This window comes from Strix aluco, chromosome 1, assembly GCF_031877795.1.
Source record: "Strix aluco isolate bStrAlu1 chromosome 1, bStrAlu1.hap1, whole genome shotgun sequence".
Taxonomy (NCBI): Eukaryota; Metazoa; Chordata; class Aves; order Strigiformes; family Strigidae; genus Strix; species Strix aluco.
In genome coordinates, this window is record NC_133931.1 from 23,262,072 (window position 1) to 23,333,612 (window position 71,541).

Sequence of the window (71,541 nt, forward strand, 5' to 3'; positions counted from 1 at the left end):
TATGCTCTCCAAACTTAGGAAGTATTTCCCTTAGATTTAAAAGGATGCACTGCTTTGTCTTCCCTAGAATGTGATCAGAGACTAATGAACAAAAATTACTTTAACGGTGGCTAAAAGACCTTTTTTTCCTGAGAAGTTCTAGGCTATGTCTTTATTGTGAAAAAAATGTATTTTAATGTAGCTATAAAGTCCAAGTTGACACAGGCTTTCCTACTGTTCTGCCACAAATTGACTGATGGAGCAAGGGTTGGGTTCAATTTTTAGAGGGTCTTTGCAAAAAAAGCACTTAAGCATTATTTTGAGCTTCCATGGAGAAATCTGGGAAACTGCATTATATTACCTGGGCCTCATTGTGTGAAACATCTCCAACTGTGAGCAATAAAGTAAAAAATTTATTTGAACAGCCATAACATCTTTGGATGGGGATGAAAGAAAAGCACAATAAATCACATCAATTTGGTAAATCTGAACAACACTCCCCGCACCTTTCACTCAGTACATTGGCAGTAGTCCTGACATTTTCTCCTCTAGCTGGGAGTGCCGTCTGCAGTGAGCAGCTCCAACCCTCTCCTCTCCCTGCCTTCCGTAGCACTTTTTCCCCATCTCAGAGGAATGCAGTCAGGGAACATGCTGATGTCTTGCTCCTGTTTTCTGCAGCAAGGATATAATTCTTTAGTCAAACACATCAATTCTATAGAGGTAAAGCTTCAAAAACAGACAGACGCACAGTGCTCCAGCGAAGAGTTACCATCTGCCTTCCCCTCTCCTCCTCCTCCTCCAAGGAAGGAAGAAAGAAATCTAGCAGGGTCTTAGCTCTTCATTACCTGCTTGCACTGACATTCATGAGATTCCCTGCAGGAATTTTCTTGCTACCCAGGCAGGATGAACACCCACAAAAATTGGCAAGGAGACGACTTTTAACTCATTTTCAGAAGCTGGCTCTATTTCAAGTAGACAGTGTCTCTCTGGTATCAAACCAGGAAGAATTTGGTATTGCTTTCCTCTGAAAAATAGAAAAGGCAAGTAGCCATCCTACTGGTTGCCTTGAATACTAACAGAGAAATATGATGTTTCAAGGATTAAAAGGAATACAGATTCACCTGTCAAAGCCTGAAGATAAAGTTCCATGTTTGCCCGGTAATATCTTTTAGCTGAGCATCCTAAAAACCTAAAGCAGAGTTTGCTTTCTGCTCCCTTGCCACTACTCTGGAGATGCAGGCACTATTGCCTACAGCAGGGAACACTCAAATGTCAAATTCACAGCTCGGCCATTGTGTCAGGAGAGAGCTGTTACTGCTACACCAGTTGTTAGTGTGCAACATTACATATCTGAATGGTATTTGTATGTTGGGAAAAGTTGCGTCTTGGTACAGAAGGAAAAAAGTAATTTTTGTTGGGATAGTTTTTTAGACTAAGAAAAATTAAACCAACTCCCTCAGCAAAAAAACCCAAACCAAACAAAAAAACCCAACCAAACTTCTTTAGCCAACGTACCTTGAGTAAGGAAATTCACTCTCTTGGCAAAACTATACAAGGCTTGACAAGGCTTGAGATAGACTTGGCAGATGACTGCGAGTTAACAGAAACGCAGAGAAGCAGCGGGTAAGAATGGACCGTTGTAGTAGTGTGGCTGCAGAGTTACTCAGCATAGAAAGGCACGTGTATTCTCAGGCAGTATTCATCTTATTAAGTTTTAATTTAAGTCAGTTTATTGTCTGGGCACTAGGAAGTAGTGCTATCCCTAACAGGTTATCCAAGATAGTTCCCTATCTTGGAACAGTTACTTTCGGGCTTTGAGTTACAGCTCAGCTGATTTGAGTTTCTCAGGGCAGTGAGGTTCTGTGATTGCACGTAGGAAGTGGTATGTTTGAGAGACAACAACCAAGCTCTGCTTGAGCCACATGGAAAAAGACAACTTGCTGTACAGTTCCTACACTGCAGATAGTGAATGTGTTTCTTTTGTATGGCCTCTATTGCAAGTTCAGCAAGCTCAGCACTGTGAGGAACTAGCACCCAACAGAATTACATGATTGAAGCTTTTATCACTTACTGGAAGTCTTCCGCAGCCTGAAGAAACAGTTGCAGTTTATTGCATCAATAAGAGTGCTATTTACATTAGAAAGTAAGAGTACAGTGTTTATTCCAGGAAATTATTGCCATAGCTTGATGCCACTTATTACCTTGAAGGTGAAGAGCAATATCACTACCTTGTAGTCATTAGCAATAATTATGAACAGCTCATCAACCTTAATACCTCCTGTGGCAGACAGAAACTTTGACTGCAATCTGTACAGTCTACAAGTACAGAAAGCAAGTAAACTCCTGAATATTGGCAACAGTGGGATGGATGACACTTTCACATTGCCACAAATATATGCTTTCTAATGCAGCGCAGGAGTCAGTTACCTTCCAGCACTTTGTCTTGATCAAGATTTCTCATAGGCCAAGCATGAGATTTTTACTTACCATAGAAATTTATGTGCTTTCCTTCACCTATGCTTTTCAAAAATATTATGAGAAATATTGATGTATTCTGTTTCCTGGCTTATGTTCCTCCAATGCTATGACAGCTATGGAGTCTTGCTCAATGTTAACACCAGATGGATCAACTTGTCTTGAACTTGCTTAGGTCTAGATGGTCCTGCCACTGCACCTAGCTAATCTTCCCTTCAGATTCAAGAAGGATTCAGGATAAATCTGTTGTTCAGATTTACCACCACTCCTGGCCTGGACATGGTCTAGCAGCAAGAAGAGACTCCTATTTCATTCACCTATGATGAAGGGTCTGACCAAAACTCCAAATCCACATGCTCCAGTCATTGTAGATATCTGCATTTTGATCCTACACTACAGAAGTTTTGCTAATAACTATGCACACAAAATCCCCTGGTGGCTGAAGAAACATCTTATATGAGCAATGGAGACCTGTTGCTGATACAGTTAAACCATCTCCCTGAAAAATTCAAGCTATCTAGCCAAAAGGCTCTTTTGCCTGTATGTGTTGTGTCTGCTTTGGCTGTGGGTTCCAGGAGAGGTGCCGGCAAATCTTTGTCAGTGAGAATATTGTTTTTCCTACTCCTGAGCCAGTGAGGCTGTGCCAGGAAAACTTGGTATCCAGGACCTGCCTAGCTTGACTCTAGTCCACTTCCACCTCTCTCTGAGTAGACTTTACAATGAATGATGTGCAATATCTCACTTCAGGCAATTCACCAAGTCTCCCTCCCCATATCACTGTAGCCACTAGGAAAACCAGTATCCCTCAAATTAGACACCTACTTTAAAGAACAGTGTGCCTCACAGTAACAGACATGATAAATGCTATGAGTAATGACAGATCCATGTGTTAACAGTACTCTTTATCAGCCACCTACTGGCTCATTTCTCCTTTTGATAAAGGCTTTTCTCCTCTGGTTATGTATGAAATGCATACTTCTCGTGTGAAGGTGGATCTCTCTGCAGAAGCAGTGGGAGCAGAAGGCAGAAGTTCTTGAGTCCTGACTGCGGCTGTGAAACAGACTCAGTGCTGCTCAAACAACTGGCACTCTTTGCCTCAGTTTCCTCACTGGCAATATGAATAATGTCTATGTTGTAATCACACTGCAAGGCATAGTTAATATTTGCACGGTGGTGCTTTGGAGATGCCAAGCATCAGATAATCCCAGGAGATACCGGTATCATCAGTAAATCAATTGTATCTACACAGTGAACAAAAGCAGGCACAGATGCTAGCATAATGTTATGTATTTTGGTACAAAATGAAATAAAAATCTCGCCTTCTGTCCTCAGATTTCTTGTCAAACATTCATTGCTTTACATGCTGAAGCAGTTAGTAATACAAAGCATATTTCTATCCTACTTTATTTTACATAAAAAAGTGAAGAACCATGATTGAATCTTAATACAAAAAAAGGGCTTAAGTTACATTCTCCTGGGATCATCTGTAGCAAAGCGTAATAAGTTTCTCAATATCTGACCTAATTATATCTGTCCTTCTAAGTTTTGTTTCCCATAAGAGCTAAATGTCTATGGTTAAAAATAACATTGAAACTCCTCCAAGTTCCAGCAGAACTTTTTCAGCCTCTCTCAAATTTAATATCTATTTTTAATTTGTTTTAATTTTTCACCCAACTTTAAAAGTTATGATTCTGAGGCTGGCATTCTGCTCTATTATCCAGCTCCTAAAAATGTTTGGGTTAGGTAAACTTGAGAGCTGGAGGGAAAAAAATATATTATGTGTGTTTATTTCATGTTGGAAAAATACCACAGCTATCGAAACAAGTGGCAGAGAGGCATGGGGAAGGTAGGATGCCTTTGTGGTTGAAAAGGAATTGGCTCTGTTAGAAATGTATCTCCTGGGTCATGTCAAGGTCTCTTGACAGACAACACCAGGCAATTCTGTGATGGCTGTTTGTATTGCTTGTCCCTACCTGAGCACCGAACTCTGCCAGCAGTCACTCCTGCAGAGCAATGGTGATGGAAGGTGATACAGGCCCCAGCCCCTGCAACCCATCAGTCCTGTTTAGAGCTCCCCATATTTGTGCAAAACCTGCCAAATTGTGCTACTGTTGGGATGGTCACAGAATCACCTAGGTTGGAAAAGACCTTGAATATCATCTAGTCCAACCATTAACCTAACACTGACTGTTCCCAACTACACCATATCCCTCAGCTCTATGTCAACCCAACCCTTAAACCCTCCAGGGATGGGGACTCCACCACCTCCCTGGGCAGCCCATTCCAACACCTAACAACCTGTTCTGTAAAGAAATGCTTCCTAATATCCAGTCTAAACCTTCCCTGGCGCAACTTGAGGCCATTCCCTCTTGTCCTATGGCTTGTTACTTGGTTAAAGAGGCTTATTTCCAGCTCTCTGCAACCTCCTTTCAGGTAGTTGTAGAGGGCGATGAGGTCTCCCCTCAGCCTCCTCTTCTCCAGACTAAACAACCCCAGTTCCCTCAGCCGCTCCTCCTACGACATGTGCTCCAGACCCTTCACCAGCTTCGTTGCCCTTCTCTGGACACGCTCGAGTAATTCAACGTCCTTTTTGTAGTGAGGGGCCCAAAACTGAACACAGGAATCGAGGTGCAGCCTCACCAGTGCCGAGTACAGGGGTAAGATCACTTCCCTGTCCCTGCTGGCCACGCTATTTCTGATACAAGCCAGGATGCCATTGGCCTTCTTGGCCACCTGGGCACACTGCTGGCTCATGTTCATCCGGCTGTCGATCAACACCCCCAGGTCCCTCTCTGACTGGCAGCTCTCCAGCCACTCCTCCCCAAGCCTGTAGCGCTGCTGGGGGTTGTTGTGGCCCAAGTGCAGCACCGGGCATTTGGCCTTATTGAAACTCCTACAGTTGCCTTAGCCCATCGCTCCAGCCTGTCCAGATCTCTCTGCAGAGCCTCCCTACCCTCGAGCAGATCAACACTCCCACCCAACTTGGGGTCATCTGCAAACTTACTGAGGGTGCACTCAATCCTCTCATTTAGATCAAAATAGTCCTTCGTACTCATCTCTTCTTGCTGGCCCTGTTATTAGAGGGCTGCCACAGACCTGAGGCTCGGGTGCCTCACATCTGGATCCACTTCACACAGCAGTCAGAGATCCCTGTGGCCATTTAAAACCTTTGTGCCTCAGTTTTCCACCCATAACCCATGGATAACAGTGCTGACCTTCCTGACCAGACACTGCAAGGGTGAAGTCCTAATGTTTGCCAAGTGCTAGGAAATCAGGTATAAGGTGTTTAAGAAATATAAAGTAGTATTATAACCGGTCACACTCCATTCCCAGGGAGGTTGATAATAACATTTATACAGTGCCCTCCATTGTGAAGAGGCCAAGAAGAAAGGGAGTCTGCAAACAGAGGTCCAAGCAGGATTTTTGGATGGGAAATTTAGATCAGCCTTTCTCTGTTGAGAAGCCTTTTTGGCCTTGTGGAAGGAAGACTCTGGAGATCAGATTGACTATTTGAATATCAAGTCTTGTGCACCTGTAGGAGTTCTGCATCCATCACTGTGGACAGGCCATAAAGCCTCATCCTGGAGCTTTATAAATGGTGCTGCCTGGTCACGAGTGCAGAGCCGGCATGAGCTCCATTTTCACGGTTCAATTCACGGGAGGGGGGCGCAAGCTGAACAACAAATGCAGTTTATAATTGCCCAGCCGTTCTGCTTCAAGGGTCTGGGAGACTTAAATGTCACAGTATACAAATGGGAATTGTTGGGAGAAGTAGAGAAATGCAAGGCTCAAAGTGATTTCAAAGGCATCCAAGTCCAGCGCTTTCTCTAGTTCATAGTATAGGTTCAAGGCTGGAGCAGATTGCCTAAATTCCCTCAGAAAGAGGCCGCAAAGGGCCAGGAGGACAAGGCTGCAGCTCCTCAGTGGGTCCTGCAGTGAAGAGGTCTGGTTTTATTAGATGGGTGGCAGTGCAGTTTGGTGGTTAAGATATTCTCAAAGGATGTGTGCATTCAGATCCTTGCAGGATGAGAGGGGCTGAGCTCTCCGGTTTCACTGACCTTGCCTTAACCGTGAGGTTTTTCTGCTGGTGCAAAACCTGACTTCAAGCTCTGGATCCTAATTTAGTTGAAACATCTGACTTTTCCATAAGAACTCACATGAGAGACACGTACATACCTTTCCTGTGGACTGCCTTAGGACCACGGGCTACTGTGAGTCCCCAGCTTCACATGTAGCCCTCTGCTGTGGGGAATTCCAGGCAGAGCCAGCCAAAGGCTCCTCAGAAGAACTAGTGGCACTGAACACTGCCATCCTGAGCACAAGGGGCCAGGGCTGGGTTGCTCCTGCCACAGGAAAGGGGAAGGAAGGGCAGCACTGTGACGGAAAACCAGGCTTGTTACCACTGCCTCTACTGCAGAGATAGGAAGGGTGAAGACAGAAGTGCTGTTGCAGGATGGGGCCCTCCCTTTACCCCTAACAGCAACTGCTGCCCTGGCTATCTGTGCTCCTCTGGCAGCCATTGCAGCTGTGAGTCTGCTTTCCCAGGGCTGATGCATCATGTTGCTGTGACAGCCTGACATCCTTTGCCTGTGCTGCCTGTGCCCAGCACTCACCCTGTGTACATTCCTCTGGGGAGCTGTGGGTCTGCATCTGCAGCATGTCTGCACTCGGTGGCAAAACACCGTCTGGTCCCTGCAGAAGCTTTGGCTAATATCTAATATCTAGTTGGACTAGATGATAATTGTAGGTCCCTTCCAACTGAAGGGATTCTATTCTATTCTATTCTATTCTATTCTATTCTATTCTATTCTATTCTATTCTATTCTATTCTATTCTATTCTATTCTCACAGACCATCTTACTCTTCCCAGTGCTGGGGTCTCATACCGCGGGCATTTTGCAAGATGTCTGGAGATAAGGCCTCTCCTCCAGAGAGAGAAACCATCATGGGGTGGCTGGGGTTGGCAGAGAGCAGAGCATCCCACATTCATCACCAGAACAACAGAACCAGCAGGCAAAGGAGGAAAGAAGAAAAGACAGCAGAGCTGGGCTTTACTTACATGGAATTCCAGCCACTTTAGTTGGGGACTGGAATACAGCAATGGTACCCTAGCTCACTTGTAACACAAGGGGCGATTTTACATGTAAATTAAATGCAATGTGCTTCTGTTCTCCATTTTCTAGCTATTCTCCCCTGCATAAGGTGTTCAACTTAGGTTTTTTTCTTTTATCCATATTTTTTTGAAGAGTAATGTAGAAATTAAGGATCCTAGACACTTCTGAAAGTTTAAATAGCCCCAATATTGGATAAATGGTTCTTTTTTCACTAAGTTGTTTTCTAATAAAAAGATGGTTTGCGAGCACTGAGCACATGACATTCTTTGATGATATATCACAGCTCTACCACAACCACTTTGGGAAGTAGTAGATGGGAAAACTGCTATTACAGAAAAGCCAGTGTAGATCTATCTTGAAAGAAAAGGTCTACAATTTTACCAACATTAGGCATCCTATTTCAAGAATAAACTGAGGACCTTTTTTTCCCCCCAAAATATTGACATTTCCAAAAGCAAGATATTCATAGGTGATGAAACTGATTTACAGCAATAGGTGCACACAAACATTCACTTGCTCCTAGACTATGAGCAGGAATGTCAGAGACTCATTGCTAAATTGGGCACTTGCACCTGCATGTGTAAGATTCCAAACATAGTAGGTGCTTCTGACTGTTTTCTTATGTCTGATTTTGAAAAATCTGTTCCTTGCTAGATTGAACTCATTACTCTTCAAATATCTTCTTAAATATGAGTTTGCATGTGATATTCATCCTGGAGTTCTCTGCAGGATCAGTTCTGATGTTATGTTTTGGGATGTTATTTGTTTTCATTGTTCCATAACATTTTTCCGTCCTCCCTTTCATTTCTATCTGATCTCCCAGTAAACCTTTATAATCCTGATATGCTGTTTTCATAGTTTCACCAATAATCTCTTTGAAGAGACTGGACAAGCTAGACCATCCCTCAAATAATGCAAAACATTTCCCTAATGTGGACATTATGTGTGCCAAGAAATTCCTGAATTAGTTTGAGTGTTTCCACACTGCATTCATGTATGTCAGCAGCAGTCACAGGAGCAGTCTGTCCTCGTTGGAGACCGCTCATTCCCAGAGAGGCTATTTTGCACCTCTAGGTCACCACATCTGCCTCTGCCAGCTCCAATAAAGGGCTCCCCATCTCTCACCAGGAAATATCCACCCCCAGCGATCACCTGCCCAAAGCCTATCAAGACAGATTCTTTTCAGCATCCTAAGAACCAATTCAGATAGCCAATGTCGGTTTATTTTTACGGCTAAATACTGCTCAGATGCCTCTTTTTAAAGAATGACCTTTCCTTTTTTCTTCTTTTTTGGTGTCTAGAGCAAGTTCTGATCACCCAAGCAAGGCCAAAGCAAAGACACTTTAAGCAGAGAGACACAAAAATAGGATCCTCTCCCATGGCGATTTTGGATTTCCAGCAGAGCTGCTCTTCAGTTGTTGCAACAGCCTTTACACAATCGCTGCTCCTTTGCTCCCCTCTGTAGGGAGATTTCAACCAACCGAGCTCAGCATCCTGCCTGCCTTAAACATAAATGCTGTGCACAGACTGACGGGCTGGTGCAACATGCAGCCAAGGTGCAAAGGCAGACCCGGGGGCCTCACAGCCCAGTTGCGTGGCTCACTGGGAGGTCAGAGCTTGCCCGCGGTACCCCTTTGCAGTCTGCTGACCCCTGCGTAGAAGAACAGGGGTCCTCTTGTTTCTATCTGCTGCAGGCTTGCTAAAGGGAATGAGGGTTTGTTCCTCTATCTCTATTTGTCAGAGTGTTCAAATACCGAAGTTAAATCCAGGCTTATCCCCTCTTTTCTTTACATAAAAGCTCCCACTCAAAGCAGACATGTTCTCAAATCTATTATCCTCTATATTGTTCATAGTGGTTCTAATTTTTCCCACGTTGCTTAAAGCTCTATCCTCAGGTGACTGTTCTCTGAGCTTTCACAGCTCAGCTTTACCTTTCAGATAAGATTTATCCATTAAAAAACAATTCCACTGCTTTTTTCAGCTATCATTTTGTCACATATGGATTTATTCAATAAATGCTTTTAATAGCAACATTTCTAGGCTTTGTTTGTCAAGAGCTGCCAGGCTTTTACAAGCCAGGGTTGGCACAGACACCGAATTGCCTCTTTGTACCCAGGGGAGAGTTCCCTGCTGGTCATGACAGAGGTCCTGCACACACAACTAAATGAAAGGAAATAAAAAATATGAGTATCTACATAATTCACAGCCAGTAAATGGTGGAGAGCATCAGGCTTCCAGCAACTTCTGGACCTCAGCAAAGCTTCTAATAAAAGCAGGTATATGTGATTTTAATCTGCAGTTCCAAGATCTACCCAAAGACCTAAAAGCCCAGGTTCAACACAAGTACCAGGGCAGGGAACTATATAAAGGCCATCAGCAAGAGCAAATTCAGCCAGCCCGAGGGCACTGAGAAGTAACAGCTGACAGGACAGAAGAGAGAGGTCAAGATGAGTATGCCAAAAATCTTTCATTCCTGGGTCAGCCTGAAATTCAGCAGCATTGCTGTTTTCTATCTGCTGCATGCTGTGAAGTAATGGGTGTCTAGCACCGGCGTCTCAGTGTGCGTGGCATCCACCCATGCAGGACTTCACATGTGTCTCCTGAAGAACTGTAAAAGCTGGTGGTTGTTGACAAATAGAGTGAGTCTTTTCTTTTGTTCTGTTTCCCCAGTCCCTTGCTTTTTCTGAGGTTTTCAGATTTCTGCTGCTAAATCCTTGGCCCAAATTCTCCTCCTTGAAAGTGATGCAGTACTAAGTTCGTCTAAAGCAAAACTGAAAGAGAAAAGAGAATACATTGCCTAACATTCTTTTTCAGGTTTTCCAAGAATTATGAACTCCTTTAGGTGCCTCTTTTGATTTCTTTCAATGAAATATTGAATACATTCAGACATTAGGAGTATTTCATTTTGCTCATCTTTCTCCATTCTTTCCATAGTTACTCACAGTCCCACAAGGATTTATTAATTAAATTCTCTCGGTACAGTGTTATCTCTCTCTGACTAACTCTATTTTCTGTACTGCAGCTTGTGTACATTGTTGAGAGGAATCAGAGAGAGCAAAGAACCAAATAAAAAGATCCCTCCAGGAATACAGTGTTCGATTATACAAAGAAAACCTGCAGTTTAGATTGCTCATCCTTATTTCCCAGAGGAGGCCTCAAATGTCTTTGTTCTTTGGCTTTTTCAAAAGAATTTCCTTTTCTGGTAAAATCATTTTACCTGTGAACTGCAGGCCAGGCTTTTGGTCACATTTACCTGCTTTTCCATTATCAGATGTTACATATTGTTCTTCCCCATGCTCTGCCTCCAACAAACAGCTTCAGGGTGTTTTGCAGCACGCACTCCCCATGGCACCAGGACCTTCCACCAGCTCTGGGTTTCCTGGGGGGAGCCTGGCTTCATGCGAACAACATAGTGAGTTCTTTCACAAATGATAAAGTGTCATAAATGCATTATTGTTGATAACAGTGATGATGAGATCCCTGGAGAGGCCAGGAAAGGAATGAGCGTGAGGCTCAAAGCCCCCTCTCATCTCCTGAAGTGCTGTAACCTGTTTTATGGACAAAGAACTTCTGCTCCAAGAGTTGTCAGTCAAAGCCAGATTCCTCGGTGCTAAAGTTACTATAAATAACAGAATAACTCTTAAAAACATAAATGGGAAGTACAGTAGTATATATAATTCACCAAGTGTTTCCAGCTGTGAGCTCCCTGCCTCCTTGAAGTCCACAAGTTTGCATGACTCATAGCCATCACACCTATGTTATATGTGCACGTATATACATGTTTTGATATGTTCAGTATTTTGCTCTTGTCTAAAAATAAAGCTGTAAAATGGAAGGGGAAAATCCATTTACTCACTTTATGCTGGGAACCTGATATTTACCTCCAGTTTGCCGTCTTCCCAGCTGGCTAGATACTGTATCGTTTATGTTGGACTTCCTCCAAGATTAATGGCATCATCTGTACAGTTTTAACAGTCTAATCTTGCTAAATCTCTTTGTTTTGAAATTTGATTGTGCCTGATCTTCATTATTTTAATTGTTTAATGTATTATAATTAATACTCAATTAGATCTAACAGATTCCAACTCAGCCCAATGTATTCACATCTGTCTGCAAGCTGCGGGAAGCACAAGGCAAACCAGGCTGATTTTATATCGTTTTTTTGGTCCAGAGACCAGGTACTATTTTTGCCACTGACTTATGTTTGACTGCAGGCAAGTCATCTATCTTTCTGTTTCTCCAAGGGTTTCCAGCTTGCTGTGTTTATAGCCTAACTGGGTCTCAGCACAGGTTGACATCTTTGCACACAAATGTTATTGAAACAACAATAAAAACCCACAGCCCATCCCATATGCAGATGCCTTCTAACTGGGACTGACTCCTGTTTATATGGAGCAAGGAACAAAGACCGCAAACACAGAGGCTTGTAAATATGCATGGTGTTTTGGCGTAAAACATGGAAACCTCCCTTTCCTCCCCACCCACTTCATATCAAGTTCTGGCAAGATTTTGGTACTTCTCAGAGGACAGACTCTCTGCCTACGTAGAGGGATACCTTTTACTTGCAGTGCATGACACAGCCCCATCGGAGCCATGCCAGTCATCTCCTGAAAATATTGTTGCTGCAGCGTGCACAGGCCTGACTTCCAGATCCCCTGCACCATCTCTCCACTGGAGCATCTTCATTCTGCCTGAATCCAGGTTGCAGGGAATGGTCTCTCTTTGCTGAGGTTAAGAGCCAGTTGCTTCTTTTGAAGATGGATCTGGGAGAAGAGCAAGCAGGTATCATGTTTTCCTTTCAAACAGTGAACGAAGTTGCCTACCTTCTCTTCCCCATCACCTTAACCCAGCACTTCAGTGGGAAGAGCATTCACTGAGGACATCGGGGACCCAGATTCAATTCACTCCTCCACCTGAGAGAAGACAAACCCACTTCTTCGGGGCACGCTCTTGCTCTCAGGATCCACAAGGGGACCTTTAGCTCCTGCTAAAAATTCGTCATATTTGTCCAAAAATTAATGACAGAACATTGATCCTGACAGCAATTGCAGCCTGATGGTCTGCTGGCCAGAGTTCCCAGCCAAGGGCAAGGAGATCTGGTTCTGCTCCGTGTCCTAAGGACTACTTCTGTGTCTTATCTGGTGACTATTGCTGTGTAAAATATATAAACTCAGCTTACCTCTCCAAGGAGTATCAGGGTTCCCTAGCACCTTCCTTGCAGCAGTAAGCAGTATGGTGAAAGACCGAAACCACCCTATAGATAACAAATCAGACCTTGACTTCCTTCATCACAAAAAAAAAAAAGATGGGAAGAAACAAACACGTGCAGAAACCTGCCATTTTCATCTCCACAAGGAAGCCACTTGTTAATGCCCCCCAACCTGATAAAAGACATTCCCTGCCGGCAGCCAACTGCGCGGGGTCGCTAACTTGACAGTGAGGAACATATGGTCAAAGGAAGATGCAACAGGTGTGACACGAAAAGAGCCTGTGCACTTGGTCTGGCAAAGATGCCCCCCACTAGGTCACAAAACAAGCCCCCACTGGTAGTGCACCTCTCACAAACACTGGGTTTGCAGTATCAATGGTTTTGTGGGCTCAGCAGCCAGCCTTCTCCCAAAGTGTTTCATTCAGACTAATTAAGACCCTCCTCAAAAAAACCCAAAGAAAAACCGTATCTTACTTAGGAAGCTTGGTATAAAAGAAGCAGAGAAAAGGATCTCTAGCAAACATGGAGATAGAATTTAGATTTTAAAGCCCTAGGAGCAAAAAAAAAAAAAAAAGTGCCTCCTTTATTTTTAAATCCCTTTGAACATTTTCAGATCTGTAAAAATACTCAGTTAGAACAACTGTAATCAAAATAATATACTGTGTATTTTTGTAATCTAGTTTGGGAATTCTTTTCCATTCCCAAAACATAACACAGGATCGTTTTTTGGTAGAGAAACATTTCTATTTTTGCAATTTATTTTTTCTCTGAAGAAAATGCACTTTTAAATTATGTGCAGGATGGATTCATAAATTTGAAGCAGTTTGCAGACTGTTAGAGCTGAAAAAATAATTTGAGAGTTTGCAGCGTTCAGTCCAGGTATTCTCGCATCCAGGCCTTTCCGCTGAGACACTCCTGACAGCTGGGTACAATTCAGCTGATGACTTGCTCTTTGTTATGCTGTCAGCGGAGCTGCCGAGCATTTCTGACTCAGGTGGGCAGAACGCTTCACACCCCAGTAGCCATGACCACAGACTGGGAGGAACCCAGCGGGAGCTATTGTTGCCAAGGGAGAATTTGTCAGAGCAAGAAGCTCGCTGGGGAGTGCTGGGGAAGGGAGGAACAGGCCAAAATCACCAGCTAGGCTGGTCTGTGGGAGGAAGATCATGGCGGGGGGTGGGATTTTTGGTTGGTGGCAAAGCACCAAGGCATAGAAAAGGAGCACTTTAGTGCTGCGTATATCCAAATGAATGTGTTGAAGAGCCCTCTGAACATCCTTTGAGCCGCTATGCCTTATTTACTTGCCTTATTTACTTGGAGAGGTGATATGCTGGAGATACAAATTGTTCTGTGAATGTTGGAGCGGTGCCAGGGACCGCGTGAGCCAGAGGTAGGACATGCCTAGCAAACTCCCAAACCTTCGTGGGAGGGGCACACTGCACAAGTGCCAGGAGAGGCTTCATTTACAGCTGAGGCACAAGTATGTCAGCCTAGCTTATTACCCAAGAACCTGCAAGAAAAGTCTTCCCCAAGTTTGCGTCCAGCTGTTTGAGGGGTAGGTTTGGTATTGCAGATGAAGTGCCTGTGCACCAAGAGCTTAAAAGTTTCATAAGAAAGAGAACTCCTAACCGTGTTTTCCTCATCACCAGCTATCTGTAGGAGATGGAGAAAACAAATAGTTCGGAGAGCTTCTTGGTCAGTGTAGTATTACCACACTGACTCATGGATTTAAGCATGCTCTGTGGAGTTCAGGGCATTTCGAGAACTTCCTGCCTGAACATCAACCATAGCTCTAGTTGGACACTTCCAAATCTCCACCTTGTCTTATAATCTGCTTACTAACATCCCCCCACACCACGTGCTTTCCAATAGTTGCAGGATGCAGCACAGATCTTTCTATCCTTTAAGACCATCTATGGATTTCATCTGCAGTAGTGATTTTTACTGCTTCTTTTTCTTCAGCCAAATTCTGAAACTAGATATGCTTCATACTTCTTTTATTACCATTCTTCCTTTTTGTTTTCACAGCAGGTGGAACATTTTCTATAGCAGGTTTTTTGAGTTTAGTTTTTGTCCCCAAATCTTGTCCCTCCACCTATTCTATCCTTGGGTAAACCATCTTCTCTGAAAATTGGCACTGGAACACATCTTAATCCATGGCCTAGCAAGTCTTCCTGTGCACTGTTGTCTCCATACAACTTTTACATTTGCAGGCGTGAGCTGTAACCAGCTCTGGTGACAGTTTTTCTGTTAAAGAAGAAGAAAAAAAATGACATTGTAAAATCTGGAGCTGATCAACAAATCTGTTGGTGAAGCGCCGAGGAACTCACAGCATTCTGAAGTTAGTCTGCTGCTATTATTGCTGCTCGCATGCTGCTTACCATATTACAGAGATCATTTGGTTACAGCCTAGTTGCACTCTTAATTAGCTGAGCCAGAAGCCTGCCAAGTTTGAAAAAAAAAAGTTTAACTGACAAGTGAGACATTAACTATTGGAGAGATAATAACATCCATAAACTTGTTAGTCTCCTTCAGCAGTTTCACTTTCTTCTCATCAAAACCCCATTTTCAAGTTCAGTAATAAGAAAAAGAGAATCCAGAAGTTGGGGGGAAAAAGAGTACCTGTGCTGTGAGACCTTAGGCCTGGAGGTTTTGCTTCAAAAATCTTTCCTTGAGGCTTAGGTTTCAAAGTCTGCCCTAGATAAATGATGAGAAAGATTGGCTTGGTAACTCTGGCTTGCAAGTGACAGGGTGGGATCTCAGCCCCTTCTTTGGCTAAGGTTTTCTGTACGGCCACAGGCAAATCACGTGGACATTTGCCTGAGAGCTTTGTCCCTACAAAGTCTTATCCCACATGACTGGGTGTAGGTGTCAATTTGCTGTTGACCTTTAAACAACTGTAAAACTGTAACTTGGCCACATTGCAAGCACTCCCACTAATTTTATACTTCCTGGGGCTTATCTATTATGCAAAACCTGACAGGTTTCACAAGCTGGGAAGTTGTGCAGAAGAGCAGCTTTTATCACAGCCCAGTACTATGCATGTGTCTATTCTTTGTTTTGACATCCGCTCAATTGTGTCCTGTTTAGATAATTGACCAGAGAAGAACTACAAAAACTTTCCATGCTAGATAAGGTATCCATCTTGAGGAAGAACCTGACAGAAAAGACAAAAAGGATACAAGGCATTTTTCTTTGTTTCCCAGGCTAAGCCAATTTGTAAAATAAACAACCCTCACACAATTTTTTAGAGTAATACAGACCCTGTGGGACAGTTGTAAGCCTCCATACCTTATAGAAATATTCTAAAATTATCCATTGGGTTGGATATAATATTTGAAATGTATGTATAGATTAAAAAATAATAATTTGCTTAATTCTAGTTAGCTTCTTTTAAACTAGATTCATGAGTCTCACCACATAACAGCTGGTAGCTGGCAGGGGGGCTCAATAAGAATACACAAATGTTTGATGAGTATAAATATCAAAGCAGGAGATACTCCAGTCAGGATGGAAAAGGGTCAGTACCAATTAGTTTTGTTAAAGCTATTGACATGAGCACATCCTAACAGGCTGGTTGAACTCTTTGGATGAAGAAACAGCCATTAACTGGCTCCCACCAGGGTATATCTGAGACCTCATTACTAAATCAGACAGAATTCTTAGGCTGGTTAAGTTACAGGAACTGATGCTGAGCCAGAAGAGCAAGGGGAATACAAAGATAGTCATAGGCTCCAGAGATTCTTGGGAGGAAACAAGGTGTTCAGGGTGGGAAGGAGGAAGAAGGGGCAGGGCAAGAGAATCGAGTTGCTCTGCAAAAAATAAAACAAACAAGGCAGGGTTTGATTGATTGTTCTCATGGAGTTGTGTTCTTTGTCTCCTAAAGTCTTCTCTGCTAACAACCTCAGGTTCTCTTCCAAAACCCACTCTCCATATAGGGCACATGCTATGCTCAATCAAAAATCTTTGAGCGTACTCAGGCAGGCTGGCAGCTCTCAACCGCTATATAAAGGCTGGCTTCCACCTGCCTTTTCCACAGCACAGGCATTTAATTACGTGCTTTGTCCTCTGTACAGCTGCAGTTTTTCACAGACCTTATTTATCTTGAGATTTCAGCTCATCTTTCAAATTTGGTTGAAATTGGGTCCCAAAGTTTTTAAGGGGAATTGCTGAATGTACAGAGAGATAAACAACACAATCTCATAAACCTCATTTCAAAGACAACCAGGCTAAAAAATGCCAGTTTTTAATTTCTGATCCTGTTCATGCCAAATGTTGTCTAACATTTCAGCAGCAATCTGTGGCCCTGAGAGCCTCTTTCAATATCCTATCAAGAATATAAAGTAAATTGTGATAAATGTAGTCAGTATAAAATAAAATTAGTTGAAATTGGTTGCTGGGATGCAAAACTGAACTTGACAGGCAGTTGTGAGGAAACTTGCAAGAAAATGCTTATGTATTTCTTTGGAGCTTAGCAGCCTGGAGCTGTCAAGATGGTTTTGCACATGCTCAGCAGCAAAAACAAGGGAACTGAGCGATTTTACCAGTGGAAAACGTAAGTTCCTACTGTATTAAGCAAACCTTCAAGATTAGAAATGCTATTAATGTCTGTAACTTGAATAAAGTTACTTGAATATGTATTTGGGGGCCTAAGTTGCCCTTGTAAATCTACATCTTGAATTTCTTTAGTAGCCTGTTCTGATCATTTTGCCAAGTGCTTGTGAAAATCTAAATAAAATATATTAGTAAGTTCTCCTTCATCCATACCTCTATCGAACCATTCAGATACCAGTAAGAGATGAATGAGATTTTTCTACTCTAGAAATTGTCATTTCTTAGAACACCTCATAAAATGACCTTTGAGGTGCTGTGTAATTCCATTTTTAACTCCAAATTATCATCTACACAATTCACTGTACTAATAATTCCTTGGATTACCTTATCAAAATACAGGTTCAATACATTACCCATTGATCCTTCTAATGACAAATGTTTATAGTGAGAGGTTGCATGTGTCCTATAGCAGCTATGCTATTTTGTTTTTGAGGTCCTCCAGAAATCCTCAGGGCATACCCTATGAGACTGGAGACTTGCACCTTAGCATTTTTTCTCACGCCTTCAACTCTAACAGCTATGGTATATTTCTAAATAATGTAAAGAAAATAAATAATTTATCATTTAAAAAATAAGCAACAAACTCAGGATAAATGCATACAAGACAAGAAGCTCTGAAACTAAGTGCAGAACTGATTTGAAACAAGACATTATGGAGCCTTTTTCCTGACAATCAACATTAAAATAACATTAGCTAGTAAGTGCAAATAAATAAAAAATAAGTCCAAAAATAAATCAAAGTAGGTATAATAGAATGATGTTAGTCTCAAGTTTGCTTCAAGACATCCTGTCTCTTCTGGTAACACTTTTTAAGTATTATTTTGCTCACTCAAGAGCAGTTACACATAACGGAAATTAATACAAGCTAAAAAGAGTTCCAAGTTCCCAAATCCCAATGGCTATTGTTTGCAAAAAGAAAACAACTGTTTTCATCTGTAAACCAACAGAATTACTCTGGATTCAGTAATTCAGGGTGTAATTCAGTCCTGTGTGGAGGCTCGGGATAAGACAGATGCACAGTTAATTTATCACCACCATATTAAATTCGCTCAAAGTCATACTTCCAGCCCTGGAGGACCCACGTTCAGTCAGTGCTCCCAGTGGAGCAGGTGGCCAACTGCCTTCACCCATCCCAGGGCAAAGCACCCCTGTTCTGGCACCATCCATCTTGCTTCCTGTAGGGATAAATGGAGAAGAAAACATATGCAATACGCTCTTTTAGTATATCTGTGGAAGACACACAAATACCTCAGCATTGGGCAATCAGTTAGGAATGAGAATATAATAAAATCATAATATATAAACCGTATACATTCCACTTCCAGGCCTCTGTCTAGCCAACTGTTTTCAAACACTCATGTTAAATTTCCTTTTTGCTGCTGATGTTGGGGATATTTCATTTGATTTCTTCACAGTTCTGATGACTGCAGCAGCATCCCTAAAACACCCCTTAGCTGCATCTCAAAATAGTCTGATTAATCAACCTTATTCAAGAGTGATGAACTTTGTTCTTCCGTGCAGCTTTTGATTTTGCATCTAATATTGTAAAATCAACTCAGGTACAGAAACAAACTTCCCTGGGAAAGTGGATACACCCAAAGCAATGCCAAGGTGCCTGTTTTCAAAATGAACTCCCAGCAATTAAAGAATTTACACACTTTTACATTCAATATGTCACTAACGCACTTGAATGCTACAATGAAAGGAACCAAATTAGATCCATATATGGACCTATACATACACGACAGCCTCACCACCCAGAACTCTCAAACCCTCCTTCCAGTTAACTGGTTACTGAAACTTATTGCAGCCCCTCAAGTGCGGCCAGGTCCTGATGTTTTCCCCCATCTCATAAACTAAATGTCAGAAATTTAATTCTTTAGATTAAATTCAGCTGTTAGTGACCCCTGTGCAAACTTAAAGTCTTTCATACCTTTCAGGAGCTTTTTCTAAACAAGGAAGAACAGCATCTAGCTTCCTTTCTCAGAAAGGTCAGTAGGAAGTAAAGAGCAGTGCTGATTTATTTTCATCATTCGGTGACAAGTTCTGTGAAGGAAGTTGCCATTTTACATTACTTTTTTTCAGAATCAGGTAATGTGATAAGTTACGATTCATTACTTCTATGCCATTTATTTGGTGGGTATCCTGACATTCTTCCTGGATACTTGTCACTTCGGTGACAAGATGCTTGCAAACATTTAAAATTATTTTGGTGAAAATGACCTTTGCATTTTACTGACAGTTGAATCTGAGGAATCATCCCTGGGGACACTTCCAACCATGCACTAACTCTCTACTTTATATACTTAAACCAGTCCATACACAAAATCATTTGAGGATTTTAATCCAAGGTACAGGATTATTTATGCAGGACTCAATGGTACTTTGATTCCTCAGTGAAATGTGTAATTTTTTATCAAACAGATCATGGAAAGACAGGTGAGGAGGTTAGAGAAGGTTCTGAGGACGAGGCAGAGAGCAAGGCCATGTGAGATCCAGCAGCTCTAACTACTTTCCACCCACTGATGGAAAACATCAGCCTTATCCACAATATATATGTTTTATCACTGGCACCTGACAGAGAGTCAGAATCTGACTCACTTTAGACCACTGGGGGTAAAAAAAAAGGAAAAGTCAAGTCTAAAATGCATCCAAGGTCTCTCAGTTGGGTCAACCTACGAGAGTGTCCTGAGGAGGAAGGGTATCAGTTGATCCAAAAGCACAATCAGACTACAAAGGAGAGGAATGAAAGATCTAATTTCCTTGTGCAAAGCTTGAAGTTTGGCTTGTAAATCACAGGTTGTGGCCAAGGAAAGAAATAAAGATAGCTAGGACATATTCATAAAAATGTTAATAATGTTTTATTCCAGGAAGGTGGTAATACTCTGATGATCTTGCTCTTGCTAAGTGGGGAGCAAGAAGCTCAAAGCCCTGCAGCAGCACACAAAGGCTGTGTAAGAATACACCTGTATACAGTATAATCATGTAGCCTGAGAATCAGCACAGAAAGGTAGGTAACAAAGTCACAAGTCAGGATTTTGAGCAAACAGCTTTCGGAAAAGTAGCTCCTGACAGCAGGAGAGCACACGACAGAGCTGCCAACTCTTCTTTTTTTCCCCTGCAGGCTGCAGATTTGCAGAATCATCTCCTGGTCTCCAGAGGAATGCCCTTTGCTAGGCTGCCTTTTCTCATTTTCCTGTTCCCAGGAAAAAAAAAACCAACAGTCAATCAGAACATCTCCATTTTCTAGCAGCAGTCTGGTTAGCACCAAGACTAACTACCACTGCACCTTCCAGTCCTGGCAGCATTCGATGACTTTTAAGAGCTATTCCTATGGACTTCCTGGACTGCCTTCCCTGGCCTGTGTGAGGGTAACCCCCCAGAAACCCTGCCGTCCCCTGCTAGGGTGTGGATAATCCTGCCTTGCCACCCATCCACTTTTAATTAAACATGGTTAAGCACAGGGAAGAATAACTAAGGGCTTATGGGAGAAAGGATGGGAGGGAAGAAGAAAGAACTAAATGCTGTGTTAGAAACTAAAAGATACCTAGGGTCATTTTCTCCCCCTCCCCCTCCATTTCTTCCTCTCATATAAGAAAGTAAAGTAAGAATGACTGTAAATAAACACACATGTATGTACTTTTGTATGCAAATGTGTCTAACTCTACAAATGAGTTTTTGCTCCTAGCTGCCGACAAGGACTCCTGACAGTCTGAGATAGTGAAAGTGCAAGTCATCGAACAAAAAGCTGTGTGGAGAACAGCAGAGAAAATGCATTTGAAGAAAAGGGAAACTGCTTAAAGCCTATCTTTTTAAGAGACAAAGTTCCCTGGTCAAAACTGCAATAAGCAGGACAAAATAAAACATTTCACACTGGGGGAAAAGTGCAGGAAATATAAGAATAGAAGACAGCAGGAGAGTATCTGTTCAAGAGACAGCATATGCAAAGGTGAGTAATGTCTAATTCCTTGGATCTGTTTCAAATGGCAGCGTTCATGAAATCCAGAGGAGTGGAACTGGTGTTTGGCAAAAATAGCCCACTTAAAGGGGAATGAGTGCAGCATCTATTGACATATGGGGCTGTTAGCAAACAAAAAACTATGGTTAGTGTCAATTAGGGTTGTTGCAGGAGACGTTCTATTCACTCCAAAACCAGAAATAATGGAAAGGACTGAATGGAAAGGCTGATGTTTTCTTTCCACAAATCTATTAACACTGCCTACAGTATTGCAGCCTCCTTCACAAGGGGTTCCCCTGTATTTCCCGGAGATATCAAAAAGCAATACATACCTGTGCTTCATCTAACGTATGCTCCAGTCTGGATTCTTTATGCACTTTTAAGGATTATTATTTTTCCTGTATCAGTTAATTTTTCATCATGTTACCACAAAATATTCAAGTACCTCTGAAAACGTATAGTCTACATTTGGGTGGCTGCCATTTCAATGAGACTTTTCTGCAAAATAAAGGTTTAAAGCTTATGTTAAAAATGAACTCTGTAACATAACTTGAAGCAAGTTGCAGCAAATGCTGTGCCATCATACCATCTGTGTTCAAGCACAGCTCTCAAGCTCTCCTCCTATTGCTTCCCAAAGTGGAAAATAATGGTAAAAAATAAAAACAGATAAGATGAAGAAGCACTGTGTATTGGAATACATTATGAACCTGAGCCTTACGATGCTTGTTTCAAAAATGAACTCCTCTGTATCTGTATGCCCCAACAAAGCATCACTAGGGAAGTAAAAAGGAATGTTATATTCTTCTTCACATTTAAATTAAGCAACGGTGATGTTCTCACCTGACACAGCTAGTAAATTCTGGTGAGCTTTGCTCTACTTGATATTGCCCACTTTGCTTTTTTTTAGCTCTCTTCACAAGCGTTCCAACAATATTCCACCGGAACGTGAGAGAAATTCATTAAACCTTGGAGTAAATGGAAGACACTAGAACTGGTAAGAAATAAAAAATAAAAAAAAACCCAAACCACTGTTAAATTAATGTCTAAGATAACAGAAGTTGCTGGACAAAACTTACACAGAGAAAAATGTACGTTATTACAAACCCCAACATACATCTTAGGTCATGAGAAAGGGTAGTAAGAGATCCATAAACAAACCCTATAGGTAAAATGCCACCACAGAAAACCTAACTGTTCTTTATATGATACAATTTTAAGGGTAAATGAAAAAAAGCCCTATTCTGAAAAAGTCAGCTGTGTCACATGGAGCTTAAAACAGCACCTTTCTGATATTCAGTCAGAACACAGGATTGTTGTTTTGAAGATTTAGAAATAAAACCCCCATTGTGGTCACTTTACCGCACTCTCAGGTCTACAGGCACTTCATCACTGCAGGGCGGAAGGAAGACAAGGAACATGCTGAGAAGCTGCCCTAGAAGTGCCTGGAAAAGACAGAGAGGCATGCAGGCAAGGCTAGGAGGCATGAGGGAGAAGGCAGCGCATCTGCAGGAGAACCTGTTGACGCTGTTTTCTCCGGTACCGTCCCGACAAGTCACTTGTGTCAAGAACACAAATACATTCATAACTTCCTCTTGCTTTCCGAGAAGCAAGCGCCCCACTCTTCCTATGCTATTCCCACATACTGCCCTACCAACAGATTTTCATGACCTTGACTACACAAATACGTGTCCATCCTGCACTGCGGCTATTTCTGTGTAAGTTGTTTTGAACGGTTGGTCAAGCAAGTGTTGGTGATCCGAGCAGGAGTTGCTCAGAAAGCTGCTGCCGCTTGACTTCCAGTTACAGTTCCACAGCTGGGATACAGTAACTGACCACCTGACCAGAGCCTGAGGTTTTATCTGAGACCTTGCATTGAAAAGGAGTAGGGCAGGAGGGCTCACCAGGGTCTCCCACAGGACAAGAGCATGCCCGTGGGAGGAAACGTCCCTCTCCCACTGGAGGTGCTCCTGTTCCATGGCATTGCCAGATACAATGAGTCTGTAAATCACCCAACCCCCTCTATCCTACCTGACCCTTTTCAAAAAACGTATTGAGATGCTTTCTCCATCTTATTATTCTCCATTTTATTTCTAATTCTGCGAGATAGCGCTGATCCCAGAGCCCAGAAGGCAGCATACAGGTCAGGACACTGTGTACTTGACAGAGGAATTCAAGCTGGGGCACGCTGTTCAAAAAGGGGACAAATGAATGCAGGCTTTGCACACCTTTGGGAAACACTCTTTTTTCACAAAAAGCGTTTCTAACAACAGCTATGTTTATTATTTTAATACTCTTCCCACTCCTGTCAGCACGTTCTCGGCACCGTTTGCGTGGTGCTGGCCGAAACGCCCGTTCGCCTTTCCAAGGGAGAGGCTCTCCAAGGGCCGCCCCGCACCTGCAGAGCCCGGCCCGCACGTCCACCCGTCCACCCGCCGGTCCCGGGCAGGGTCTCCCAGGGCCCAGCCACCGCTGCCGGGGCTATTGCCCGGGCTCCGCCCGCTGCCCGCTCCCGGGTCCTTCCCTCCCCACCCGCCACCTCCTTCCCGCTCCCGCGCCGGGGTCAGGGTCCTGTGCGCGGTCCGAGGCCTCGCAGGGCACGCGCCGGCCGTCGCGCCGGCCCCTCGGCGCCGCCGGAGCTCACCCGCCAGCCCGGCCCCCGCCGCAGGCACCCCTCGGTGCGGCCCTGCGATGGGAACGGGGCGGGACGCTCCGCCAGGCCCCGCGGGGGCCCGACACGGCGGGTTAACTGGAAAAACTCGGCCCTCGTGGCAGGAGAGGTTGCCGGGGTCCATGGAGGGGGGGGGGGGGTGACGCCCCCACACAACCCACGGCCGCACTAAGTGGCGCCGCCCCCGCCCCGTTTCCACACGGCGCCCCGTGCCGCAGGCGCGGGAACGGCTCCGCCACCGCCGATCGCCTCAGCCGACCGGCGGCGGAAGCAGGGGAGGGTGACGGGGACTCCCCGCCGGGCGGCGGCCGGAGCGGGCCGGGCCGGGCGGGGCGGCTGGCGGCGTGTCAGAGGCCAGGGCTGAGGGGGCGGGACGTCGCCTCGCCCCGGCCGGGCCCGGCCCTGCCCTGCGGCAGCCCTGCAGCGCGGACCGGCTCGGCTCCGCAGTTCGGGGAAGGCGGGGGGGGAGGGGGGGGGGGAGGGGGAGGGGAGAGGCGCGCGCCCGCGGGCGGGGCCGCCGGTTCGGGGCGTGTCCCGCGGCCCGCGCGCCGCCGGCGCCCGCGGCGGTTGGCGAGGCCTCCGCCCTGTGGCGCGCCGGGGGAGGTGCGGGCTCGTGCTCGCGCCTTCGCCGTTGCCATGGCGCCGCTTGACGTCACGGGCGGTGCGCTGCCCGTGCGTTGCGGCGCGGTGATTGGCGGAGACGCCGTGTGTGGCGCTGGGAGAGAGGCTGCAGCGCAGCGAGCCGCGAGACAGGCACAGTCCGCGCCGGCCGCCCGCCCCGAGACACCCGCCGCCGCGCTCCCGTCGCCGCGCACAGGTAACGGGGCCCGCCGCGCTGCCCCGCCTCCGGCCGCCGCGCCGGGCGGCCGCCCCGGGACCCTGCCCCCCGCCCCCGGGGGGGTGGGGGGGGTGGGGGGGCGAGCGAGGCGGCCGGCGGGGCAGCGTCGAGCCCTCCCTACCCTCACCTCCTCCGGCCTCACCTCCTCCGGCCTCACCGGCGGGGCGACGGGAGCAGCCTGCCCCGTGGGGGCCGCTGCGGAGGGCGGCGGGGGCCGCGCAGGTGAGGCCGCGGCTGCCCCTCCCCGCCGGCGAGGAGGGAGGGGGGAGGGGAAGAGCCACCGGGGGTGGCGGGGCGGGGGAGGGGGCGGCAGGTGAGGGCCCCGCCCGTGGCGCGGCGGGCGGGGGCGACCCGGCGGCCGTGGGCGCATGGGGCGGGCGGGGGGGGGCGCCGCCTCCGCCGGGCGAGGGGCGGGGGGCCGGCGCGCGGGGCGCGGGCGGCCGCCGCTGGGTGTGGTCTCCCGCCGGGAGCGCTGCCCGGGCGCGGAAGAGCCGCAGCGGCCGCCCCTCGGTCGGGCTCGCTTCCCTCCTCTCCGCCCAGCCCCCCCCCCCGCCTCCACCCATCTTCCCCCTCACGTCCCCGCCCCGGCCGGGGGGTCCGGGCGGCAGCGGCGGCTCCCCCGGGACAGGAGGGGGCTCCTCCGCCGCCGCCCCCTCTCTTTTTCCCCCCCCCCGTCCCCGGGACTGGGCCCGCGGGCTTCCTCTCATCCGGTCGCTGCCGGGGCGGGTACGCGGTATCCTCCCCCGCCGCCGCCCCCGGCGCTGGGCGGAGGTGAGCGGCATTAACGCGCGCTGAAGTGGGCTGGGCTCCGGCGCCGATCCGCCATGACAAAGGCGGCCGGCGAGGCGCTCGGTGTCCCCGCGGCGGGCGGATGCGGCGGCCGCAGCGCGGGGAGGGGCAGCGGGAGGGGCGGCCCGGAGCGCGCCTCCTCGCCCCGGGGGCCGTGGCGCCCGCTCCCCCCGTCGCCCGCTCCATTTTCCGCTGTCACCTCGCGGGCAGCGCCCAGCCCTCGCCGCGCCTGCGGGCGGTCGCTCTCGGCCGCCGGGAACTGCGGGCGGCCTGGCCTGGCTGCCTGGGGAGGAGGGTGCCGCAGCAGCCTGCGGCCCGCCGGACTGGCCTTGGGGCTGGCGTTTTAACCACGCTCGTCCTGATCGCGCCGGGTGATACATGACCGTAGCCAAAACCGTGCTTTAAAATGGCTCCTTAACCCCGCTGTTCACCGGGCGGTCCCGTTCCCAACGCACGTTTGCAAACGCTGCAGAACAGCTGCTGAGTTTGTCCTCCGGTGTTGGGGGTAGGAGCTACTAAAACTTTCCCTTTCAGGTGACTGGGATGTTAAAACGTGCTTGATTTATCCCGAAGTGGAAGATAGTGCTGCTGTTGTTTGTGGTAACTTGATGCAAAATGACAAAAACGTTAATGGTTAAAGATTAAGATGCTGGACTGTCGTGTATGGAACATACAGAAATATATAAAGCATGCATGACCAAAATCCAGTCAAACTTTAAAGGGTGGTGTATCCCAAAGCACATTGCCAGGGCCTCAAAATGATCAGGTCAGGGTACATAAAAGGGTGTGGGGTGAGCGAGGAGTAATCTTTCCTGCTGTACCAAAAAAAAAATAAAAAAATATACCCAATACTGCTGTTAAGCAGAGCTTGATTTTATCTTTTTTTAAGTGTTGATAAGATGTGGGTTATGAAGCATGTCAGCCAGGTTGTTCTATCTCAAACACTGATGTTGAAATTTTACTATTTAAAAATATTAGTTCCTTTTGTCTCTGAAAGCGTAGCCTCTCAGGCTGAGCAGCAGTACCTGGCTCAGAATGTCTACTGTATCCCATTTTGGGAAAGGAAGTTAACATTGTTGAAGGGTGTACACCTTGAAGTTTAGATATTTGGTGCATTCTGACTTTGTAACACCCGGTGTGGGATTTGATTTGCAGATCACTATGCCAAGTATTTCTGCATGTAACTGTAAGATTCTGTTAAGGCACAGAGAGTTGTCTGGTACTGTTTGTCTAGCCTTTATTCAGTCTCCTGTGAAAAACTTCTATTGGATATTTTGTCAATTTTTTTATCTTGATAATTGGATGCAGTTGATGCTGCAGCTTGAATGTGGTCTTAGGAGAGAGTGATAGCAAAGAACTAGGATCATTTATGTGCATAAGATAGGAGTGATTTGCTTTCAGTTCACCTTTGGATGCTTTTGTTTGCATTTATTAAAATAATAACATACTTTTAAGTTAACGATTTTTCAGGAGGAAGCAGTGACTTAAACTCCTCAATCCATGTATCCATATGTTTGAGCATTGAGTGCTTGTAGTCTGGATTTCAGTTGTACCTCTTACAGTTCCAAACTACTTAGAAAATGGTTGTTCTGCATATGAAATTAAAACACCTTTGTCCGTGATCAATGTCTGAATAATGCCTCACTATTTTTCCTCTTTAGAAATATCAGCATGGATAAAAATGAGCTGGTGCAGAAGGCCAAACTGGCTGAGCAGGCTGAAAGATATGATGACATGGCAAGTTGTATGAAGTCTGTGACTGAGCAAGGAGCTGAGTTGTCCAACGAAGAGAGGAATCTTCTCTCTGTTGCCTATAAAAATGTTGTAGGAGCCCGTAGGTCATCTTGGAGAGTCGTCTCAAGTATTGAACAAAAGACGGAAGGCGCTGAGAAAAAGCAGCAGATGGCTCGAGAATACAGAGAGAAAATTGAGACTGAGCTAAGAGACATCTGCAATGATGTGCTGGTGAGAAATAATGAAACTGTTGATCCATTTTTACTTAGAGTTGCAGGGTAAATGGTGCTGGGCCCTCTGGGACTACTTCTAGTCTGTCAGCAGAGCTGTGGTCTCCTATGCTATTTCTGAAGGACAGGGTTTTAAAAAATGACTTTTCTTTCTCTCATGTATTGATTATTTATATACAAATCATCATAGTTATGAATGCTAATGAATTTGGAGATTGTTGAAACGTTATTGTATGTAAAGAATAGTTATGAAAAATCAACATATATCTTTGAAACTAGATACAAGTTTGGGGTTTTCTCTTCCGCCCTTCTCCGTCAGATCACTTTGTACCCTAGATCACTTTGATTTCTGCAACTTCAGTATGCTGCTCTAATTGTAAGAGGTAGTTCTTACTCTACGGAAATTGTGCCCCTCCCTGGGTAAGATGATGTAATGTTAGTTATGACTCAGCCATGCAGAAAATTGTCTGCAGGAAGAGGCAGTAGAAATGCTGTGATACCCTCTTAAACTTAAAATTTTTAGTAGCAAACTAAAAGAGTGTTCACGTTAGGCATTTTCTGTGGCTTGTAGTTATGTTAAAATGTGCATGTACCCAGCAAACAACCCTATATTTTTGTTGGGAGACTGGTTTACAAAATCCAAATGCTTATTCCAGATTGTCAGGTTTTTTTCAACTGCATATGCCTGTGGTGCTTCAGCAAGCACACGATTAGCGGATGTCCAGTCCCATGACCGCTTGTGAGGCAGATGTTACTGTCAGCAGTAGAATTGTCCCCTGCACTGTGGATCCTGCTGGTGTGTCATCCCATATGTGACAGGGATCACGTACCTGGAGGTGACAGAATGACACGTGATATGAGGGAAGTGTTAAATAGCTAAGTATGTGCTTGAAGATCTGATGTCAAACGAAAATTAAGATCAATGAGTAGCATAAATTGTGCTTGCTGTGTAAGATAACTAAATGACATGGGTGGTGATCGCTTCTAGAAGACTGGTTCTCCAAGGGCGTGTAAGAGTCGGCACGGATAACTCTTAAGTCTTGGCTTCCAGTTTAGGCTGGCTTCCATGGTTATTGTAACACACCCAGTTTCAAATGTTTTATCTTGTGTAAGGATAACTCTTAACCTTCCGCTATGAAAACAGAAATGCCAAGCTTACACATAGGAAAGAACTGATTTACCAGTTCTTGTGGTGTTTAAGTGGTGGCTCCTGTATTTAAGCCAGGGAAATAAGGATCCAAATCTGGTGTTCTAATTTCTTGTTTCTCTTTTAAACTAATTATTTTATTAATGGGAGGGTCCTTGGAGGTGGATGCTTTCATTTTGGAGTGATGTGAAATTCTTCGGTAAACTACTTCTGGGCTTAAGAAATCATTTAAGTCACTGGGCTTAGAAACCCCCTTTTAGAAGAACTTGGTGTTTGCAATTAAATTTTTTCTGATAACAGAAACTAGACTGAGGTAAAACTAGCTTTTATTGTGCATGCTAAATACAAAAACTAAAACAAAACCCCAGCTTTCGAGTTTGCTGCAGTAGCTAAAGTATCTGGGAGGAGGGGGAACCATGGGTGGGGAATCTTGTTAAATCTTCCAAATCTCAAAATGGACTTGAATTTCTCTTTGTGTTAATGAAAGATACATACAATGTTCAAAGAAATAACTGTTCTTTGACATGTTACTACTTTTAGGAAGCTAATGTCTTACTAATCTTTAGTGTTGCCAGTCCAGTTTTTCTTAATAGATTAAGGAAAAATTACTGTCCAGAAGAAACAATGCCTTAGGCAGTGATTAGCAGTAATAAAACTACTTTTTTAGACTTAGGTTTAAAAAGAGTTGAAAACTTTTAAATCCTGTCCCTTGATTAAAACAAAAAATGCTTTCAGATGTCATGCACTACCTTTGACATTGCTAATTGCATTGAAGAATTAGATTCATATTCAAAAACATATTCTTGTTTTCTTTGTTGGAATATCCTGTTGACATACCTTCTTACTCACTTAGAAACATGACTGACTCTTGCTTTATTTGACATCCACTTTGCTTTAACAGAGAAAAAAGAATTGTGGTGACATATTTAATTGTTTTTTGTGAACAGGAGTCTGCACAATAATACTACATCCAAAGGTAGAGCTAGGGGTTTTTCTTCAGAAGATCCTCTGTAATTTTTGTACTGCATAATCTAGTCTATAACTGTTCACAGAAGTGAAAAACATGGCTTACCAAGTCTTGCGTGGTGTAAAGTATGCCATTAATAAGACCTGAAGTGTTAACAGACTTTCAAAGCTTTCGGTCACGAGCCTTATCAATTACAGTACAAAAGCAGCTTGGAAACTTTTGTATCATTTATTAAGACTGTGAATCTGTTTGAGCTGTTGTGTCTTCAGTTGCCTGCTAGGCTCTTAGGTAATATTTAATACGCTGGGGTGTTACGTCACAGCTGAGTGTGGAAGTGACTGGTGTCCTAACTTCAGTGTTGAAGGGAGGAAACCAATTAAGAGAACGTGTGTGTGACTAGCAGAATGTAGCCAAAGCAGGCTCCTCTGCAGCTTTGCGCTCTCTTCCCCCCTTTGTTGGAATCAGATTACTGTTGGATTGGAAGAAATAGCTCCTCCGATTCAGTAGACACAGAGTATACTAAAGTGTGCCTGGGTTCTCTTCCCAGCTCTTCCGCTAACTTAGAGTGAGTAAGAGCAATTAATCCTGGACTCTTTTCTTGTTTCATAACTATTAGACTCAGTGATAAAAACTTCAGTGGTTATGTGGGTCAGGTCCGACCATTTATTTTTCTTCTTTACACTGGTCTTGCAGCAGGAAAAGCCAGCATCTGCATCCTTGCCACTTCCTAAATCTTCCCTCACTTGAACCCACCGTGGAGTACCTCTACAGCTCTACAAACAGCTGAACTCGTCCTCTTGTTTGCTGCAGCCTCAGAGTGCTGCTGTACAAAGAAGACACCTAAAATCTCTTGGTCCAACACCAATTCTGTCAGATATACACTGAGGTATATTCAAGTGTAGCACAACTTGGAGTTGGCCTGGTAGTGCTGAAAAACTGCAAATAATTTTGACACATTGTGCATAGCACAAGTTCCTTGCACTGTAACAATAAAGCTGAATTTCCAAATTCTTCAAGAATAATATAGTGTGTGTGGGGAAGGAAGTACATTGCCATACTCAAGCATCTTAAATGTACTTGAGTATTGTAGAAAATTTCCAGCCTCAGAAATTTTGTATTGATACAGGAAATTAAGCTTTTTGTTAAGTATTTTTCCTCATGTTAGCTAAGTGTGTGCTTCACATTCTGTTTCACTTTCTATAGTAGAAGGGAGGGTCTGTCTAAAATACCAGTATAATGATCTTTTATTTGTCATTTCCATAATAAAAATTGTTATTAATCTAGCAGGTGTGGATTTCCTTCAAAATGCTTTTTGCAGTTGATGGGAAACAGAGCTGGAACTGAAGTCGTTCAAATTAAATCTGTAGTAAGATGAATTTTTCAGCTAATGAGGATTATTCTGAAGTACAGAGAAGAATGTATGGAGAGATCTGAATAGCTAACATCTGATACTGCTTGCATGTTAGAAGTTCTCAGGAGCTCTGAACTACTAGTAGCTTTCAGGCAGTCTCTGACATGAACTAAATGTAAACTAATCATTTAAAACACAACTGGCTATCTCCACTTTAGTATGAATGTAATTCTAGACAGTTCCATTCTCTTCCCTAGGCTGGCACGTGCATCAGTAGTTCCCTGCGTGTCCACCAGTGAGGAGGTTCCCATGTTGTGACAGTTCCCATGTTCTTCCCCCCTGTCCAGTCTTCTGGGTGTTGTCTCCTCCTCCCCCAAGCTCCCCCACAGTCACACCTTAAGTAAATCTCTTTGCTTGCAGTGCCCAAGTGCTCTGTTTCACTGTTTCTTTTCCCTTTTGGTTGTTCCCCTGAAGGTCTGGTGAGCTTCCTGAAGCCTTGGCTGCCCTTGGGCATTCTGGAGTTAGTGTTACACGTAGGTGTTACATGTTGCTTTTCCCTTGCTCCCTCCCTGCCAGAAAAGATGCAGGTTAATGGCCCTGTTCAGGACCCTCTCAATAAGATGAATTGTTTGCTTTGTTTGCTGCATTATGTCTTCCTAACTTCATGCTCGGAAGTATAAAATGGTTCTACTTGTGTGTTTATACTATTTAGACTTCTTTGCACTTGTTATGGATGCTTCACTTTCTGGAAGTGGTAATTGTTGTGAGAAGAGAACGTGCAGTTAAATCTTGACTAAGTGACTTCAGGTTTGTGATTCTGTCATGTGTATGTTGTTTTGCAGGGAGAGTAGGAGAAGGTTTAGTAACCTGTCATGGGGCTGCAGTTCACTGGGGGGAAGAGAGCATAATTCCATTCGGAATGCATCTAAATGGCTTTTTAAAGAACATACCACAGAATTAATGCCTATTGCCCTCAGTCTCAAATTATCGTGGGGCTATTTTCTAGTTGCCTGCAAACATCTTAATAGGTTACTGTGTTCCATAAAACCTGTTTCTGCACTAATTCTTAATGACAGGATTAGGAAATTTAGTCCTCTCTCTAGGAAGCCATATGCTTTTTGACGTGCACATTTCTCTTTTTCGAGCATACAATGGTTGACTTTTTCTAACACCCCCTCCCCCCAAAAAAAAAAAAAAACCAACCAGTGTGTCTTCCTGATGGTCAAAGAGCACAGCTAACCTATAGAGTGGTGCTAGCAAGCAGGTGCTTGCTTATGAGCTTGAATGGCTGATAATATCATATGACCTATGCTATGAAGGTACTTGATACTAACAAAAAATTCAGTGTTCTCACTGAAAATTGCTACCCTTAGTTCTGTGATTCCTTCAGGCTTGCTGATTTTTTTTATTTTTGACAGCACTTTGTTTCTGTCTGAGATCTGTGTCCTTTATTTGATGTTTTTGGAAAAGAAGGGGAGGTGTTTGTAGAAGCTTCTATTTGCAGCATGTCAATCGCAAAAGGGGGGTGGTTAATTTACTGAAATCTAGGTGTTAGGTGCCCTAAATCTTTGTTTTGAAAAACTTAGTCATTATTTTAAGCTGTTTTGATTGAATAATTTATGTTGGAAGGGAGGTCACTTAGTTCAGCTCTGCTCAGAACAGATCCAGTTAGATCACATTGTTCAAGGCCTTGTCAGTCAAATTTTGAATATCTTCAAGGATGGAGATTCCACAACCTCTCTGGACAGCCTGTCATAATATTTGGTCATACTTATGGTTAAAAGAAAACAAAACAAAATCCTTGTATGTAATCAGAACTTCTCATGTTCCAACTTGTCTGCTGCCTCTGATCATTTCACTGTAGACCTCCAGGAAGAGTCTGGCTCCATCTTCTCTTGGCAGCTGTACTCAGCAGTAAGATCTGCTGGTCTTCTCTTCTCCAGGCTGAAGAAACCCACCTCTCTCAGCCTTGCCTTGTACATCATGTGCTCCAGCACCATAATCATGCCGGTGGCCTCCACTGGACTCACTTCAGTATATCCATGTCTCTCATACTGTGGAGCCCAAACCTGGACATAGAACTCAAAATGTCATCTCAAGTTCTTAAAATTTGTATTAAAAGATGGTAATTGGTAATGTGCTAGTGGTATACGTGGAAATCTGCAAGTACCTCTGGTTCACAAATAACTTCTCTGCATGAACTTTTATATATTGCAGAGCAAATGTAGCCAGGGTTTGCTAACTTCCCAGGATGGTTATAATTTAAGCTTTTGATTAACTCTCCAAGTCTAGCTTTTTCAGTTAGGGTTTGGCTGGTATAATTGCTCACATTTGTTGAAGGTAGGAGGCTGAGGCAATTTGCATCAACCTCATGATTTCACTTTGTTAATCCTTTAATCACTTCCCTGGTTGTGGCTACACACCTTCAGGGTGGTTGTTTTTTTTTTTTGGCTGTTGAGTTTTTACTTTTTTTCTTTTTTTCCCCTGCAGTGAAAGCACTGCCTAAACTAGAGAAATTTCCTTTAATTTTTTTAAGCAAATGGTCTTTAATTTTTTTTAAGAAAACAAAACTGTTGAATCGTGGAGAATTAAAACATCGTGGATCAGTTCAAATATGAGAACTTGTGTTGTTTTTTATTTATTCTACATTGTTCGTGTAATTGTTTATAAAGACATGAAACTTATGCTCATGTTTGAAAGGATTTTAAATTCCAGCATATATAAGTAATTTACTGGTGGTTGGGCTGCATGAGCTTGTACTTACTCATCTTAGCAACAGGTGCATTCATAATGTTGATAATGTGTGTTTAATGCACCCATTTATCATAAAGTCAGCTAAGGTGCTCTGCATAAATGCAAAAATAATATTTAAATATGCAGTTACCTCTGATACTTACATTAGCTATGTGTGCACATGTGTGTATATAAATGCATACATGTATCTATATCCTCTTGTATTTATTGGAAATAGAATAAATCTTTGCTGTAACCAATAGTCTGCTCTATTAATTTCACTTGGCATTGATGTCTAGTAACTGGCTTTGATTTTTAAAAAAAGTATGCAGTGCTTATACTGTTCAAAAGCATCCAGGTAATGACTTGCTTTTTGACAGCAACCTTCAGTGTTCAAGTACTTTATGCACTTACCGCTGATAGGCAGTTCTAAGCAGCAAAATAAAGTAAGTTGATCAGTTTAGTCACCTGGTGACAGATACTCTCCTCTTCTTTCCGTGCTGTTGAAGCAAGAACTTCACTGCGTGTACTTCTAATTTTGTGAGGCTGCTAAGTGTGTTTGTTTCACTGGTTGGTTACTTAGAAGGCTAAGAGTAGAAACACTGCATTGTTAAGATACCAGCTTTTACTGTACCTGTGAAAGACGTAAGTGGTAGAAATATAAAATTTAGAATATGAGCAGAATTAGTGCATTATCTCAGTTCATCTGTATAAACAGATGCCACACTATCGCTGATTCTATCTGGAAACTGCTGTCTGGTTACCATGCACTTGACAGAAGTATGTGTTTCTGAAACAGGTTCTCAAACACTTTACATGTTCTTTGCTGTAGGCAGACACAGCAGCTCCTGGCTCTGAACCTGAAGTGGTTGTCCATTCAGGCAGTAGATGACTACCATTGTGAAATAGACTGAGAAAGCTTGTGCTATCGAAGTTGACTGAAGAGCATTAACACTGTTGATTATTTCTTAAACTTGTTTTTTACTGAACTTCAGCTCTTGTGGAGTTACTTATTTTTCTTGAAATCTGACAGAAGATTGACAATGCCTCTGCTAATGAGAAGCAATAATAACTCATGCTGCTGCTGAGATGAACAGTAAATTCTTAATTTTTTAAATTAGATTTAGTGCAAGTCATGAGGTAGGAAAGCAGTTGTGGGTTGGTGGGATGGTTTTCTGAATGTTGTGACAATGCAGGTAACAAAATATTTAAGAATGGGAATCTGATCTCTAACTGATCGGATTCTAGTGTAGAGTAGGCTTCCACCACTAAAATGGTATTTTTGCTAATAAAATGCTTTTATTAACATTGTATGCTATAATGAACTAATAGATACATAGTCTACTTCAGGAGGTTTCAGATGTTCTCAGAGTGCAAGCTGCTGAAGATAAATGGTTCGTACTTCTGTTTCTTATCAAGGATAAAAAGTGTTACATCATGCGAGACCAAAACTGTAGAGCCTTAAGACAGCTAGAACGTGTTCTGGTTTGGAGTACAGCCACAACACCTATCACTTAGACCTACTTGTCTAGCAGAAATTCTCATCCAACTCAATTAGTTTCAATTTTGTATTATCTCAAATTTCTCGAAGATGTTCTGATTCTTCAAAAAATAATGATCAATGCTTTTGGCACCATTCTTTTTTGTTGCAAGTCCCCAGTATTCAAGAAATAAATTAATGAGGTGATGCAGAAAAAACCCAAGCCAGGTAAAAATTGTGTATTGACTGTGACCCTCAGCAGAGACTTGTTTTGTGTATTAATGTCTATCGCAATGCCTCAACAAGTTAAATACTTTAATCCTAATTATTTTTCTGTTAAGTGTCTTATTGGCTTCTGCCTTTGGTATGAATTTTCTCAGAGTTGGTTACTAAACTGGAGGGGCATTTTTGCCTATGCTTCAGGATCTGGTTCCTTCACTGTCATGTGTTTGTTAAGCATACGTTGGTAAAAACCTGTAACGATTGGCATGAAGGACTTAAGTCTTTTGAATAATCTCAAAGAGTATGTCCTGATATTAAGTATATTTGCTTCCCTTGCCGTAAATACGAATTGGAAAGCAAAGTGGTAGAGGAACAAGCTACTGAGGGGCATGATAACCTAAGATGGGGAGGGTATATCTGCAAGAAGAGTGACATCTGTGGCTGTAGAAGTGTGAACTGAGATGCTGTTCCTCATCGCCTCAGTTCCCATCCGTTTCTTTTTATGCAGGCCAGCGGTGTGCCCATCTGTATGTGCCATACCTTCCCTCTAAGCACCCTGTAGACGTTTTAGTGCACGCACCTACTTCTTACTGACTTAGTTCTATCCTCCAGCACACATGTCAGCATGAAGATGATTTTTCAGGGTGTCCTACTTCTTCCACGTTTTCCTCCACCTGCTCATACATGATACTGCTTTTGTTCTCTTTTCTAAAGAAACACTTTTAGACTAGTTTAGTAGTGTTTTTTTACATAAACTAATTTTTTTTTGCCATTCTTTGTTACACAGGATTCCCCTTTCTCTGTTAGTCCTTTAGTTCTTTTTTCAGTTACCCTCTTATAACTCAGGCCTCATTTCCTCCATTGTTTTCCCTTTCTAGATCTTCACCAGATTGACTACAGCAAAACTGCTAATAAAGTATATCTTTTTCCTGCTCTTATCAATCCCAGGTGTCCCTATGCATGTCATATCTCCCACTGTTGCATGAACTCCACAATCTAATTCCTCCCTGCCCTCTGAAGGTCTTTTGTCCCAGATTCTGCATTCCCCTCCCTGCTGAGGCTCATCCTTCTCACCTTTTTCTCTTCCAGCCAGCTTTCTCTTCTCACCTTTTTCAAACTTCTGCTGCTGTCTGTGTGGGCAGCCAATTTGATGGGAAGAGAGAATAACTAGCACTGAGAACAGGCAGCAAGCTTGCTTCCTTTTTCAGCAGATGTTTTACCAGAGAGATCTCCAGTGCCACAGCAGCCACTAGTATTCAACAGCTTTTATTGTATTCCTGTTCTAGTGAGCAAATGAGTAGATAAAAATCTGTAGCTAACTTTAAACAAAAGGCTTTGTTTTTGCCTGGTGTAGAATGCTGACAGCAGAACAGTCCTTTTGGTTGTCTCCCAGGAGGGTTGGAGGTCACCCATGAGGCAGCAGTTGCAGAGCCCTGATTCTGAGCACTGGGTAGTACTGTAATTAGAAGCAGCATAATGAGCCTGTCTCAAAAGCAGCCTGGGTTTGAGAAGGGATTGTCTAAAAATATTCCCCTTAAAATACAAATATTTGTCATTTTCCTCCAACAGTTCAGATAGCCATGTAAATAAAATTTCTACTGGCCACAGATGTTTTGGTTAAACCCTTTGTAGTGTGTGTGTGAATATGTACAGCGCAGCTAATTGCACGTGGTGTTTTTATAGCCTGAGTAACTTTCCTAACTTTGGTGCTGAGGCAGAAAACACATGCGTGGAAAATCACTCGCTAGCTTTTTATGGGAATGATAGGTGTCTTGAACTTGTCCTACATAGATGGCCAACTTTAATAACTTTGTCATCAAAATAGTAGTCTGTAAAAGAACAGCTTAACAAAAGTGTGCTACAGTTACTGTGCTGGTTGGTTAGTGAGTTCCACGTGAAACCAAGTACAGGTAGCTCTTCCCACAGTGTGTACCTGGAAATGCTTACTTTGAATGTCTCCCTAGGTACACCTGATACTTTGTATGTGTAATTCTTTCAAACACTCATGCTCAGCTATGCAGGCAGTCAGAAAACAGCAAGTCAACATTGTAACGGTAGTCTGAATGGGTTTGTGTCTCCTGCTGCAAAGGAAGGATTGTTGCCTTAGAAGCATTGGGGCACAAGAGGAGCTTGGTATGCTCAGGGTTGCAGTTGGTAAGTGTATGTTGATGCATCTGGAAAGCTGAATCTTAAGACTCAATAGACTGTGTTAGAACAAGCAATTAAATGGCAATACTTCAGCTGGATGTCCCTTTTCTTCATATCCATCACATCTTTTTCTTTCCTTCCTCCCCTGCTCACCTTCTTCCTTTGTGGAGAACAAAGTAAATAGCTACATGGATGGTGTGAAGGTGCAGTGGGGGCTTTTGATTCCTGTTTGGAAATGGTACTGAAACTCTTCAAATAATCTGAAGTTATTTGGTGGTCTTCTAAAAGAAATACAGACTTGAGCACCAGTGCTTCTATAAGCTAAACTTTTAGGGTTTTTTTAAATGAAATTAAGAAGTAGATTTAAGACAAAAGTAACACTTTGTCATGTGCAGGTGGTCAGGTATCTACAGCTTCTTCTCAATAGTGTGTTGTGGGTATTAAGGTTATGCTGATGTAAGGGGAGTTTGGACAAGGTGTGGAATGTGGACAGGAAGCCTGTTGAAAGTTACTGCATTCAGAGAAACCACATCTGGCTCAGGAAGTCCCTTCACATTGATGGAGATTAATGGAAGCATGACATTTTCTTGCTTTCTTTATATATTTTTCTAATGGCATCCTCTTTTGGGCAGTGTTACAGGTAGATCAGTAGACAGAAGAGTCCTGTCCTGTATTCTTGTTTTGTCTTGAAGATAGTGGCATGCTGTTTACATCATGAAAATATTAGGCCGTTGTCAGTTAGTGTGAAATAGGTTTCAGGCTGAGCTTAAAAAAAAAAGATAAGCTGTTTCTTTCATGTCTTCCATGAATTTAAAAACCAAAGAGTTCTTCCATGTTGTCTTCATCTCTATGCCATATACCACAGATAGGTGACAAGTGAATTAAAGATCAGCTAATACTCCTGTGTAATTTATCTTCAAAACTAGAAATAATGTCATAATTATATCAGGTGGCTTTTGATACTGCTTGAAAACAAAAGGCCTGCCTTGTAAGCTCTTGAGCAAAACTGATACTGTTTATAAATTACCTAACGTTTATCAGTGTATTCTTTTGTATTTTTGCCATTCTGCAGCTTGGTTCTTTTGCAAGAGCAGTATCTTTTTGTTTCTCCAGTAGTTCTAGAGTTTTTACTTAACGATGTATCTTAATAATTAATTTTTGGTACTTAAAAACAAAGCTTCTTGTCTCAGAGCTTTAAGTGTATATTACCTGCTCATTTACAACTATATCTTTCTAGAACCTGGTGATTTTATTCTTACACTCCTGTTTGTCAGGAGGGAAATATTTTAAGTAGAGCTGTTGATGCAATACTCAAGCGCATTAATAATTATATAAAGCTCTCAGGCAATACATGTGCTGAGACTGAGCCTTTAATAAAGGGAAATACGCACAGAAGTATAAGCAACAAGGCAAAACTGAGGCATTGATTTTAATGCTCTTATGATGAATTTGGGAAAAGTCTTCTGGCCCACACAAGTCATTTGCCAAAGATGTAAGCAAATACTTCTGAAAGAATGGTAGTTTAAGGCTTCAAGTGTCAGGAAAGGACTATTCAAGTCTTTATGGGTTGCCTTCCTGTCTTCAACTGAAGTTCTCACCACAACTTGGCAAACTGAAGCATGTCTACTTGCAGTAAGAAGCAGGCAGGCTTTTTGTAGGGGGTTGGGTGTTGGGGTTTTTTGTTACATGGAATTACTACTTGTTATGCTTCCTTCACACTCCTAACCGAGCCTGGTAACTCTTACCTTTCAGACTTTATCTTGCAAAACCACAGGAACGAGTCCATAGGGCTTTCATCAAAATGGGCTCAAAACACATTGTGCTAGATGTTGCCATCTGTTGACTGTGTCCTGCTCTGGCAAAAGAATGTGTGTAAGAATGAAGTGAATCTCTTTCTAGTTTGGTGTTTAAAATAAGCCAAGATTGAAGTTCACCAGTAGAATAATACATTTGTGTGCATGCAGCCTCTGTTACGGATCTCTGGAGACAAAGACTTTTGTCTAGTGCATACTTGCTCAGGGTGGGGGAACGTACCAAATTTATGAGATTTCTTATCTATGGTATGTATGAGCATAGCTGACATCTCCTGAGTTCAAATGTGCTGTCTGTCCCAGTCCAGAGTACCAGAAAGCTGTTAATCGTAATTGCAGTTGTGAAGTGTTGAAGCCTGATCTTTTAACAGCCAGCATATTAGTAAGAGTTGATATTCAAATTTAGTACATGCATTTTTTTTTTAAAGTAATAATTTTCCATGAAGTCTTTCTGGAAAGACTGTGTATGACTTTGTTATGAAAAGTATTAGCAGCACTTGTACAAGCTGTTACAGGTTTTGGCTGAAATGTGCTCTAAGATGCTGCTGCATCTCCCTAATTGACTACAGTGCTATGGTTGGTTTCACAGCAGTTAGATTCTTGCTATCAAATTAAAAGTTCTGACAATTGTGTCTGAGTAGTTGTGGGGTTCGTGGGGCAGAGTGTGGTGTTTTGGTTTTGTTTAAAAAGCTGTTTCTACCAGATTCTGATTGAGGCACTGTAATTAACTGCCCATGGAGTTGTAGTTAGTGCATATTAGCATACATAAAAAATGGATGGGAATTTTGCACAATAGCAGGAATGTGATGAATGAGCATGAGGGCTTAGCTACATACCATGTAGCTATAACATACCCATGCTGTATGGACTTCAGTTGTCAGGGTGTTGTATGCATTTCAGTAATGTGGATCACCTAACTAACTTGGTAATTACCCATCAGCTTGTTGGTCCAGGCCTGGACTGGCTGTTAGCACTTCAGTAGCCTGTAGGTTGATCAGCTCTATACTGATAAAACATTGTCATGTCAACCGGTAAAGGAGAGAGAAGATAGGCATATATGGGTGAGACTATCGAAACAGTTCTTGTTCCTGTTTCTTCTGTTTTGGACAAACAGAACCCATCAACAGGACTTAAGTATCAAGATATTCCTCCTTGTGGAAAAAATTGTATCCTCCAGAGAAGCCTTGTAGTTAAAGCTATGGAGGAAAAAAAAAAAAAAAAACCAGTATTCCCCATAAGCAGATGTGTTAGCAGATAACAAAGTGTTAGATGGGTTATGCCTTTTGTTATGCCTAACATTTTATGTTCTCTTCTGTACCTGAACTCTAAAAGGTCAGTAGTTTTACTGGTCTCATCTGTATGGCTTTCTGTAGCCACACCACCTCCATGCAGATTGGGGCTTTCACAGCCACTCTAGGATTGATCAGTGTACTCTGAATCCTCAGCCTAACTTTAAAGGAGTGTTTTGTGTTTACTTATGACAGTAAAAGAAAATATATCCTGAAATAAAAAGACTGGTACAAACAGGAGGAACTGAATATCTAGTACTACATAAATAATAGGGAAGAGATCTCCTTTCAGTAATTTCACATGCTAGTTTTTAAATGTTAATCTGCTTTCAGGTTTTGTTGTTACTGTTTATGAACTATTTGGCATAAATAAAATTTCACAAAGATATGTGGCCTACCAGTCCTACGTGTTCTTTGTACAGAATAGAGTCTTTCATCCAGATATGAGCAAGCTACCAGTGCAGTCTTGGAGTCTGAGTCTCTTTGCATAGGCTATATTCTATGAGTATCTGTTCAAAGGGATTTTCTTAGCTCTTCAGTCTTCTAAATTCAACATGGGTTTAAAACTTTCTCAGTACAAGGTTATGCACTGTCCAAGCTGCTATTGCCCTGCTAGTATGTATCTGATTAGGAAGACTTTCTCAATTGGTAGTCTCTTCTCTTCTCTGTGTGCTGGTGCAATTCAACCATTCAGTTAGATGTTTGCAAAGAACTTTACCGCATTTGTGACCTAAGTGAACTTTAGGTTTGGTTGCTGCTATGGGAGTGAGCAGAGCTGTACTTAATCAAACAACCTTCTATACAGATGATAAATAATTTGTGTTTCTAGAATCACTGAAAACATCTTGGTCTGACCAGTTAATGGAGGGTACAAGAAGGAGGGCAACTCCCCATGGTGCCAGAAGGGTCAGTGCAGACTGACACACCTGACTTAATTGCAGTCCTACAGAGAAAAACTAATAAGGAGCCTTATTCTCAGTAGCTGGTAACCTTCGGTTGTCACTGAAGTTGGAGTTTCTTGGCACTCATGAAAAATGTCATAGCTGTGAATCCTGAAGCTCTCTAATGGTGAGAACAGAGCGTGTAAGTCATTACAGAGAGCTGAAGCATGTGAAACCATGTACCTTACAGCCTTCTGCTTCACTCCGGCCGCACTAGGGCAGAGGTAGCTCTGAACCCTTCTCCTCGCGTAGTGGTATGCCCTCCAGAAGGGCACCTTTGCCGTGAGACAGCTGGGTAGCCCCTTCGACTGGCTCCATAAAAATACTTTTGCCACCGACTTGCTTGTACAGTGTTCCCAGTGTTGCCAAAAGATTGTCTCTGATGTCATTCAGATGGGAAGCAAGGACGCACAGCATTTTTCAATGTCTGCCTGCGTGGTTATAAAATGAAGCTATATACCAACCCCCACAATACTGAAAATACCGAAGACTAAAGCTGATTGAATAAATACCTTCCATTATGTTGAAGCCAATAAAGTCCACTAACAGGTTTTTATCTCATTGGAGCATAGGCATAGTGGAACCTTGTCTGGCTTTGATTTCTGTCAGCCAGACTTCTTCATTACCTTATCTGCTGAGATAGAAATAGAGCTGCCATAAAAGGTCACTTCATTTTGATGGGTTTCACACAAGTTTGAGTCTACCAGACTAAATATTCATGATTTATATAAATGAAGTAGCACTACTTTAATTTAAAAAAAAAAAAAACACCAGCAACAAACAAAACCAACCAACCAACCCAACTTGTGTACTCTTCTTGCTCTTTCTGTGAATTACAGTTTTCTGTAGCTTTATGTCAGTTGGCCTGTTAAGTAGAGCAGGTACCACAGGTGCCTGTGTCACAGTACCGTGGTTACAGCCTACCATATTCGGGGTACGCCTATCCCAGGAGTACATCGTGTAAGCTATTCACTGCAGGGTGCTATCTAGAGGATAGATACAGTGCTGTAAAGCAGCCATCATTCCATGGGTTGGAACTGAATTAGATTGTCCATTTCTGTGGTGTCACTGGAAATAAAACAGTGAGGAAAAATTGAAATGTCAGTCACCTAATTTACAGGGGAAAAAGACACCCAAAAATTCTGACTAAAACCTCTTTTAAAAAATTGTTTGCTACATAGCCTTAGCAAAGTGTATGTAACAGCTTCGGATTTAATTTTGAGTATTCAAGAGCACTTCTGTACTTTTTCTGGCTTTTAAATAACTGGCTTTTCTTTCAAAGTCTGACTTTAAGCATTAAGTATCAAGAACTTTGACAAGCTTGTATCTTAATTTGACTAAATGTGTTGGAGCTAGTGATTTTTTTTTTTTCCTTTTTTCTTTTCATCATAATAGAACTCTTGCTAAATTACATGACTGCCTCAGATGGGAACTTACTATATTAATAAGCAGTTAGAATAATCTAGAAAAACCTGGTCTTAACTGGCAGCCCACAGGGATGATTTTGTGAAGTGACTCCAAGACAGCTACCTTTGCTTTGGAAGATACAGGAAACACTTGTTAGGACAGCACATAAAGTCAAGTAGAGGATCCTTTCCAGTGCTGTAGAGCTGACTGTCACGTTGTCAGCTGTCTGGAAATGCAAGAATCCAGGCTCACCTTGCAGTTTCTTGCTTTGCGATGCCAGTACAGCGTTCCAGTTAATGGGAACTAGGTTAATGAGGCTTATTTATTGCCTGTTTATGTAAGATATTTGGGTCTCTGATTTGACAGCTGATACTTCAAATCCTTTTATTATCTTCTGTGGATGCAGACTTTCTTGCGTTGTATATCTTCTGCCCAGACCCTTTGGATTACCTTATTTTTGTCAGGCAACTGTATAATGTCTTATAGAAACCCTTCCTTTGGTCATACAAGACTCATCTGCTAAATTAACACAGCCGTCTTCTCCCCATTGAGTCACAGCATGCAGCATTCCTTTTTGTACCTAGAATTGTGATCCAGAACACGTTCTTAGCTGAATATGCTATGTAGGATGTGAAAAAAAAGTCGGCTGAAAGTAAAGCTGTCTTGACTTTGAAATAGATTGTAATATAATTGAATTGTTGGTTCAGCACACTGTAAAAGTATGTATGTTCAAAACACTATGTTCTTTGTTTCTTTTTTAGTCTCTGTTGGAAAAGTTCTTGATCCCTAATGCTTCGCAAGCAGAAAGTAAAGTTTTCTATTTGAAAATGAAAGGAGACTACTACCGTTACTTGGCTGAGGTGGCTGCTGGAGATGACAAGAAAGGTATTGTATGTCAGCTTGTGGCTAAATATTGTCAAATTCGATTGCTTTCAGTGGGGTGGTGACATGACTAATTTTAGAGTAATTTTGATTTGGATGTGAATTTCCTTCAGTAATAGGCTTCCTGTTTTCTGAAGAAAAATCATAGGTCATTGGCTTTCAAATGAGTTACGAAAGTTTCCATGTTCCTCTGCCATGTTCGCTCACGAAGTCTTGAAATCAACTCCAATTTAGGCGTGCATGTGTCTGGTTTATCACTGCAGTACAGATTTATGCATCTTCTGCCTGGCTGGCTGAATATTGGGTTTTTACTTCCTTGTAGGGGGACACAGTCTTGTAGCTTTTTGCAGTATTATTCATGCTATTTCTCCTGCATGTCTACAGAATACAAAATGTGCATAGGTTCAGTGAGCAAAGAGACTAGAAACCATCTGGAGAAAAAAAAGGGTTAATAAAACTGATCTTGCTAATCTGATTGACAGTAGGATGAACATGGGCCAGCAGTGTTCCCAGGTGGCCAAGAAGGCCAATGGCATCCTGGCCTGTACCAGAAATAGCGTGGCCAGCAGGGACAGGGAAGTGATCTTACCCCTGTACTTGGCACTGGTGAGGCCGCACCTCGATTCCTGTGTTCAGTTTTGGGCCCCTCACTACAAAAAGGACATTGAATTACTCGAGCGTGTCCAGAGAAGGGCAACAAAGCTGGTGAAGGGTCTGGAGCACATGTACGAGGAGTGGCTGAGGGAACTGGGGTTGTTTAGTCTGCAGAAGAGGAGGCTGAGGGGAGACCTCATCGCCCTCTACAGCTACCTGAAAGGAGGTTGCAGAGAGATGGGGATGAGTCTCTTTAACCAAGTAATGAGTGATAAGACAAGAGGTAATGGCCTCAAGTTGTGCCAGGGAAGGTTTAGACTGGATATTAGGAAGCATTTCTTTACAGAACGGGTTGTTAGGCGTTGGAATGGGCTGCCCAGGGAGGTGGTGGAGTCCCCATCCCTGGAGGTGTTTAAGAGTAGGGTCGACATAGAGCTGAGGGGTATGTTGTAGTTGGAAACTGCCAATGCTAGGTTAATGGTTGGACTAGATGATCTTCAAGGTCCTTTCTAACCTAGACGATTCTGTGATTCTGTGTAATCTTAACTAATTTCTTCCATAACCATGACAGTATAATGTCCAAATGTTTTTTTATTTCCTCAAGTTTCTTGTATCTTCATGTAAGCAGCTTGTCATAATTGCAGGTAAGTTGCCTTCACCTAAATTTAGTTAGAAAAGTTAATATAGGGCACTTATATATTATGTGGCTTAACTGCTGTAGTTGAAGAGACACCCTAACAACATGCTGACTCCATGCAGAGTCACCTTCAGTTTGGAAGAATACATTATGTTTAGATACAGCTCGTTGCAAACAGTGGTAAGCTGTTTCCTGGAGCCAGTTTAGGACTGGTGGCAGCGTGCCCTGAAGAGCAGCACACTTCAGCACAGAGCCCAGTCTGGTAACTTCTGCAGGCCCTGAGCTGTTTTCTTGCAGACTCAGCTTAGTCCGCACTCAGTCTGCAGAAATACAGGGTGCTTGGGAGTGTGCCCACAATCTGAATGCGTGGACTTGGGACCCCTGGGGGTTAGTGGCGAACTGTGCGGCTGACGCTCGGTACCACTCTGCCCTTTTGTAGGACTTGCTAGGATCCTTGCCGTGCTGTTGAACACGTAGTGCCCCCATGGCGTTGTGCTGCTCTTAAGCTAATAATCTCTCCTGGTATGATACAGAAGGATGTCTGTGTGACTTCACAGGAACTAGATTGAGTTTGGTATGGAGGTGAAACAGACTTGAAATAATTTCAAGGGCATAGATGTGTCTGCTTTAGCTTTGTGGCATATGTGTTATATATCCACATTACGTAGGGTAGCCCAGTTTCCCTGTATGCTGGATAATAGGGAGTTGCATAAAGATACTAAGACTTAGTATAATAGGGCTTGATTTGATTTCTGATGCTTACTGCGTGCAACCGACCCAGTCTGGGTGACTGCAGAATTGCATGTGTAACCAGTACTTTAGATTTGGTACTGTACAGAGAGTAATTATATTTTCCTTTTAGTAATTTCTATTCACATGCATAGGAGGTACAATATTTTGAGTCTGAAGGTTTTTTTTCTGTTGAGTATTAAGTTGCAGGCTCTAAAATTAGACTGTGAAAATCTTTGTTTAAAGTGATTTTGAAGTTCATTTTTTATTTAACCCAGTCTCCTGGCTGAGCAGTTTTTAGTGGGTTTCAAGGTGAAGAAAATTTTTTGAAAGCCTGTCTAGCTCATAGTTGCTATGGCTCCTAAACATAAGATTTTTTTTTTTAATTATTTACACACACAGCCCCCAGGTGTTTCATCTCACAGGCTTTTCCTGTGTGCTGTCTGTGACCTTGAAGAAGAGCAGTTGATAATTATTGTTTAGGAAATAGTGGCTGTTTAGTTGGACAGTATTTTCAGCCTTTTGCAGCAAATACAGCAATGGTATAAAGCTCCCAACTCTAAGAATTGGATTTTTATCTTCATAAACCAGACTGTTTATTGAGGTTTTCTTACGGCAGTCTGGTGGACAGGAATGTCAAGCAGGTGCCTCCACCCTACTATTTTAGCCTTGCACTTCGGAACTGTACAACACTGTCTAAAGAATTCAAGGTTAAAAATCTTGCAACTTTTTTGTCCAGGGTGACAGATTTAAAAATTAACAGAATACATCAAATTTTGCACTAAGTTCCTCATATCACTACTCAAATATTTTCTCAAATAAGGAGAAAAAACACGGGGTTTTTTGGAAGGTTATTTATGTTAAAGAAAAATGATTAAAGAAATGCTCAGCTTCATTCCTCGAAGTTACTTGTTTTTCATGCTGCTTGTTTTGCCTTTCATAAACAGTGCCATTTTCTAAGGCTTTTCCATTGTGAGAAGAGTAAAACACTTCTCACCGTAACCCTGTTCTTCTCAACTGTAATGTACCAACTTCTGGTCATTTTCAAGGTATTGTGGCAGTTGTCTGATTTTTCTGAAGCACTCCATTATTAGTGATGAGTGTAGAGGGGACAAAGTGTTGAATAATTGTGCAGTGAGTGTCCTCCCTCTTCCATGTTGGAGAGGGCAATATGATGCTGTAATTATTGTGAATACATAAAGGTGAACAAATAGAGATTGCATAGGCATCCTGAATATTGGTATTCACTTATTCTCAGACTTTGAGTACTTCTGAGTTAAATACTGATCTGTTTTTGAGTCCTTAGCCTAAAATTCCTTTCTTTATTTTTGAATACATGTGACTGGTGTTCTTGCAGAAATCACACTGGATGCATTTCTGGCTTAATCCAGAAATGTTAGGATTGGAGTCCTTTTGCATCTGAATTGAATGACTTCCTGCCCACCTTTTTCTCAGATGCTGTTAACAGCCTTGGAGGGTGCAGGAACAATGGACCCTTTGTGCTCAGTGTCTAGCGGGTCTCTTGCCTCCTGCAGTCATCAAGGGCATAGTCCAGCTTGTGGGCTGTGTTGGGCCATGATCTCTGACTTGTGCAGACATAGTCTGCTCTAAGTTCAAGTGAGTTCAGTGAGAAAGGAAACTGTTGAGCTCTTCAATCTTAGTATACACATTATAGTTGTTTTTTTTCTGCCAAGTTTATAACTTGTACAATTGAGCCAATTAAGTGAATGGCAAAATATTAATTTCTAAAAAAAGAGCTCAGTTGTTAATTTTTCTCCCTTAATTCAAAGTTTATAGGTACTAGAACTTTTAGGTAAAAATGCTTTTGATATCTGTATTGGAAATGGTACTATGTTGGAAGCTTTTAAAAATACGTATTTAATATGGGTTGAGGTATGCCACACTATTTTTGCCAAGCAGTTTGAACGGAAATTCATAGATGACTGTTACTGAAAGGGTTCAGCGTGGTAGGCAAAGGTCACTGGTGTTTTCTGCAACTAAAATGTGGATCTGTAATGCTTGCAGTGTTTAAAGACATTGAAATTGTGGTACTATTAAACCTGTGTGTAGTTAAAACTTCAATTTTGTACCTTTTCATGTAGGTAGTGGGGTTTATGTTCCTTAAGTGGTACAAAATTGCAAACATTTGTAAATACAAGTAGTCACAGGGTGGCAGGAAGAGATTCAAACCTTTGATCAATGACAACTTTCTTTTTTTAAATAATTTTGAAAAGTAATTTATTAAAATCTTAACATAGTGACTTGTTAGGTAAAGTGCTCATTCACAGTCATTCACTCAACACACTTCGTTCATGCAACACAGTCCTGATTGTATGGCAGAATACAGTGTGTGAATTACTTACTTGCTGTGGTTTTTGTGTGTGTTTGTTTTTTCCCCAAAGGGATAGTGGAGCAATCACAACAAGCATATCAAGAAGCTTTTGAAATCAGTAAAAAGGAGATGCAGCCAACACATCCTATCAGATTAGGCCTGGCTCTGAACTTCTCCGTGTTTTATTACGAGATTCTCAATTCCCCGGAGAAAGCCTGTTCCCTTGCAAAAACGGTAAGTCTATGGGGGGGGAATGGCATTTAAATCATTTGCATAACCTTTTGTCCTATGGCCAACGGAGTTGTTTGTTTTTATAACACTAGGCTTTTGATGAAGCAATTGCTGAACTTGATACATTAAGTGAAGAGTCGTACAAAGACAGCACGCTAATAATGCAGTTACTGAGAGACAACTTGACAGTGAGTATCACTAAAGTTTGCATATTGTTGATAACGAGATCGGTCTTTGTGGCACTCAGAGTTGTCCTGTTCATTCTTGACTGTGGAGCTGTGTCTGTCACTTACAGATGAGTTTACAGTACATCATGTTTCTGAGATAGTCTTTTTTGGTCTGTCTGCATGCCAATTAACACAGCTTTCTGACAGATGACAAGTTGACCAAATTTTTCAGGTTTTTTATTCAAGGAATTTTAGCATGTTTAAGTGACATAATCTGGACTGTGACTAGCAAAGCTATTACCTTTTGTTAAACAGCATTTGAGAATACAGTCACATTTGCCTCTTCAAAACTTACATCAAATTTCATATAGCTTATTCTGTGTGATTGTGTGTGCAAAGAATAGATCCTACATGAAAACTGCAAACAAAGCTAGCAAGTCCATTTAAGGACCTGTTGTTTGGGGTTTTATGTTTAGTTTTAATTTTGGTAAAGCTGAAATTGGATCAGTGCTAGCCAGGCTATTTCCATGGCAGTCATAAAACAACTGTTTAATTATTTTTTTCCTTGGACTCATAACTGTCTGTAGTGTAAGTTATGGATTGAGATAGTGTTGCTCTGTCAGAGTAATCAAAATCTTCATCTTTTGATGAAGGGGTGGGGGAGGGGGGAGAGTTGGTGTTTAACCTACTTTGAACTTCAGAACTGGCAAAGATAAACATGTAAAGCCAATGAAACAGTAAATGTAAGCAAATATGCAATAGTGTCATTAATGGCGTAGTCTCCCCAGTTATGGGGGGGAAGAGCTGCAAACACTGAAAAAATAAGAAGCACCTCTTGTCACCAGATGTAGCCCCTTGTTCACATTCTGTGTGTCTGATATCATAGAATGATAGAATGATTTGGGTTGGAAGGGACCTTAAAGATCACTTAGTCCCACCCCCCTGCCATGGGCAGGGACACCTTCCACTAGACCAGGTTGCTCAAAGCCCCGTCCAACCTGGCCTTGAGCACTGCCAGGGAAGGGGCAGCCACAGTTTCTCTGGGCAACCTGTTCCAGTGTCTCACCGCCCTCCCAGGAAAGATTTTTCTTCCTAATATCAGTGTAAAACCATGACCCCTCATCCTGTCACTACACTGCCTGATAAAGAGTCCCCCCCATTTTTCCTTTAAGTACTGGAAGAATATGAGAGACCTTTACAAAACAGCTGGACTTTTAACGTAAGTAGAAGTAAAGTTGTACAGTTGCATAAAATCGGAGTTGCCATATTTTCTGCTTTTGTTTCCAACGCTTTATTTCCCTGTTTCTTGGAACCATTTCTACTAGAATGGCAACTTAACACTACTGACAAAACTACTTGAGATTGTTCCAGCTGTTGCTTACAAAACAAATGGAAGAGATTTCTCAACCCCTGTAATGGAGACAGATACAGGGTTGGCGTTGCTCTCCATGTCTGTGTGTACTGTCCCCTTGAGTGAGATTGCTCAAGAGCTGTCCTCTGAATGAGTGGTATTGAAATAGAGAATAGAAGCTGACTTTAATTGCTAGCTTCCCAGTAAAAATAATGTAAAGCTTGTCATAGCAGTTGCAAAGCAAATTGTTTCATACAAGAGCAAAAGTTGGACTGAGCTACCATAGTATGTGAATTACAGTGGTAGGCCTGATAATTGATGTGAGGTTTCCATTAAAAGGGAGAAAGCTGTAGACAGCTGCAGGATTCCATATTATTGAATTACATGTCTTGCCTTAAATGGTTAGCGTAATCCTGTACGAGTGCATCGATTCCATGTTTTTTCCACAGCTTCTTGAGGTAGAAAATAACTGTTGGTGTATGTGTGACTGACAAAGATTGCAATGAATTTCATAAATGTAAGAAGAGTCTGTTTTGCTAGTTATGCAAGTCTGTTACAATCTGTGAGGTAGGCTTTTGACAGTGATTCAGCATGTTGATCAGTTATGTGCAGGAGTGGCTTCCTCAGTTGTTGAGTCTTTTTATGTTGAGTCTTGTAGGGCTGAAGAAGATTCTGTTCATTCTCAGTGGGAACTGAAGGCAGAGAAGTGTTCAGAGGGTTGTTTAACTGGGATTGCTAGATAATGCCGCCTTTGCTCTGTTATGAAATTGTTTTGTTTTCTTTAATTAAAAAAAAAAAGCATCCCTTCCCCCTAAGGGTTTTTTCCCAAGCAGATTCATTAAACTGTGCTCTCAATTGGTAATCCTCCTTTCATAGCAGTCAGGCCCTTTTTATTTAATGAATAAAGATATGTATATGTACATGTACATATCTCTAGGTATTCTAGAGGTGAAGATTTAGGATAGAAGCCTCTGATAAAATTCTGATAAAACTGTTCTTACTAACTGTTCCTTATAAGAATAGCACGGAAATTGAGACTAATGTAGTATTATAATAACATAGTATAGAATGTAGTGCAGGGGCTAGAAACAGACTAGTATGCTGTTGTCTCTGGTAAAATAACTTGTTGCTTAATGCCTTCAGCAAGGAACATTAAGCGTAGATATCGTATATTATGTTCAGACCAAGAACAAGGCTACTGGTCTTGCGCAGGTTTCTCTATTGTCTTGTACTCCTGGAAAAGATAAAATGTTTCTGATGATGGATTATTTTTTTTTTAAAGAAGACTTTAGTGGTGTAACACTATAGGCAGAGAGAGAATTAGTTGTTCTTGGGTTTTACCACCTTATGCTATAGAGCGTGAAGGATTCGGTTAATGCTGCTATAACTCCATAAAGTGAGAGATTACAAATCATACTGGGCTGGTAATAGTTTGGAAGCAGCAAGCGTGGCGAAATATTGGTTCACAAAATAATTTCTTTGCCCTGGGTGTTGCTCTGGAACTAATTCTTATTTTCCTTATTTGGTACTTAATCTTGATAGATGGCTCCTTAGTATGATTTTATGGAGCTGAAAATAAGATTTTGTGCGTACTGCATGCTTAGCCTGATTTTTCTTCCCTCCTTGGCCTGCCCTCCAAGTTTGGAAGCTCTGTGTTCCAAAAGTTGCTGAAGGAAGGCGCAACTGACTGAATAGAGCCAAGGCATAGATACTTTGGTGAATGATTTGGGTTTTAAAAAAAGAAAATAAAACAACCAAAAACCCCCAGAACAAACCCCAAAATACTTCAGATGCCTGTTCTGAAGAAAAGGTAGCATTCACTGTAGTGTTGGATGTGGAGAGAGACCTTTACTGAAGCTCTTCCTTCAGAAAGATGCATAAAGCGCACTTGAGGAGAAGGTACAAATCCACAGGAAACCAAGTATTGTTAGTTCCAGAGTCTCGTGTATCTGTTCTATAGGTCTGATTCTTGCCTGCTTGTAATCGTATTTTAGTGAGCCTTGTGGATATGAGACTTTGGTTTTGACTGTTCTTGAACTTGCTCACTAAATGCAGTGTAGGGTTGGGTCACCTAGGACTAGATTTCCATTTTGTAATAGCCAAGAAATATACTCATGTTAATGTGTGCTTTTTTTTTTCCATGGTGCTTAGTAGGACCTCTTGCAAAATTATTATTTAAGAAGTAGGCTTTCTTTCTGATAATTACTTATTAATTATTAGTCATAAATGTTAATATCTTAAATATTTTACGCTCTTTCCCAAACAGTTGTGGACATCGGATACCCAAGGAGATGAAGCCGAAGCAGGAGAAGGAGGGGAGAATTAACCAGCCTTCCAACTTCCGTCTGCCTCATTCTGAAATTTACACAGTAGACCATTTGTCATCCATGCTGTCCCACAAATAGTTTTTGTTTACGATTTGACAGGTTTATGTTACTTCTATTTGGATTTCTATATTTCCCATGTGGTTTTGTTTAATATTAGGGGAATAGAGCCAGTTAACATTTGGGGAATTTATCTGTTTTCATCTGAGGTGGCCAATATAGGGTTGTGAAATTTTTATACAAGTTTTAAATGTTTGGCATAGTACTTTTGGTACATTGTGGCTTCCCACAAGGCCAGTGTTAAAACAGCTTTCTATGTCAAGCAAAGATGACTGCTTGCATATTGGTCTGTCATGATGGAAAAAAGGGATGATCAGTTGCAGCCACAGGTGTAGTTAGCATGAATATTCAAGCTGGAGCACACATGGCTGTGAATAAACTGATGTCCCATAGATATTGCATGTCAAGTCAACATGTGAAATCTGTGGAATATACCAATCAAGTGTACATCTTTGATTGCAGCTGAAGTGTTCCTTAAGACAGTTTGATAACCCAGTCAACTTTCTCTAGAGAAGGACAGAGAAACGGTTCACATTCCATTATTTGTAAAGTTACCTGCTGTTGCTTTCATTATTTTTGCTACACATTTTATTTGTATTTAAATGGTTTAAGCAACCTAAGAACAAATGTACAAGTAAAGATGCAGTAAAAAATGAATTGCTTGATATCCATAATGACACTGTATATCGAGCACAGCAGTAAAACAAAAACCCATGTATTTAACTTTTTTAGGTTTTTTGCTTTTGTGATTTTTTTTTTTTTTGATACTTGCCTAACATGCATGTGCTGTAAAAATAGTTAACAGGGAAATAACTTGAGATGATGGCTAGCTTTGTTTAATGTCTTATGAAATTTTCATGAACAATCCAAGCATAACTGTTCAGAACATGTGTATTAAGTTGATGTAAGTGGAATAAAAGTTTTATGAATGGACTTTTCAACTACCTTTGTAGATTTCATGTCATCTGTCTTCCCACACCTTTTAGAGTAATGGCAGTATTATACACAAATCCAATATGGAAGTATTTTTATTATGGAAAATCTTAATACCCATCTAGGCATTTAGTTAATTTCAGGGAAGTCAAGATCGAATACTTCGCATCCGATTTTAAGATTGCTCTAATTCATTAGTTTACAACTTTTAGATGCCTACACCTTTCTGACTGTCCGGCTGAAACTCTGGAGATACCTTAACAAACATATGGTCCCCAGACTTTTGGCAAAAGGCATACAAATTTCTGAAAGAGCTGACCTTTGGAATAGTCTAGTTACATGGAAACCCATAGCTTGCTGCTGTTGGCTCTTCAAAGGAGAACTGAGCAGGAGCCTCCAGAGTGTTCAGAGGGTTCAGACACTACAGCTCCGTTTGTGGAGAGACTCCCCAGAGCCTCTTCCTTTCCTCGTCCCCAGTGAGGTCTGCACTGCTGGTATTCAGAGTAACTATGGCTTTTGTAGATACTTAGATACTTCTTTGAAACTGAAATAATTACAGGGAAACTGAGACTAATTTTCAAACAGTATCACATCTCTGTCAAGAACGGAGACTCCTGGAAAATAATTGAACTGTATTAAAAAATTCTTGTGTTTCTGTAGTCAACATAAGGGAAGCTTGAGTGGCCTTTTTCTTGGTTGAGCTGCACCTGTAAACACAGTGTATTTTCTAGTTTTAGATAACTTTTCACCCAAATAAAAGTTATCTTGGTGTCACCAGGTTAATCTGATACCTGGAAGAATAAGATGAACCAAGTCACTGAATGTGAACTCTGTTGTCTTACCCTTTTACACATGCAGTGGACTTAAGCAAGTTACGGGTCTGACTTTTTAGAAGTTCGGTATAGGCTTTTTCTTGTATTAAAAAAAAAAAAAGGTGAAAATACATACAATCATTGCATTTGGAATGTGATGCCCCATTTCTAGAAGCAGCTGAGCCCTTTGTCCCAGAATTTAAGGATTGAGATCAGTAGAAAAGGTGAGTAGGATAATCTTAAACCTTAAAAAAGTAGTTAGGGACACTAGTCACCAATCCCAGAATTGCAAGTCAATATTACTTGTTATAATAGGTAATAAAAATTAGAGCCTGATAAGAACAGAAAGAAGGGAAGATATGGAGAGCAAAGGTTAACGAGGCTTTCTAAGGGAGAACTTAGTTTATCCCTCAATTATCACTGAAAAAATTAACAATGACGACTTAAATACATGAAAGCATTTGTCAAAAGGAAAAAGCCATAATCAAATACATTTACAAAACAAAGGGCTACATTCCAGTGTGGAAGAGATGCAAGTTGGCAGACCATGACCAAAAAATTCCTTTGGGGATATTGGATCCACTCTTAGAAAGGAGAGACCATAGCTCACTCTATAGCAAATGTGAGTTCTGTCTCAGAATGGCTGTAATGAAGATGTTGTCTGCTTCCCTTACTGAAAGGATTTGACTTTCAACTTGCATGGTAAACTGCTTTACTCTAAGCACTTAAATTTAATCTTTATAAATTGTGACCTGAAAATGTTGTGTGGTTTGGGTTTTTTTTAACCTTTATCCAACCGTTTAAGAAAGTTTTGTGTTAATAGGATTCTGTAAAGTTATTCCATATAACTGGAGAAATCAAGGTATTACTGAAAATTCAAAAGCACATAATCAAGTGAGAACTGGTAGAATATAGCAGAAGAAATGTTTTGTGCCTTTAAACAAACTATGAAGGTATCTTTACATAGGCGGTCACTGGATTTTTTTTTGGTGTTTTTTGTTTTTTACAGAAAGCCGCCTCTTATTTCAGTACTTAAGCTGACCTTTTAAATACCACAGAAGGGTCACCCCTGAGCCTTCATTTCCTCCATTCCTCCACTAGAGTGATCTACGGTATCCGATCATTAAAAAAATTTCTTGTATTGAGTGATCAGCCTCCTCTTATTACAAGCATGTTTTCATGTGTTTTTAGTCTTTGTTGTGACGTTTGAAGACCCTCCTAAAATGTGGCAGTGTTGCTTCACACACAGTGCATATCCCCTTCATCCCCCTTTGCTGAGCAGAAAAGGCTCAGGGGCCTTGAATTCTTGGAGCCTGTAGTGCAGCGTTGGCCATGCACAGGTTTGCAGTGCAGGGTGCTGTTTCTGTAGGAACTGCACAGCGCTCGCAAGCCGTGGGCCGGGCAGAACAAGGACAGCGTGGGGGTGTTTAAACTGACCCGCCTTGCGCTGAGGGCAGCCTGGCCTCCACCTGCAGCCTTGTGCTCCACCATGACAACATGGGCATGCAGAAACTTTAAAGATGCGAGTTCAAGAGGCTGCAGCCCGGTTAGCACCTACCTTTTACTCCTCTTCCCTTTTGATTCGGGCCCTTTTGGAAGGCAGGTAGCTGAATTAGCTACACCTTCTGTCGGTAAGCCCTGCGTGCAGCTGGCCGTGTGTGACTGGGTATGCTTCCTTGTTTCCAGTAACTTGCATCTCAGCAAGATCCTGGCAGGCTGCTATTTCCAGATTCTGAATGGAGGAGAGAAGGAAGGACAGCCCCGTGGATAAGAAAATGTACTGGAAGTCAAGATTTAGCCTCTAGTCTCAACTCTCTCTTGGGATATTTTTATGGTAAGTAGCTTTATTCTCTTCCAAGATGCAGTTAAAAGTTGTTGGAAGGTAGGAATCCCAGCCTTTCGGAAAATGGTTACTCAAAGTAGCCTTTCAAAGAGGGGAAGTTGCTTGCTACTGATGTGGCATTAAGGTGCCTCAAAACTCATGTAAGGAACCTGTTGAAAGTAAAAACTATTCTGTAACCTTTGAGCTGTATTCAGAGGCCTTGCATTATTCTTGTGGATATAATTGAAAATAATTTTTTGCCTACCCCACCCTTAGAAAAATCAGTATTACCTGTTAACTGTAGTGGTAGGAGCTGCTAGTTGTGATGAGCAAGACCCATGCATGCTTTTCCACTCTTGAGATTATGAATTATACAGTAAAGGTTGCTTGATTTGTTTATTCTTCTGTTTGAATGTAACAAAATCATTTGACTTAAGGATTCTTCTTTTTTTCTATCCTCTTGTCGCCTAGTCTGAAATAACAAAAAAAAATAATTTAAACTTGCCAAGTGCTAATTGCCATAACAACTACCCTTTTTTAAAAAAAAATCAGAAACATTCATGACAAGAGACAACTCCAATATGAATCCAGAAGATGAAGCTCAATTCTATGCTTTTTACATTGTGCCTCACTGTCCCCAAGCTCTGCTTTTGACAGATGAGTGACAGGATAGTGCTCCAAAGAATTTCTATCCTGTGTAATTCAGTTTCTAGCTGAAAGCAGAAAAGCTGAGGCTGCTCGCCTGGTTTGGTCTCAGGGTGAGAGACCCACCTCGGGTTGGTGTGGTTTTACCGGACTCCGCACTTTGCGTTATCATCAGTTGTTTGAGTTGTGGGTCAAGTTATCTTCTACTGTCTCCTCAGCAAGGCTGACATGGAGCTTCAGTAGATGCAAAGCACAGCAGTCTAAATGGGTGCTTGAAGCAGAATGAACTATTTTAGAGGTGCAGATTTGCTTTGCAGCTGAGAGGGGACATTAGGGGTATTAGTCATCCTGTTAGCACTGGCTGGTGCAGGGGGACTCTTGGATCATGAGGTGAGGCTGTAGCTATGCATCCCTTATTGTCACCATTTAGAGAGGGATGCATCTGCTGGTTTTACAGTGGGCACACAGTTATTAGCAGTGAAATATGTACGAGGTAGAGCCAAGTCGATCACGCTACGTCCCAAACTGCTTTTTTTGAACGAGAGAGAAAATGGCAATTTCAGATTCTGTTCCTAGGCAAAATACAGCAACAATTATGGCTTGGAAGTAGGAGTTTCTAAGGGCTTCGGAGGTTCACTGTGCAAGCCGTGCAGTTTTGCTTGGCCTCTCAGGAACCCACAGTTTTGGAACATCGGAGGTTCCTGCAGTGAGCATGGCAGTTTTAGACATGTTTGGAGAATTTTTTGCTAGAGCTGTTCTACAGAAATTTTTTTTTTTAAGGAAAATTTTTCTAACATAACTGCTTAGATGGATGCTTAGCCCTACTGGCAAAACCTCCAGACATTACCAGATTGTAGTGGCTGAAAGTAGCTTTGGAGGAAGCTGAAACATACGGGGCCCCCAAACTCAACTACTAGATGCAGATCTGCAATGCTGTAATTCATTGCAGACCCGTTACTTTATGTGACTCCTGACTGAGGGGAAGCGAGCAAAAAGAAAAGGTTTCAGGGACAACACTTCAAATATGTCATGCCCTGGAATACATGTCTGGGGCTTGTCTTTAAAAGGGCTTGGAAAACAGTAAAAGAAAATAAGTATTCTTAACCATAGGCTTCCTTCCTTTTGTTTTTTTTCTTTCTTGGATCGGGTGTTTTTTATGGGTTTTTTTCCTTGCTTGAGATGTGCTTCCCTGAAGAAATTTAGGAAATGATTTCTGTTGACCAGCCATTTCTTGCCTGAGAAGAAACACTGGTTTTGGTGGGAGAGATTACTCCATTACTGTTTCTGTTTGCTCCATGTTCTTTCTCCTCCTTTCTTTTAATCCCAGTCCATTGTATAAACTGTGCTGTAGCGCTTTAAAGTTGGAGCATTCCATCAGGAATCTACATATTTGTGGCAAGTACAGTGGTATCTGCATATTGGAAGCATTCATTTACGATGCTATTATTGCTGTAGATTAGAGTGCCAGCTACCTAAAATCTAAATATCATACACCTGAGCTGCCATCGCAGCAGACCATCCCAGGCACACTGGCGAGCATGCCTGGACCCCAGGTGACTTGTAGAGCAGACATAACAGCTTGTCAACATGTGTGAATTTGCACAGCCAAGTCCCAAGCTGCTGAATTTTTAAAGTTCCTTAAAGAGGAAAGAATTGTTTAAGTATAAGTCCTTATGGTAAAATACCCTTATTCGTAGATGAATGTCAAATTTCATTCCATCAGGTTATTTCTTTACATCTAAATTTGATCATTTTATTTCTTTACATTACAAAAGTAATACTCAGAAACATTCTCATCTGGATTGATGCTTTATGCTGCTGTATTGCCACACACCAAGTAGAGTGGAAGACTGATCCCCAACCTTGTGCCGCAGAGCCTAGTGCTTGTACACTGCACTGAGCGTTTTTTAAGAGGCTCATTATAGTTTAACCTTCTGGGACAGGGTAGTTAAGCTGTTTTGCTGTTAATGCTAAGCCATTTAGCATCAGCATGTCTAATTCCCACTCCTACTGCCAAAAGGAACTGGAGAACCCTTCTAGGTCAGTGAGGTTGTCTCTGGATTGCCAGCAAGTGGCATTTCATGAATGAGAATTTTTCTGACCAAAGATAAGGATGTACCATTGCCTCAGTTGGTTGCTTAATGTGTCCTGAGATGACCAGAGGTGATGGGCTGTAGGCTTTGTAGAGAAAACGCTAAACTTGAGCAAAACATCTGTATGTGTGTTTTGAGACTTGACAGTGTTTCTGCACTCGGTTTCACAGTTCTGTTCAGAGTAGAGAAAGATTGACTCTTTAATGCTTATAGCTGAGATTTCACCCAAGCTAGATGATGTAAGGCATTTCAGTGCAAATCCAGACCATTCACCACCTACGTTCTCATCCTGCCATGTGTCTATGAGCAATGGCCATGTAGGGGTGACAGGCTCTTTTACCAGAGTGAAAAATTAGTTACTGAAGCAAAGTGCTTACCTTTTAATAGCAGGGAAACAAAAGTGTAAGTCTATTACCTAAAGCAGCAAACATCAGCAATGAGTGATTTCTTACAAGATGAATCAGGTTGATTGTCAGTCTGCAGTTCTAGCATAGCTTGAACTTTAGTCCTGAACTGCCAAGGCATAAGGATGGGTTTTACTTCCTGCTGCCTGTACAAGCAAATTTTGTGTACTATCCATCTTTTCCCAGTCTATTTTGTCAGGCTTGAAATTCATTGTGTGCTAAACTCCCTACAAAACAGAAAGTTTGGACAGCTGGGCCTGTAGAAATAGCTTACTTCTAAATGTTAGGGAAGGTAAGTCTGTGGCGTTATGTGTTCTGAAAGATAAATAATTATTTTACAAGGAATGCAAACGGATACTTTGGTGAGGTGAGCAAAGAAAATGCTAGTAACCAGACTACAACAAAAGGAAGTAAGAAGACGTGCTGAGAGAGATAGGGAAGTGAGGCAGCAAGAATCTAACCTCAAAGCATAGAAGAGATTACAAGACCAAACTTCCAAGCCAGACTTCTGAGCATTTCAGTGACAAGGATTAGAATAGCACGTTCAGTGCGACTCTGCCATTTTATAGGACTGAGAGGTGTTTCACAAACTATTCACACACAGACTTGATAAATGAGGATTTTTAGATGGAGAGTGACCTAGAAAAATGGTCTGGACTTTTGTAAAATGGGGTCAGGTTCCTTAAATGTGACCTTCAGAGAGAAGCAGAGTTAGACTTGTATCTTTTTTTCTCTTTTCCCTGCCTTTTTCTAAATTAAGAATTTATATGTTAAGCATATGTCAGGCCTATGTTACTTACAAAACTGGGATGAGGTTTTGATTAAAATTTGGTTTTGGTTGTACTGCTATCCCCAGTAGAAATTCAGATCACATTTAGGTCATAGGGGAGCCTGTAAAATGACATTATGAGAGTGAAGATACCAAATGCTGCACAGATAAGGGTTTTAAAGGAAGTGCCTAATTGAGTAATTCTTCCCTGCTTTTGAATCTGTCGTATGTACAAGGCCCAGCATTTTGAATACGCTTGCAAAGTAAAATCAGAATCAGACTTGACATTCCCAATTGCAGCGTGTACAACCCAAGGACAATCTCCAGCCATCAGTGGGAGCTACCTGCCTGCCACCCACCAACTGCATCCGGCTGCAGAGCAGAAGTTGTTCGCTGCCTTCCACAGCTCCTGCTGTCAGGAGCAACTGCCAGGGTAGACAACTGGCTAAAGAAGACCTGGGGCTTCCCAGGGTTGTTAAGCAGATTGGGAGAGAGGTGTGGAATTAGACTAGCAGAAAGTGAAAGGACTGATGGATTTTCAAGGAGAGGAATGAAATAGCTCTGATGGTTGGGATGCAATGGAGAGTCTTTCTGTGGGATAAACAGTAATAATGGGGGAAAAAAATCTCCAAAGAAGCCCCTTGTTGAATATTTTGGTAGTACCTCATGTTCCAAACCCATGGAAATGTAAAGGATGGATCCAAGATACCTTCCAGTCAAAATGGGCTTAATTAGGGATACCACCTGAAAGTCAAGTGAAAGGCTAAAACTGATGCCAGTGGTGGTGGCAGAAAATGTATGTGTAGAGGGGAAGGGCAGCTTTCAGTGATGACAGTCGTGAAGTTTGTGATGAGTTTGCAGCCTCACCAGATTTTGCCTCATACTTCTAAAGAGCCATGGTGATTCATGAGTCACCTTCTCCTTTATCCTACTAATACCTTGGGATTGATAACAAAGGGAAGTGAAAAAGAAGTTGCTATGCTGGTTTCAACCAAGAACTTTACTCAGACTGAAAAAATCTGGATTTTCTGTCTCTGAATTTCAAGATTTTTCTTTTTTTCCTTTTCCCTATCAAACAGATGAAACAAGGTATCCAATTACTGAATTGTCTGTTCACTTTCTTCTGGTAATACTGTATATATGGTATTTTGTTGCAAAATTAAAAGGAATCTTCTACCCTAAAGAAGCTCAAGAGCTCAGTTCCTCTGTCCTATGCTGCACCTGACTTTCAAGCTGTGCTGTTTTCGTGTCTCTATGAGCATCTTGACTGGGCAACATGTGTGTTTAGCAACTGTTGCTTAACATAGGAGTGCTCTAGGGCTGAATCCCCATCTGTGACGTGCTTCTCTGAAACACTGAACAAACTAATTTCAGAGACAAAGCCATGAAGATCTCCTCCCTGCAGGCTGATACAATGGACGCCTGAGTCATTTCTGCAGATGAGTCAGTTAACGCATTATGGTCATTAAAGCCTTGGAACACGAAAATCCCATCCAAGGCTGATGGTATGAATGACAAGTCAGCCAGTGAAATGGAGAGCCAGTTCTGAGACATCAGGAGAGCATATGTTTATGGCCATCATCGTCATCACTGATGCAATATCACAAAACGGTTCCCCGGAAATTCAGTTCGTTTGAACCTGTGAGGATGATGTGACCAACCTTCTTCACCCGCCTGTCACTCCTTCTCCACTTGAGAAGGCACTGAGAGTGATAAACCCCCAAGGAGCTGGATGGATTCCCTGCAGGCGTCCAGTGCAGGCTGGCGATGACAAGGTTCATCCATCAAAGGCCAACCAAACAGGCCAGCTCTTTCTCTGCTGCAATCACACCATCTGTCATAGGTGCTCTCTAGGTTTTGTGGTATGATAATAGGAAATTACATTTTCTTGGAAGGATAATGAGGAAACCTAAGCTCTTCTCTGTCCCTAAAAGCTATCCCTAAAGTTCACAGCTGAGACATTGGCAGAGAAATTCAAGGGGGCTGCCTGCCTTGCTCCTGCTCCTATTCCTTGGCTAAAGAATGGACTTCAGTCTGCAGGGCTGCCAGGTCTGACTTTAATTTGTGCAAGAGATCTTTCGATGGAAATGTTTGATTAAAACATTTACCATTCAAACAAGAAACTTCAAGATGTAATTTAAACCTTATAGAAAATCACAGATATTTTTGAGGAAATGTAAGCTGAATTTGGAGCAGACTTCATGCCACATACTGAGAAAAAGCTACATCACACTCTCCCTAACAAGGTTCCTGAGACAAATTAAAGAATCAATTAAGTATCTTTCATGAGGAAATAAAATGTCCAAGAGGGATGAGCCAGATGACCTTTTCTTGATTCAAGAAATGTCTGTTACACTCTGATGATACATTTTTCTTTTAGTTATTAGCCTTACAGGATGGACTGTAATATTTTTTGTGATATTAGATCCTCTTTAATTATGTCTTTTCTTTCATGTGGCATGTGCTAAGGTTTCTAGTTGTATGATAGACTTAAACTCCTTAGGCTAAGACCATATGCAACTGAAGATAAAACTCAATTAAAAAAAAAAAAAACAAAAACAGATCGAGAAGCTATCAGATACTCTAATGCAATTTCAGTGGCATATTACACCAAGAAGTAAAATCTACCTTTTGAAAAATGAAAATGTTGCTTAAGTTGTTGATGGAAGAACAAGTATTCCTGTTGTTACTTAAGAGCTACTGTTGAAAGTATCTGACACCCCCCTTTAGCTGCATCTCTGATGGAGAGCCTGAGGATGCTGTGTAGAAGTCTGGCTATTCTGTAGCTGAGAAGGGAGCACAGACAGAAGGGTTTGTTGCTCAGAATTGCCAGAAGATGCAAAATTATCTAGGAGAAGAGGGAAATCTCTCAGGAGATGTTCGTGCTGTTGATAATGGCAGCAAATGCTGTGCTGGGCTCTACAGAGGCATACAAAACACGTGCCCTGGGGCGTCTTACACTCTCAGCTGTTGTTCAGTGCATCTGCAGAATTCCTCCAGAGGCTGGACACGACGCTAGAGTTCACATCTCTGTCCGTGACTGCCTGGCAGCTCCATCTGCTATGTAACCTCAGTGGAGAATTGTCCAGAGACCAAAGTACTAGAGCCTTAGCGCCTGCAAGTAAGTGCTGTTGGCAATCCACACTAAAGCTCCATTTCCTTGGCAAATAATGAACTGGAGCTCTCTCAGTAGAGTAGCAACATGTGTGTTTTCTGTTCAGCAATACCTGTAATCTTTTTGCCTAGCTCATAGGACAGCATCTTTACCCGACTCATGACAGCAAGCATCTGGTGTGCCAGGTAACGTAGCAGGAGAAAGATGTCAGGCTCCCAAAATTCCACACCACATCCAGCCTAATGGAGCATTTTTGAGCACGAAGACCCCTGCACAGTATTCCTCAGCATCAAGCCATAAAAGAGGACACAGTGATGAACTGTGAAATATCTAACCTTTGGACTTGGTACTGTAGATGGAGGATGCAGACTGGAAGTGCCCACTCCACCTGCCTCCAGAAGCAGGCTTCAACATGCTTCTTGGCCCTCTAAAGCCAACAGAAAAGAAAGAGACCCTTTACATGGGTGACTAACCCTCTCTGTAACAGACACAGGGTAAACTGGGTCTCCTGGAGATGCCCCTCTCTCCTTTAATGGGCAAGTGAGCCCCTGTTTTTGATGACTGAAGTCAGAGGAGCTGCCCCTCCGTGTACTAACTCATGCCTGCTCTGTTTCATGTGTGCAGCCTTGTCCACTGCCCTTTCCCCCCACATCAGTGCCAGGCTGCACATATTTGAAAGCCCATGTTCCCAAGAGCAGGCAGCTCTGGCAGCACTCCTGAGCTGACGTGCGTGAGCAGCTCCCAGAAGGGGCACCCTCTGCATGGCTGGAGACAATGATTTGAGGAGCAGGGAGATCCCTAACCCTGTTTTTTTTATAACCAGTTCCCTCACTGCTAAGCAGCAGGGAAGGCAGCAGGTATCTCCTGAAAAACCCTTCAGGTTTCTCTCGTTTCTGTGCTTATGTGGCTAGGGCAGGGGAGCAGGGCAGCTGCCACCCCTCGGGGGGCTGGTGCCTCTCTGTGGGCCATACCTGCAGGCACCCCAGGGCCTCAAGAAGCTATTTCTTGCCAAAACCATAATCTCTGAATACACAGAGGAGCTGTGCAGATAATAAACCCTTGACATTTCAACCTGTCATACACACAAAGCAGAACACTAAAGCAAAATGACATGCAAAGTTGCCAAGAGTAAGTATTCAAGCAGGAAAAGCATTCAGGAAACCTGCAAATGGGACCTGGGCATGTTCTTCTTATCATTAATTCAAAGCTCTCTGCAGCGTGTTGATGCTATCTGCACGGAGTGGCGCACATCAGGACACTGACCTCATCTCCACTGCAAAGCAAAGGAAAGGAGCCGTAGTCCCCACGCGCAGCTGCCCGTCAGAGCAGGTCTCTGGTTTCGGAGGCTAGTCCTTGCTGCTGTGCTGTGCCCCATACCCCACGGGGAACGGGCTGTTTCTGAAATCAGTAGGTGTCTGGCTGTTGCCTTTCAGAGAAACTGAATTGGAGGCTCAACAAGGCAGAAAGCATGTGCTGCAATTAAAAAGCCAAAGCATCATGGCAAAAGTTGTAGCTTACACTGCAGGGAAAGATTTACAGTTCTGCTGTTTCTTTCCCAGGAGGACTGGGCTATCCTACGTGTCCCTTCGTATGGTTTCACAGTCAGAAAACTGATGCAGCTGAAAACTAATCTTCATTTTCTACTGGATGGGGTCCCTGATGTCAAGGACACAAAGATGCCAGTGTCAACACCAGGCGAGCATGGGACCGCCCTTTCTAATCACGGCCCCTTAGGAAACTGCAGCCTGCAGGTAGAGCTTGAGCCTGCGAACTTGAAAGAGCCGCATGCAGTACTCGGCTCTTCCATCCCGTGGAGCAAAGGTGTGTTTTTTGTGAGCATCTATGACCTGAACCAGGATGATTCATCCATGAGCCACTCCTGCGTGAAACAGAGGTCATGCAGTGCTGAATTCTACCCTGCATGCTCTCTACTCCAGTGTAAGATATAAATAGTTACTGAGACTAAAAATGTTTACAATTTTTTCTATACCTAAAAAACTAGATTAGGCAGTAAAAAAGCACATTGCTTCATCTTTTTTTCCCCTAAGGAGAGAGGAAGGTGAGCTTTCTGTTTGTAGTCAATACATGTAAAGGATTTTCATCAGTGAGTTTCTCTCATCATCGTGTTGCATTGTTACCTGACAGTAAACAATGCACTAATGAGATCCCTTAACATTTGCCACAAGATTATGGTTTTAGTAGCTTGCTGCTGTAACCATGATGAGCTGGAGATAGAAACCAAGCGAGCTTTGTGGAGAGATACCAATACATTGTATCAGGCCAAGTTTAGATCATAAATGTTGGGCACAGCATTTCTTCATGCATTTTTACGTGAGAATCTCTCCATCACACATGGCCAGGATCCAGGGTGAATAAACTGAATTTTACAGTTTCTAGCATTTGCTGTCTCCTACCAGTTCAGTTGGAGGAGAGGGGATGGGAAGGGGAGAGTGGGGAGTTAATTTGGTTTCCATTGCCCCGTAATGCTTTTTCTTAAAACACTTCCCCCCCCACAGCCCCACTGTAGTCCCCAGACTCCAGCACCTCTTCTAGAAACAACATGGGACTGTTCCTGCTCACCCTAATCACTTCCCAAAGCTCGTGGCATTGCCAGCAGCTGCTGCAAGTGGGGTATCACTGCTTTTCAAGATAAACTGTGGTAACTGGAGAGAAGAAAGGAGTCTCTGGGGGTTCTTAATATTCCAGAATTCCTGAAGTACATGTGCAGTAAGATAAAAAAAGCCTAATTCATTTTGCATTTGAATAAGTCCTTTAGCAGAGAACTTTGATTTCCCAAATCAAAAAGACTGGCAGCAACTGCTGAACCAATGTAAGTATGGCAAAATTTAGTGGCCCCACTCACCTGAGATCAAAAGACAGTCTGAGAAATTGCCTTTCAAAACACAGTGCTGGAGGGAAAGGTACAATCTAGACATTGTTTTTCATTCTTCATAAAGATGACCATATAGCAGCTTCAACATCTGATGTCCTGGTTGCAGCTGCTTGGAAGATGCCGTGACAAGCTGCTGTGGCTTTGGGCAAGAGCTGCTTTAAGGAGCACTGTCGTAACTGGTACCCATTGGCCACCGGGCCCCCTTTGAGACACTGGTGGGGAGGATGCTCTGCATGCTGAGGCCACAGCAGAGGCCCAGGGAGGCTGCCAGGACGTGCCAGCACCGCAGGGCGCTCCTTCACCGGCCAGAGCAGCGCTTGTCTTCCTGCACCAAGGTTTACTGAACTGGACACGCTCGTACTGGAATTAAATCCCAAGTGCCTTTAGGATGTTAACAATAACTTACACCACTGAAAAAGAGATCATGAGATCATCTGAAGTTGTCTTTTGTGCAGGCTTAAAACTACACCATTTGGGATGTGATGAATACTGATCACAAAGATTGAGGCGACCACCCAGGAGTTGATATGATTAAGATCATTTATTCCTTTTGTAATTCTAAGAAAGCTTTCAGGTTCATCAAGCAAGTGGCTTCTGTTCCTTTTATCCTGAAATGGGTACACCTACTAGAGCTCGCTGCATGTCACTTTGACAAAACACATTTTCTGAGCCTTATCTACATGAAAAAAATCCAGATTATTATAAACATTTCTATTCACATCAAAAGCGTTTTTATTTTGCAAGCATTTCTTTGTTATCTCTTACTTAGACTTTGCTACTAAATCACAGCTACTGAGAGGGGAGCTGGCACCGCTGCTCAGCTTCCCACCTACTGCTGCTGAACTGGTGTGGTTTCCACTCCTGCACAGGGACGTTGGGTCTGCCACTGGTTGCCTATGGACATGCACGTGCTCAAAATAACCCTTGGACCGTCCAAGATCAGAGCTTCAGCCCCAGGAAAGTCGGGGAGCGCTTCAGGATCTGGTGTCCCAGCATTGCTCTGCCCAGGCCATGCGTGTGTGAGGAGACCGTCCCTCCTGCCCCACTGCGGGCACCAATGACCGCAGGTGAGAGACGGCTACCAAGGTCTCGCAGGGAACCAGGAGGAAAGCAAGAGCAGGCAGCACCCAGCTCCTGCTGAAATGTGAGCTGGCCTCACGACACACAGCATCCTGCATCTGCTGGGCATCAACCATCAATGTGCCCAGACAGAGGCTGCAGGAGAGGCGCTGCCAGCACTGGCGAGCGATGCCAGCATGAACAGGCCTGTGGTGAGAAGACACCTTGGTGCTGAGCACTGTGCTGCTGGGACAGGGCCCAACCTGATGCCTGTAGAAATAGGGGAGACCAGAAGCTCCTTTTCAAGGAGGGAGCTTGCTCAGGCCCTGGGGAGGATGAGCTAACATGGCTGCTGGGGCCTCGCCTGCAGAGCTGAGCTGTGGTGAAATGGGGCACGGCCACGGCGCACAGGTACAGGTACTGCTGCGAGACAGCGGAGTGGCTCTGGCCTGGCAATGGTGATTCCCACAATTAACTGTGAGGTAGCTTTTTGGTAGCTTTTTCTGATTCTGACAGTAGTGTACTTGTTCACAGTCGCATCTCTGAAGACCCTGCAGTCACACAAGATGTTATATAAATCGGTTACTAATTTCTTCAGTGACTGAAATACCAGACAGCCTTCGGAATGGCTCAGTTAAAGAACCACGGATGAGAAGCACAGGGCTGCTCACAGCAGCCTTCTGCACTCCTCCACTCTTTCTTTCTTAAATAATTTGTTTAAAACACATTAGTTTCTTGGCTGATGCTACTCAGCAGTGTGCGTACTGCTGTGCACCGCAGTGCTCAGCCATGCCCTACAGCCCGAGGCCGCTCCCCGTGAGCGTGGTGTGTCAGCGTGGTCGGCGCTTGGAGCTGGCAGACCCAGCCTGGGCCTGCGCGGGTGGGCACAGCCGGGCTGGGTGCGCTGGGGATGCAGGATGGGGAGGCCTCGGCAGCCCACAAAAGCTGAGCCAAAGGCTCCTGGAGGGCTGCACCTCACTGCCAGGGCTTGTCCGCTTGTGCCTGGAGCCTTGTGCTGTCCTTGTCCCCGCGGGGTCTGTGCATGGTCTGGGTAAGAGGATGGGGCAGTTTTGCCAGGGGTCCCCTCCAGCCCACGTAGCCCTGTGACAGCCTGCCAAGGGTGTCCGCAGCGTCAGAGACCAGCTAATAACTGAGTAATTGTACAAAGTAATTACAGGGTTACTTTTGCCCTCTAAAATAAAGTGCTACCTCATAATTAAAAATAAATAGAATGGCAATCCTAATTATTAGGCTTTCGTTAGGCTGACAGAGGCACACACGGCACTGCAAGGATTGTTCTCATGACCTGTTCTCTGTCCCTACCCACACCTCCCCGTGATGCTCCCGGGGAAGCCCAGGGCAAACTCTTGTCACTGAAAACAGAGGGTGAGATGTTCATCTCCACAGAAACCTCACCAAATGCCATGCAGATCTGAGGAACAAGAGGAACCTGCCCTTGAGCATCCCTCAAACTTTGACGCCTGCTGTAATCCAACCTGCAGGCTGCTGCTGACGCTTAATTCTCAGCCACCTGAGCAGCTCATGCATTACAATTTTAACATAAGAATCATAAATTACACTGTGTTTCATCTGTTCACATCCTCATGGAAGATAATCATAGCCTGGTATCTCTTTGTGCTTAAAATACTGCAGCAAATACACTGGGTTGTTCTTCCCAGCTTTCCCCGAGCAGCCTTTCCCTCGGCATGCTGGGGAAGCTGGTGCAGGGCTGTCTCAGGCTGCCTCTGCCGAGGTGCTGGGTACAAGTGGCTTCTGCTGCGTGTAGGGCTTAGAAGTCTCTCTGAATTCAAGAGTACCCTTAAGTCTTGCTCCCACTAATAATGAAATGACAAAATACTGTATTAAAAACTCCAGCTCTGGAACAACAAAAAAAGGGTGAAAACTGGGCTTTCAAAGGCCTCTCAGCTTGGGCAGGCAGAAGATTTGCCTATATTCCTTCATGAGCCTCTTTAGAGTGTGCACAAGTCCCATTCACCCCCGCAGTCAGCGCTTCCCACCAGCAACGCCATCGATTTCAACCGGATAAAACACACCAGAGCTCCCTGCTGAATAAAACCGCATCACCAGCCCTTAAGCTATCACAAAGCAGATCTGATGCCTCTCACTTAACACATGGGGCTGGACCTGCAGAGGCAACTCTGATTTCTGGGAGCCAGACTGAGCACTTGTGGTTGGAGGAGCCCCCGTGGTCTTGCATTGCAGCCTGGCACCTCTGGGGTCTGTTTGCAACACTACATTGAAAATAACTAAGCAAACCTGGGGCTGCTGCAGCACTGCCTTTGCCGCTGTGCAGGTCAGATTGCTGAAAATCAGGAAACAAGGACTTGAAGTGATAAAGTGCACATGTTTGAGAACCAGGAAGCACTGAGATAAGGGATATCCCAAAGGCAGCCCTTCTAACCAGCCCCCTGGGGCATGACCGTGCCTCACTTACCGTGTTCCACTGCCCAATCCCTTCCCCCCAGCCCTGCTCCCCATTCCTTCCTCCCCTAGAGCACCCCCTGCCCAGCCCTGATGCTTATTCCCTACTTTAAAGCAGCCAGGAATGGCTTTACCCCGTGCGTCTGAGGCTGTGACTGATGACCACTGTGACCTGAAGCACTCTGCTCCAGCACTCAGGGAGCAGGGTTATGAGCCAGCTTTTCTCTTCCTCCTGGTTAATCAGTGTTAATTGATTGATCAGGGCTCACTCCCCACTCAGAAGAAGAGAGGCAGCACCACTCTGTCTTGATAGAGCACATGCAATGTATTTGCTCTCAGAAAGCAATTAGCATCCTTTCAAAAGCAGCCGGTTATTCTCCCCAGCATAACATGAAATCAGCATTTAAGTGAGATGGAGGACAGCTGCATGCCTACCGATTATTCTGACATCTCTGCCCAGAGCTGGACCAACAGTGACAGTGCCCAAGTACTGCTCAGTGCTGTGAAGAACCTTGAAACCCTCTTCCCCAACCTCATGCCGCACTGAGGCCTCTTGGTGAGTTTAGCACGCACCTCCCGGGACAGCTTTTTCCATCATCCTTCCCCTGGGGCGTGAGGGATCGGGAGCACAAAAATGGTGTGGGGACCTGGTATTCTACCAGGGGCTGGAGGGGCACTGGGGACAACAGCAGGCACCCGGCTGCTCCAGAGAACAGGGCAGAGAGGGGGCTGGAGGCACCCATCCACTGCTGGGGAAGGAAGGGGTGGGTTTCATCAGCAACAAGAGGGGAAATCCAGCAAAACGGCTGCTTTGTCAGTGCCTGAGCCTCACAGGAGGCCATGTCATCTTGCTGAAAAGGAACTCATGTCCTGGGAAAGTTAAAAATTGACTTGGGGTTATTTAGTCACTGGCCACGAGTGGGAGTACGGGTGTGAACATGGTGGCCCCCCAGCACCCGCAGCACAGTGCCTGGGGACAGGTTGCTTTTGCTCCTGCACACCTCATCCCCTCTTGTCCCCAGCAGTGTGGTACAGGGGACGTGCAGCTGGCAGCCCTTGAAAGGCAGCTCCAGCCAGCCAGAAACCCTGTCACTGCACTCCCCTCACCTGCCACATCAGCGGCAATGCTGGCCTCTCCTCTGCCTCCTACCCAGCCCAGCTCCAGCTCAGGGGCACAGCCTGCGGTGTGCCACTGGCAGCCTGCAGAGAGAGGGGCCATGCCTGGGGGACATGCCTTGGGGATGAACCACTGCACTGGTGGGAGCAGGCTGAGGCTTTTTAATTCAGTTATTCCCATCCAACTGGGAGCAATCTTGGACATCCCTCCAGGGCACTGCGTGGTTTAGAGGTGAAGCTGTCCTCAGGTGCCCTCATTTTGTGCATTGTAACACCAAAAAAAGAGCACCCCCTACCCTGTGCCACAAGAAAGGGGATGGCAGGACCCCAAGAGACCTCAGACCCCTGAGCAAAGGGGCAGTGCTGCCAGGAAAATAAAGTGAGTTAAAAGGTGCGGTGGCACCCTCCCTTGCTCCATGAGATTTGCAGGGAACAATCATTTTAGGGTCAGCAAAAAGAGATTGGCAGTTCTGGACAACCTTCCCTGTTCTCCTGTTACCTTCTTTTTAAAACCTCTGAAGGGTGCAAAGCAGCAGGGAGGAAGCTAGAGAAGCAGTAAAGGCTGTAATCTGAGATGTGTGCGCTGTCTCTTCGATGCTCACAGAACAGTGATTGCAATTAACTATCTAAAAAGCGGAGCAAGAAGGAGAGCTCCAGGAAGGAGCACTCAGCTTTTTCACATAAAATAAGCCATTCTGGATTGCTGTGGTCACCTACATGGTACAAGACATCATAGGACAAAAAGTTGGGAGAGACAACTTTCTTAAATGCCCTTTTAAGTCGCATACCCCAAATGTGACTTTCCACCCCATGTTTTTTCGGGGCGGGGGGGGAGACGAGCTGCCCAGGTCTGCAGGGAGGACTCTGCAGCTTCCAGGAGAAAGGACCTCTTGGGAAGTAGCCTTGTAACTGGCAGCTTGAATCCATCCTGTCAAATAAACATGGGTTAGATTCAGGCTAAAGTAGTAGTTGTACAGGTGAAATAAGAGAGGACTCCAGATCCGCACAGCTTGAACTGCAGGGGAAG

General features: G+C 43.2%; 1 protein-coding gene and 1 long non-coding RNA gene across 4 annotated transcripts; one reads left to right on the forward strand and one right to left on the reverse strand.

Moving 5' to 3' along the window:
- Window positions 1-13,076: 13,076 nt before the first annotated feature.
- LOC141919406 (uncharacterized) lies at window positions 13,077-24,296 on the reverse strand. Of its 3 annotated transcripts, XR_012621971.1 has the most exons (6): window positions 22,190-24,296; window positions 21,682-21,847; window positions 19,325-19,437; window positions 18,453-18,566; window positions 15,159-15,219; window positions 13,077-15,024 (listed from the first exon to the last, which is right to left on the reverse strand). It is a non-coding gene; the product is annotated as an uncharacterized LOC141919406 (long non-coding RNA). The 3 variants fall into 3 exon arrangements; XR_012621972.1 differs by lacking the exons at window positions 13,077-15,024; window positions 15,159-15,219 and adding an exon at window positions 15,426-15,474; XR_012621969.1 differs by lacking the exons at window positions 13,077-15,024; window positions 15,159-15,219 and having other exon boundaries at window positions 17,489-18,566.
- Window positions 24,297-24,702: 406 nt separating this feature from the next.
- YWHAZ (tyrosine 3-monooxygenase/tryptophan 5-monooxygenase activation protein zeta) lies at window positions 24,703-53,344 on the forward strand. The gene is made up of 6 exons (XM_074814899.1): window positions 24,703-24,834; window positions 27,306-27,609; window positions 43,866-43,989; window positions 48,349-48,512; window positions 48,602-48,697; window positions 52,294-53,344. The coding sequence occupies exons 2-6, from the start codon at window positions 27,316-27,318 to the stop codon at window positions 52,351-52,353; spliced, it is 738 nt and encodes a 245-aa protein (XP_074671000.1). The 5' UTR covers window positions 24,703-24,834; window positions 27,306-27,315; the 3' UTR covers window positions 52,354-53,344.
- The last annotated feature ends 18,197 nt before the right edge of the window (window positions 53,345-71,541 follow it).

Coding starts and splice junctions, on each gene's coding strand:
- YWHAZ (XM_074814899.1), top strand. CDS start 27,316: ATGGATAAAAATGAGCTGGTGCAGAAGGCCAAACTGGCTGAGCAGGCT. Junction 48,513..48,601: donor CCTGTTCCCTTGCAAAAACG/GTAAGTCTATGG, acceptor TTATAACACTAG/GCTTTTGATGAAGCAATTGC. Junction 48,698..52,293: donor TACTGAGAGACAACTTGACA/GTGAGTATCACT, acceptor TTTCCCAAACAG/TTGTGGACATCGGATACCCA.